Below are 72,089 nucleotides of genomic sequence, written 5' to 3' on the forward strand. Positions count from 1 at the left end.
GAATGTATTTCCCGTATAAATCGTATTAAGAGTTTGCGTAACACAAAACACCTTGATAAGGAGCCACCTGGAAAGACAGAGAGCTTCGAGGCCCCGTTCGCCTGATAAGTCTTTGAGCACGAACTAATTTCTCCAGTGTCTATAAAAGCTTTATAAATATATATATATATAGATTTTTTTGATTTCGGTGTTATATTCAATGAAATAACATATTAGAGAATTTTGGATAGATCGGATCTCTAATCGAATTACATTGGCAAGGAAAGGGAAAATTCAAATATTCAATTTGTTGATGTAGTGCAGAAGTGCTACTGCAATTCTCAGAGTTTAACAGACCCAGTAGTGGCTGCAATTTTTCAACTCTGATTGTTTCACTGAGTTTACGCTTTAGAAGCTTTGTATTATTGTTAGCGCGGATATGCTTTGTAGTTTTTACCTTCACTTTAAGCTTTTATCTCATTAAATGTCACAATTGTAAATTACCCTTCTATCTAATTTGAATGCAAGAATTCGCAGTCGGTGTAGGAATTGAGTAGCACTAACTAATAAAACCGTCGGTAACCTTTTAAGGCAGACCCGGCAGGTCAACGGATGGGCACGTTCTCTTTAAACTTCAGCTAGAGAGAGGGTTCTAAAACCAACCGCTGAACTAGGTAAATAAAAGGTTTCACTTGTATTCTGGGCTTGGTGGAAAACTGGATAAAGCGACAAAGCCTGCGGTGTGCCAGTCCAAACACTGGGAGAATTGTGCAAAGTCTCACAACGACAAACTGGACGGGAGTCAAGCCGGCCTCTCACTTCTCCACTGCTACAACCTCAAGGAAACACCGCACAAATAACAATGATTTACTTTTAAATCACATCCCGTCAAAGTCTCCCTTTAAGTCAAGAAAATCGTTTCCCAAAGCTTCAGGAATCCCGTTTGGCGTCGGTTTGCTTAATGTGATCAGAAAGGCAGCGAGTGGGAGAGGAGATCGCCGACACCTTTGTGATCCTTATCTCTGTTGAACTGTGAATTCTCACTGTTTTCAGTTCTTAAGCATTTCCCCCCTGAGTCATAGTATTAAAAAAATCTCAAGTGCAGTATTGTGCCCAGACTTCTCAATGAGCCAATGCTGGATTATCTGTGGAAATGCTGAAACCGTCATCGCAAGGTTTGGAGTGGAATGGGGAGGGGAGAATTAAATTAGGATTATTAAAGAGACCATATCCCTTCACACATCTACTGCAAGACTATATCAAAATAACTTGAGGGGGAAAACAGCCGCATCGTCGAGCGTCTAACAAAGCTTCTGAGAGCACTCCCCCCCCCCCCCCCAATATTGTAAATTATTTCAGCAAATAAACAATCTGGTTGTCATCTCTTATTCTGGATGGTGCGAGGACAATTTGAAAACGGCACCCTTCAGCATTTTAAGTAAATGAGAAGAGATAAGGGCAGATGCAGCCGCCTGATGATACTAGGGTGAAGTTTAAGCCTTTGAGCGGGAGTTGAAATATAATCTGAGTCCAGACTACAAGTGGAGGCCAAGGAAAGGGGAGAAAGTGCGTCTTTAACATTTGTATGTTCCATCTCATTACTGACTCGTTCTACATTAAGTGAGCCCACACACTTGAAAAAACTCGCAAATTACATTTTTTATCCCATGCTTTTCATAATCTGTATCTCGGTCTCGTAATGACGCCACAAAGTGGCATTTATCGCTCGTTTTGTGGCTATTTAAAACCGATGTTAAATGGTATGGTACTTGATAGGCGTTACTAGTTCATACTATTAACCCTGTCGAATTAAGATGTTTTAATTTCTCTTCTGTTCCCCACACACGCGGAGAAAAGTTGCTTAAATGAGTCACATTGTCCTGATTTCGGTGCCGAGTCTCTAGGGGCGCTGAGACCTGCCCTGAACTTTCCTGCTTGTTCAGATGTCCCGAACTCTGGTGTTGCAGTTTGCTTGCCTCGGCACTGGCGGGTTTTCCCGGCTCGAGTTCCCATTTTTCTCGTCATGTGGACCGATCTAAAGTGTCGGGGTCGCTGGTCTGTTTGTGAAGCGCAGGTACCCTTCAGTCCTGTCTTGTCCACCGCCCCCCCCCCCCCCCCCTCCCACCTTACTCCGAAAGTGTTTGTGAAAATTGGCCCGTTTGCCCACCCATGTTGAATCAAGCTGTGTTTACTTAGGGAAAAAAATTGTCGGCCACCCAACCCTATAATCAGCTCTGACCTGAAAGCTCTCCAGCGTGAGTTTATTCTGACGCTTGGCTTACAGTGAAAGTAAAGGCAGAGGAGCCAACTCAGGGCTTTGGATCAGCTCAAATCGAAAGTAAAGAAAAAAAAAGCTTGACCCTTTCACCCAAATTAGTCTGAAATCAGACGCATGCAAATGACTTCAGTGCAAGACAATATGGAACACATCACTGACTATACAACAAAAATACACGGGGACAGTCTGTTCTGACCGACAAACTAACCAAAACCCAGTTATAAGGCGCTGAGGCCCGGGAACTGCCAATGGCCAGTTCCACTCCTGTCATGTGCCAAAGAAACGGATACCAGAACCAAGATAAGCCTGGAAACGGGATCCTCGATATAGAAAAGACTGCTTAAATGTTTTTTTAATTAATTATTTAAAATGGTTTTTATGCCTGTTTTGGGTGACCAGATTTCAATTAGTTGAGGTAGAAGTGTGCACAAAATAAACCTGCAGAGAATTTCTTTTCGAAATTCTAATTTTTGTCTCCACCCATACCACATTTTAAATAACCCATCAGTAAAAAGATTACAACTCGACAACATTTCAAGACCGTGAAACCAAAAACAGAAAATATTTACTGATAAATATATAGATATTTAAAGATGGAGAGAAAAAGTGCCCAGCCAAAGCCCCTTGTTGGTCTATTTTTTGTTGTGGGGTTATTAAACTGACATCCCTGCACTGACCTCTGGGTACATTTCGCTCTGTGCTTTTCCGTCTAATGAAAAATGATTCCGCACACTGATTGAATTTTATTTCTTCCTGGACTAGTCAGATTTAGTTGCATGCGTGCAATCAATCTTCTTACTAACGCGACGTTTGTTTATTAGGCTGGGGAGAATTAATGGTTTTATAATTAAAGTTGGAAACCGAATTTCTAAGCATGCACACGCATGGTATGCATGTATGTGTTTATGCAAGTGTGTGCATATGAAGATGTCGATATGATTCGGTTCTGTCTTAAAATTATATAAAGAGAATGATCCGGTACGATAATATCTGGAATGAATCGGAACGAACAAAAGTCTACTTATACATGCATCTGCATTAGACAAGAATGTTTATTGCTATCTTTAGACAGAAATTTTAGTTAAATGTGTTTACATAAAATAGTTCTCTATACGTGTAGTTGTTGCAATGTATATATAAAATTGGCCCATAATCAATTGTTTAAAAAAATCAGTGTTATTATTGTCAAACATTAAAAAAACTTACATAAATGTACGCATTATATACGTTAACGTTTGTACTGGTTCTAATTGCCTTATTATGCATCATTTATCTATCTTTTTCCTGAATGATTTCTTCATATCTGATGCTACACATTTACTACAGCTTCGTGAAGTAAGCGCGATCGAATTCTGGTTAGGTGCACAGGTATTGATTAAGTGGGTGCCTGGACCCTGTGTTGAGCACTCAATAAAGTATAGGTAGTTAAATATAGAGGAAGAATTGAACTGTCAGACATGCAGCTGCATCCCTTGTTTTTTTTTTAAAGAACTCCCGCTGCCTTCGTTCTTTTGAATATTTTCTAAACAGGTTTTGTTGCAGGCAGAATACTCAAATGTTGTGTTTATAAATAAAAATCCGCGTGGATTGAGAGACTAGAGGTTCTTTAATCCTGGTAACTCGAGAGAGAAGGATTTCTCATCTGGTGTTTGAAGATTAAAGAAGACAATATAGCCAAAACAAAAATAGATACTGCGATGCAGTTTAACCGTAAAATTCCCCGACACTTAATCCATTCGCTTAATGTTTGGGCAGATGTAGAGCCAATGTATTGTGACAAGACAAATCACGATTATTAAAATAAGGATAAGGCTTATATTTTAAGTATTATACCATGTGTGCAACCTGCCGGGAATGTTTTATATTTCCATATTTATATCATTAATTCCATAAATGGTTCTGTAATTCTAGATTTTAAATCCGCCGTATGAATGAAGTCATTAAAGAGAAGCAGTGGCACACAGTACTTCCACTCCTGAGATTTACTATATCCCACGTTTTCCTTTGCTACCGGGAGTTATCTTGTCAGTCTCACTTTGCGAAATATTCATCATATAACCACAGCTGGTATTGATGTCGACGACCTCTCTATCTAACTACCTGCGTGTTTATCTATACAGGCATACATTATTCATATATATTTTATATATGTGTGCGGATAAATAGTAGGTAGTTAGATGGACACACACAAATATATATAAATACCTGTGCAATACATATATACAGACATACATAACGAGATCCGGTTATATGGAACTAGTTTGGGAGATTACTATAACCAGTTTACATTATAACCAGACCCCACTATATTATTTGTTATAATGAAAATAACAAAACTGATATTTGGGAACAATTTTCAAACATGAAAAAATAGGTAGCGATTACCCCACCTTGTATTAGAAGTATCAGAATTACATTTTCACTATATCTACTTTTACTCTATGTGCACATTGTAAAATATTGTATTCTGATCTAGTTCTGTCAATTTGTATATATTTAGGCCTAATTTCCAATGGCTAATTTTTAATCCCATATCATTTGTCATATTGTTTGAACAGGTAATTATCACGATGGTTATACCAGTTGTTAAGTGTTTAAAAACTCGGCAAATTAATTAAGAGTTTCTGCTAAGCAACATTTATAAAATACAATTCCATCATGTTATAAAAATACGATTAATAATACATTTTATATCGCCATAATTCTGTACACTTTACAACGCGTCGTCATATTTTACATATATCTTTGTTCTCTGTTCCTACGCAATCAAGTATTCCTCAGGGGAGTCTAAAACATGTCCTTATTTCAGAACCTAATGTGTTTGATTTTTACACTTCCCAACTACTCAACGGTTCACACGTTATTAGTAATAATCTTAATTTTTGAACTATCATTTGTCATTCGCTTCCAATTAAATTCATATCATTGGGCAGAAATCGCAAACGCCACCCGTACTTCAATCATGGCCTCTAGAGAAAAGCAATTCACAACGATGACACTATTATTGACTGTGTATTTACAGTCAGTATCTGCACATGCCCGTTCCTAGCGATTACTCGAAATTATCATCGGCTACGTGCTTCACGTGTGATATTTGATCTACAAAAATAATTGGCACATTCGCTATACTCTTACCAGCTATCCCAAATATCGATGCTTGTTTTTGACTAAAAGTTGATTAACCACTGTTCATCTTATACAATAAAATACCCCAAAACTAGATCGTGAGATTCCTAGAAAATTTACTGAGATGTTATCTCTCCCTCTCTTCGTTACACACATTTTGAAAACGAAAGTGAATTACATATTCTAATTGCTGTACAATAGGTGAGGATGTTTTGTGTAAAATCATCTTTTAATCAAGAAACCCAATCGTATTGCACTTCAATATTCTCAAAGTTTGTCAGCATAACTCATTGAGCGGTAGTTACAGCAGGAGTCTTGACACAGGCAGATGGCAAATTAGAAATGCACGGATTAAAGTGTGAGCTGCATTAAAATATGAATAATTTGCTTTGCTTATAAATACAGTCAGAAAGTTGCTTTCCTGTGCACCGAGCGGTGCTATCAGTTACGGCCAATCCCTGGGGGTCCTTCATTGTGGGAAATAGGGTACACATATATTTCTATATATATATCCGGAATCCAACGTACCTCAGCGCACGTCTGCAATTTTGTGTCTCGGCCACTCATTTTTAAAACATACCAAAATGTAAAGGCACATAATTATAATCGAATCAAAAGCGGAGCCGTGCGCTGATCGCAGTTAAAATAACGCGGGTTGCAGCGTGGGGTTGTGCCTGCCATTTACGAAATGTCAGGAATGAAATCTGTTTAAACTCCACACCTAGTCCTCGGTTCTTAAACACACGTGTGTATTCAAAACAAACTACAGGAATGGTGTGTAAACAGTTAATCACTGAACGGCTCCGTGTCTAATAGAAGCGATTAGCCCAAAGTGAACACATTACACAGCCCTATCCCAGTGACCTCAATCACGTTAGTTCAAGCAAATGAATTGCTGTGCAAAAAAGGCAGTTGATTTTTTTTTACCTCATTTTAATTAAAAAGTCCAAATTAATTCTAAAGTAGATCACGCTTCAAATATCACTGTTTTTTTTTTGTTGCAGTTGGTAGTCTTCAATATTGGAGATTGTAGAATACATTTGTTTAATGGCGCAGGTTTTGCGGGCCGGGGGGATTGTCTCCAGGGTTTCTTTAAACGTCTAGTCAACACTCAACCAGCCCTAATAAGGTATAATATGCGCTCAATAAATCTTACTGCTGCCAATGCTCTTGTGTATTGTTTGGGAGGCCTGTTGGTTACTGTAATGGTCTCCTCTTATTTTCTGCACGGAGTTAAATAAATATTCCCAAATATAATACAGTAATATGATTTAAAGCTATGACACTGGTGTAATAAGCGCTTCCAAGTTTCAACTTAAAAATTTTAGATTTTTTTTTAACTGCATGATGGGGCTGCAGGGTTGAAATTCGTCACACTGTCTTTGGAGGACAGTAGTATAAATTTATTTGTTCCAGATTGATTTCTGTCTAATCTTATAGCACAGGTTACTGGAGGCTGGAGAGGGGCGCCTTTGGCTAGGCCCTACCTGGCTGCACTTCAAGGATTTTTTTTAAAGGCCAAAATAATAACATTATCAATCAATACAAGTACACACCAGCCTTATTTGACACTTCCTTGCGATAGAAATGTAAATGAAAAGGCCTTGATCTTCAAACTTCTGTTAAACCTGCCTGGAGTTTCTGAGGAACAATATAACTTCTCCTGATCTTCGTCTAAAATGTACGTTTGAAAAATTCAGAAGGCAGCATAACAGAATGGAGGAGTTTTATATATATATATATATAATATATATGCGCATTTCAATCCATCCCGTGTAGGCCGGCAAAAGCGAGCTGATGAATTTGATTTTTTTATTGGAAATTCAGGGTGTGACTGAAGAACCAGCTGCCGGTAAGTAGAATTTCAATCGGGTGATAATTAAAAAGATTGCGCATTCTGCAACTATAAAAGTAAAAGTTTCCATAAATTTCATAAATCCTAGAGTGCAGCTGAATTTGGCCAACTTTTAAAGTAAGTGTATGTCGTAAACTTCACATAAAAAGTATGCTCATTAAAACAAATGTTCTATTTTGCAAAAACGTTACTTCAAAAAAAAGCAGATATAAATAGCAGAATGCAAGCAGCGGGTTTAGAAAGAAAAGAAAATTGGTAAGAATTCCTGTCTTTCCGCAGTACTTGCATTCCTTTAGCAAACGCGCCAGATCAAATGGGGCGCTGAATTACTAGTAGAATGTGAAGAAGCAAATGGCAAACACGTCCTTCACCTTCACAGCAAGGTGGCCGAGCTTTGAGCATTACAACATCATCTTTAAGAAGCGGTGGATTGGATTTATTGGGACCACCGAGCTCCACCAAATTGTCGTGTGAGTTTGATGTCAGCTTTTATAAAAGAATCCACAGGTGATTATTGTGTCTTTAAATCACTGCCTGGTGGCACTAATTTGGCAGCAATCAAGTAAGAAAACAATTGCAATTATTGTCTAATTGTTGTCTTTAGATAGCAGAGCCGATAAGGGGCAGTTTTATCCGAAATGCCAACTGCGGCTGAAGATTATGTGCAAACATTTGACATTCGGCACCTTTCTCTCAGCTACTACTTCTAAAACAGCCAGAACCGAAAGACCCCGCCACACATTTTGAGATTGAAATATTTTGGGAAGCCACATGAACCTAATCCAAAATCCTATTCATTAAATTGGTAACTTACGCTGCCTTTCCAGATCAGCAACATTTGGATGGACACACACACTCTCTCTCTCTACCAATGATGGAGCCAGAAGTTGCAAAACAAAATTTGACACACTGAAGACTGTAGTTTGCAATAGACGTGGTTAGTACTAGAATCGAATTGTAATTTATTTATAAACAAACAATGCAATGCCTTCAGAATACTTTCAACAAAAGGAGAAAAGAAAATCGCGGTATACAGTTTCCCTTTTTATAATGGAAGGTGTAACATCAAGAAAAAAACATTCGAGGGAGCCTTTAGAGTCACTTGCGGGGAGTTTGGTCCATATTAAAAAAAAAGAATATCCTACTACAACTTAAAATAAATTACTATAAGACATTTACATTTTATAACAAGTCCAGGTAAGCTTGCTGTGAATTTTAATAGATTTGACACAAACTTTGTAATATTTTAAACAACTTTGTTTTGCAAAATAAAAGCAACTTACGTTTCATTTGGAGTAACACTGTCCTTTTAACCAAATTTCAAATGGGATTTGTTTTCTGTTTATATACATATATGAAATAGATATATAAACATGGGCTGTTGCTTGTGTATGAAAGAAAAAAATAATAGTTTGTAAACGTTTTTTTGTGTCAGTACTTGCTGCAGTCATACACAAACGAACCTGAGGTGCGGTAAAGCGTCTGGGCCGCAGGAAAGGACATTTGGCAACTGCTATTCCCATTGACATGTGCAGTACTGACGGCAGGATTAGTTAGGCCGATTCGCTGCGATTCAAACATTTCTCGGACCGAGTGGAAGTTCTGCTGCTGTCCGGGATACGCGCTGCCAGCCAGATGAGTCAGGTCGCCGGTCTGGTTGAGGTACCAAGAGGCCAGGCGCCCTGCCCCGTGTCCCTCGTGGCCGTTGCTCAGACCGTGGCTTAAGGAGGAAGTGGCGGTGGTGGTGGGAATGGAGTAGTCTGGTAAGGTCTCGTCCACCGCGTTGGCGGTGGCCGGCATGTGAGTGGACCTGTCCCCGGAGTAGAGGCTCATAGCCTGCATGTTGCAATGGTAGGTCCCAGCACTCGCGCCGCCACCGCCGGAGGTGATGTTCTGACTGCAGGACGAGCTGTAGATGGAGGGCTGGCTGGAGGTGTAGCTGAGGGATATGGAAGGAGTTATACCTGTCCTGGAGGAAGCGATCAGGCTGGGGTTGAGTTCGCTCGAGTTGTGGGGCGACCCCCTGAGAGAGGTGACAATGTTCTCCACGCTGAAGGTCTGGTGATGGTGCTCGGGGTTGTCCAGGCTCATGGACCGAGTGGACGGGATGCTGTGGGGGCTGCTGCTGGATATGCTGCTGCTGTCAGGGCTTTCGATCTTCGGCACCATGCTCAGGGTGGGAGAAGCGGCCAGAGGAGGGGACGGGGCCCCATTCTCAGTCTTAATCTCCTGGATCCTCATAGGTTGAGAACTGGCGGTCTTCTCCGACTCCTGAGCCTGCTGCCTGGGCTGGGAATCTTTGCCCTGTCGGTCCTTTTCCTCTTTCTCCCGCACGGCGTCTTTTTTCTTGAAGCGTCTCCTCCTCCTCAAGAAGCTGCCATTCTCGAACATGTTGTAGGAGTCCGGATCGAGGGTCCAGTAGCTGCCCTTGCCGGGCTTCTTGTCGTCGCGGGGCACTTTGACAAAGCACTCGTTGAGAGACAGGTTGTGGCGGATGCTGTTCTGCCAGCCTTGCTTGTTCTCCCGGTAGAAGGGGAACCGCTCCATAATAAACTGATAGATCCCGTTCAGCGTGATCTTCTTGTCGGGGGCGTTCTGGATGGCCATCGTGATGAGGGCGATGTAACTGTACGGAGGTTTCACCATGTCCTTGGGTTGGGGCTGGGGAGTGTAGTGTCCATAGGATCTGGCCATGCCGGCGGCGTACTGTTCGTGAGCCGGATGCGAGTACATGCTCATTGGGGCCGGCATCCCCGTGTAACCCGGAGCGGGTCGGTAGTAATTCTGATCGCTGATATAAGGCACAACTCCCAGAGAGTTGGGACTCGACACTGAGTAGCGAGCTTGCATCGCTGCCTTCCGCCCTTGTGCTTTTTGCAAAGCCGACTGTTTTTTGCCCCCCTCTCGCCGAAATACCGACACACAATGCAAAAGAGAGAGAGAGAAAATCCAAACTTTTTCCAAGCTTGCACAGAAGTGCTCCAAAACTTTTATTTTCTTTTTCTTTCCGCGGGGTGGCAGACTGAATTGGAAAACTTCTGAACTTTGAGCATCCGTCACTTGACAAGACTTTTACGCAGTTAGTTTTTTTTCCCAGCCGCAGCCCCTCCCCGAGGCAACAGTGTCCAATTGAAGTCGCTGCCGCCCCTCGATTGAACACCAGTTGCTGCTGTTTCTGGCCACACACACACATATCGCAAACCTAGGTGGCGTCTTGCTGCCCCATCCCACTTCTAACACCAGCCCCCATTCCAGTCCCAAAGGCACGGCACTTAAAAAGGCAATGCCCCCTTTCTGGAAATTTTCACCCCTTCCCTACACTTACTTTTTTTTTGCTTTCCTGTTTTTAACGCTCTACTTAAATTGGACATTTAGAGATTATACTGTTGCTAACCTGGGTTTGTGAAGTGACAAAAATAAATAAATGCGAAGATAGCTTTGAACATTATTGAAATAAAAGTTTGCAGTTCGTTCGGTGTAAAAACAACAAAAAAGCTCTGCCCTGTAGACAAAATAAACAAGTGCGCCAGACACAACACACAAGTAACACTTTGGCGGCAGGTTTCATTTATAAAGACTATTAATAAAAAATTGATTTTCAACTCTTTAATAAAAAATCTTGTTAATATTTCGCTATCCCCAGTTGGAGTTTATCCTCGCTTTTAACTTTGAATTTTGAAGAGGTAAAGCCGCCGTTTTAATTTCAGCGGTTTGTGGGTATCGCAATGTGGGAGCTTTTAGTCTAAAGTGTGGAACCTACCTGCTCACTGAAGTGTGAAATATGTCTGCACTACTGATTCTCCGGGGATTCCTCACACCACAGCATGAGAATGAACACAAAATGGGCAAATAATTGTCAAGTGTAAAGTTTGCAACGCTTCACATTAGAAATGGAAACAACTTAGGCCGAAGCATAATTTTTAAAAAACCAGATGAAATATTAAGATCCCGTTGAAACAGTTGGATATGGTATTAAATAAGTTCAGTAGCTACATTAATTGAATCAATTTCTTAACTCCTGAGGTGTGACTCCATTTGCAGATGTGTAAAAGGGATTTGTTCTCTCCCTCGTTGAGCCAAACGGGATTGTGACAGGCTGTGAGCGGAAAGTGTGATTCCCAGATTCTTTGGTGTCCATCGTCGGACTCTTAACTCGCACCTAGAAACGTGTTTGCGGCTCGTCGCATCATGACCAATTTCGTTAGCTATCAACCAACAGATCCCGGGTGCTGATTTTTTACCTTTAATTTAATTAAGATTTTTAAAAATTTGAGACAATTCTTGAATTATAAACACTACAATGTCATCCTCTCTATCAATCGTGGGCTGGTTTCTTCACGCAAAGCCGATTTTGTGCGTATAAATTTATCAATGTGAAAACTGGAACGTTATCTTTAATATATACCGCTAATTAATGGTTGGCGTCTGTGGGGAATGCATTATAACAAATACTCGATCATGAATTGTTATTAGGAAACTGAAAAAATGTCTGTTCCTTGCAGAATACTGCAAAATCCAAGACGAAGTTAGCGTTTAAGAGAATCGATGGTCCTTTTGAAATATCCATATATGGATAAAATTGTCACTTTTATATTAGACACGCCGATTTTCTCGAATTGAATTTATATTCTTAAGTTGGAATCTGAAGGTCTGATCATTGAGTGCTGAGATGCCCACACCTGTAATCGATTAGTTACTGAGAGCTAAGATACCCCACACTTGTAATCGATTAGTTACCAATAGCAAAGGAGTCTGTGTCAGCTTTGTAATCAATTGCAAATTCCAGGTCACCCCCAGAATTATTTGCAATTTATCGCAAAAGATGTCTATAAGATGCTTTGTACCAATCAGTTGAAATTACTGGAAACTAAACAGCATGAACACAACGATTTATTTCTCATTTGAAAGAAAACTCGAGGCATCCGATCATTTTACAGTCGCAAATATGGCCAATTCAAAAAGTAGATAAATAAATAAATGTGCTGTACATTTAGAGAGTCCTGGCCCAGTGAGCACTCTGAGTTCTGATGGATGCATGTGGATATATTTTGTAATACTTTTGCCTGGAATGGTTTTAATTCCGCCCCTCGTTGAGTGCAGTTTTGCTTTCGAAGTGAATCTGCTGCGTGGGTACAATGCGATTCATTGTATTCCTATCGGGACACTGCAGGTGGACCTGACATGTTCTTTGGGCCATTCTCCACACATGAAGACCCCCAAATGAACTTTGTTCCACCTCAGGCTATTTGTACAGCAAGAGATTTGCTTCATAATCCTGCCTCGCTACAGTCAAAAATCACATTTTGAACTGAATCAAAAATCCCCTTGATTTAAAAAATATATATTTTAATTGTACAGTTTGATTATTTTCGGTATAACAGACACTTATGGCAAAAACGTTGTGCTTAAAATAATAGAATACAGTCGAGGTTTAAAACATTCACTTGGTGTGTCTAATAACCTTAACACGGATAATCTACAGATTCCAGGTTATTCTGAAATACATTTCATTGCTGCTAATAAATACCGTTTTTTTTTCTATGATACAGTTGGCGGCATCTTTTTTTTACTAGTGTTATGGTTATATATAATGGTTTATTGTGATAAAATATTACAAGGACAAGCTGCACTGATATAACTCTGCTGCAAATACAAACCTGCATGTGACCAGACGGCTCTAAGTTATGTCGTATAGTAAATCACAAGTGAAAGTAAGGATTTCAAATTCCTGCTGTGTTTTGGTATCCGTGACGCTTTATTTGTATTTGATACGGTCTACCGGGGACGTCTAAACATGACATGAGCTCGACACTCAGTGACAATGTAAGTTTAATGAAGCAATCAGTTTCATTTCATGGAATTTATATTTAACCAAATTCAGAAGTTAAACAAACTGGGCGGAATCTCTTGTTCCAAACGTTCAAAAATGTTTCCTTCTAACGGTTTAAGTCTCTTCATAAAATGTAAAACGTGAGGTATATTTCTGTAGATTAAACGCAGAATAGAATTATAACAAAACAAGGTGAAGCAAAGCTCATGGAAATGATTGTAACGGACCGGTGAAACCGCCGAAGGTAGTGCCACCTTTCCTGTATCTCTGCCGAGCTCTCTCTTCTGCAGCACCTAATTCTAGTTCAGAACATTTACTGTAAAAGTTCTGTACAAATACACAAAAATATTGAAACTCTCCTACTGTTTGACTGAGGGCAGCTGGCAATGATTTGCTGCCCCTTTAAGCAGTAGCCGCTGGATGGGAAAATTCCACACTCTAATATTTTTAATGATTGTTTATACGCGGTGGTCACAGACCGGGGATCCAGACCACCGCCACTATTGGTCATTGTACAAGACACTGACTTTTTCTTTTTAACAACAAGATATATAGCAAATTAAACCATTAAAAATGTTTTAAAAGTTTATTGTCGGTACATACATCTGGGCAAAATACGGCCAACATTATCAAGCCAAATGCTGCTTTTACGTATATATACATATATAAGATCCATTGCGCTTTGCATCATTTTATATATTTATTATACAATGAAAGGACTTTAAATTCGCAATACTTTAAATAACAGAACACACACACACGTTCGGATATAATAATGTTTCAGAATACTTTATACTTTGATAATTATATATGTTTATGCAGAGTGTTCGTTGTGTGAAATATAGGGTGGTGGATGGTCGGATTTATTTACTTACACTAAGTTCGGCTCTTTGTTCCCATAACTCAGAACCTGATAAAAATCTCAGTCTGCTCTGGCTGCTTGTGTGAACTACATTTCGATGTTAGGCATGCAAATGAGAGTTGATCCAATACTGTAAAAATAAACTTCAGTCTAAACTCAAGGAAAAAAAACGCTGACCTGTAAAAGATCAAGTTAATTAGAAGTGCGCTGGGCACACAGATACAGTATTTAAATGTAATGTATATGTGCTGTACTTACGCAAGTCATTTTCGAAGCAAATATAGAAGGAACAAAGAAAGTCTTAAACTGCAAAAAAAATCTCCTACTTTCTGTGAGAGTAATCGTAATATAAGAAGTTCTATATGATGCCAACAAACCTGATATTTTTGTTGCGATTGAGACACATAGAGCAGCAGTAACTACTCTTTTATACTGCACTTCGTTAAAGACACATTTATTCCAGTAGTATGTGCGGTCGTTATTTTATTTTTATTATGATATGGTATGGAAAATTATTGAGCAAGAGACTGCTCGTTACGGAGACTGGCAATTTACTAATCCACAGAAGCAAATCGCTTCCCAGAATTGAATTGTTGTAGCATTCGGAGAACAATACCTTGCGTGAAATGCATGGCCAGTAGAGATGAAGACACGAAGGACACCTGGACGCGTGTGACTGCCCAGATTGAACGACTACAGCGTGTACCCCGGGCGCCCTCTGCAGGACTTGAAGGTTTCTGTGCCATCCGATGCCTTTCAAACCCACCAGTTCAGCAGTAGCCTGCGTTGAGCCGCAGCTCAAAATCACACATTTAAACGCATTAAAAGTTTTAATTATCTTGTATTACGAGCATAATTATCATTAAAATGTTATATACAAATCCTGAAACACGATCTAATACAAAATAAACTTTAATTCCACCTTTCAAAACTGTGCGAGTGCTCGATGCAACAAGATGTACAACACTCTTAAAAGATTCACTTATTCACTGAAAGTAACGTTTGTACAAAAACCAGATTGAAATGAACAACTTAATTTGGTTTCGTTGCATTTCAATTTAAATTCCAATTACATTTTATCTAATATTATCAGTCCAACTCCCGGGATTAAGAGCTAACATTTATTTACATTTGTCCTGGTTTATTCCGATCACAAAGTGATTTGACAGACGTGTCGTTTACAGGATCTGCAGTGAATAATCATCATCAACAATGAAAGTATAACACAATGATAATACTTACTTCGTACAGTGTCCTTATCTGCGAAACGTTTCAAAGCGCTTTACTTAATGAATTACACTGAATGTTAACAATGTGACCACATGTTAAATTAAACACTATGGGGGAAAGCGGCATTATGCAAGAATTAAAAAATAAGTGTGATTTGACTGTTGTAAATTCAGTATTTTTAAATTGCTCACAAAATTTTAAATGAAGAACCATAGGTTTCACAAGGAGTTATGCTACTTATTGAGGCATCAATGTATACATCTGAGGTGCGATAAACAGCGGCGTAGTTTATGATTTTGCACAAACAAGTGTACAAAAACACGGGAACAATTAAATGCGGCGCCACAATCTTGTATTTATGCTGTTTGCTGTATAAATCTCTGCTCCTTCCGGAGACTCAGAAATGACCTCTGAACACAATCTCCCCACCCCGAGAGGTTAAAATATATGCAAAATGATTACGAAACGAATAGTTAACAAAACACGTTTGCTTCAGAGAATATAAAGACTCATTTTTGACAAAAGGACACACTTGTGTTACTGCCTGGGATCCGACCGATTACGAATGTCATCAACCTCCAGCCCTGAATTTCTTGTCACATTGATGCGCCGAATGGACCCGAAACTCTGGCGTTTGACGGAAATCCCCGCGTTTCTGGTGGTTGGAGAGATGCTACGTTTGTTCAATAAAATGCTTTTCAAACTCACAACTGCAATATACTGAGAAGAGTCTGGAAGAGGCGAAAAGAACTAACAGATTCCTGTAGACCAAGAGGTTTTGTGCATTTTCCGAGCTGCGGGAGTCGGGCTGACTTTTGTCGCGTGACTTCTGGCTGATTTCGAGCAGAACAAAGAATTACTATATTAAAAAAAATATTTACAATCAGAGGGATATAAAAATAAAGGGGCGTCTTATCACAGACTGAATGGAAATACTTATGCTAAAACATATACACTGGCAAATTAGACATTAGATGAATTTTGTACATTATAACAACGAATTACTTACTTCAAGTTACATATTTACTATTTTTAATTTAACATAAAACTAGTTTTCTGACATATGAATAGTTCTCCTTGAAAGGGGAACAACTATTCATATGTCATAAAACTAGTTTATGTTAAATACTCTCACAATTAAAATATATCAGTATATATATATATCCACACTGATATATATCTATGCAAAAGCAAAAGCTTTATCTCTGATATATATATATATATCCACACTGATATATTTTAATTGTGAAAGTACTTAAAATCTGTTCCCTGAATGAAAACAATTGTTTTATAAGAAGTCAAGATGCTGGCTTCAGCAGTTCAAACTCCGAGGTACACAACGAAAACTCGTTTCTTGGGATTAGGGATTGTTTTATTTTATGTTTTAAATATATATTCAAGTATTTCCCGGTGTATATGATTAAACGCGGTGGTGCGTTGCAAAATTACACCAAGCAGTCAGTCAATAAACTGACCGGTCCCACAGTAGCTGAATATTGCATTTCATCACTGCCACTGGATGCGCAGTTTGCATCCAGGGATGTGCCCACGCCTCCACTTCAGGCATGAAAATGCCATAGAACTACAAACGGAGAACGGTTCTTAAAATCCAATTTGCTAACCTGAGCTTTATCTCTGATCACTTGTGAGTGCGACTGGGGCGTGGAGGAAATAGCCTGTACCCCGAGATCTTTCCGAAAATACCACTGCACAAATGCATAGAACGTACAATACAATAATGTTTGTTGTGAAGCTCTTTATCAGATTATTTTGTCTCGGGGTTCATGTCTTCGGGACCCCCCCATCCCCGTAAGGGATTCGCATCCTTTAATTAGACTCCGGCCACGCCTTTGTAGGCCAAATTGAATTCCTTACATTACATGTTTTAAATAAATAAGATTCTGTTAGGTATCGTCGCCTTTGTAAAATTCGCAAACAATCTAGGTATTATAAATAAACAGGAATTTCAACAGAGCTGGGGTTAAATTAGCTCATCGATTGCGCTTTAAGCATCAGGGTCATGAACTTTGAGAATTCTGATACGAAACACCCAGTGAGGGGATATGTGTCAACAACACCCAGTGCGATCTCACGTATTGTCAGAGGAAGGAGTACACATCCACCCTATTGCGCAAACAGCAGCACCGATACTGTAATTATTCCCAACATGAATGAATTGTCCATTGTCAATCTGCTCCTTCAGCGCTCTGAACCGCTAAATGGCACCATCTAGTGGGAGTCAGTGTGTGGGCAATGAGAACACCACGACATGGTCAGACTGGCAGTGCAGGAGGTGAACCCGCTCCCCGGTCTGCAGTCTGGAGAGTTTGGATAGGAATATTTACAGGTGCCAGGTCGCTTTTATGTCTGCTGAGGGGCTGAGCTCATCATCAATGGCCTTTTGTTCAACTACCTAACACTCTTTTTTTTAAAAAAGACGTCAAATTAAACTTCAAGTCTACTCACATTTTAAGATGTTTTATGGCCAGTTGCAGTGAGTCGGAGATATCTCTTTTAAGCGCCTACACGAGGATCCGAGAAGAAACGAACACATCATTCATTTCCACATCCCCAAGCCCCCACATGACTTGAATGAGATCAACGTTTGCAAAATACTTTTCGAAATCTGGGGGGGGGGGGGGGCGGGGGGTAGAGAGAAAAAAACGATTGAAACAGTGGGGTAGACGCATGCGCGACCGCAGACACGTTTTGAAACATATAAACTGGTAAAATATTATGGGCATGATTGGGAAAATCAAGATTGAAGCACGGCTGACAGTGTAATTTAAACTGTTATAGTCTGGCAGGCATTCAAACCACTCCGATCTCTTTGGACCCAGAAAAGCCATGATTGCAAACATCTAGTTTGCTTGGACATGTTATCCTTGGATTGCGATTATGCCGAGATCAAGGCTTTTATGTAACGAGAGTCAGCTGAAATTGTGCATTGGAACCGTGCGCTTACATTTGATTTATAGTTTGAATCCAATTGGTCTTTGCCCAGACTAGACAGTACTGCACACCGCAGAATCGCCGTGTAACGCTGGCAAGTGATGAGAGACTTTCTTGCTTTTACTTCACTTTTCGTTAACTGCGCCCCTCTAAGACGTTGGTGAATCTGAGAAAGCACAGCATTGTTTGTTTTGGTTGCTTTCGCTTATCCAATCTTGACGTAGGAAAGTCACCGCTCCAACGGCATAAAGCAGGGCTGGTCCCTTGTTCCTGCCATTAGGGGGAGGCGACCGTCAGATGTTCGCTTTCATCGAACGTGGATTGAATAAGCCCTCAAGAAAAGCCTTTATCCTCAGTCAGGCAAAATATGCGTTCCAAATTCTGACGCAAGCAGTAAACGTAGATGGAACAGATGAATCACCCCGAGCACAGGTTCGAGAAAACAAGGCCACCCTGTGTTCATCACTAACCAGTTATTTTAGGGATGGTGAAAAGGTCACTATATAAAAGAACAGGGTACGCCCTTTTGTGAGATGCATCTCCCCAGCCCAGGCTCGGAAAGGGGACAGCTCATCATCATCATAGGCAGTCCATAAGAACATAAGAAATCAGAGCATGAGTAGGCCATATGGCCCCTCAAGGCATTCAACACGACCATGGCTGATCCGATCATGGACTCAGGTCCACTCCCCTGCCCGCTCCCCATAACTCCTTATTCCCTTATCGGTTAAGAAACTGTCTATCTCTGTCTTAAATTTATTCAATGTCCCAGCTCCCACAGCTTTCTGAGACAGCGAATTCCACAGATTTACAACCCTCTGAGAGAAGAAATTTGTCCTCATCTCAGTTTTAAATGGGCGGCTCCTTATTCTAAGATTATGCCCCCTAGTTCTAGTCTCCCCTATCAGTGGAAACATCCTCTCTGCATCCACCTTGTCAAGCCCCCTCATAATCTTATACGTTTCGATAAGATCACCTCTCATTCTTCTGAATTCCAATGAGTAGAGGCCCAACATCCTCAACCTTTCCTCATAAGTCAACCCCCTCATCTCCGGAATCAACATAGTGAACCTTCTCTGAACTGCCTTCAAAGCAAGTATATCCTTTCGTAAATATGGAAACCAAAACTGCACGCAGTATTCCAGGTGTGGCCTCACCAATACCCTGTATAACTGTAGCAAGACTTCCCTGCTTTTATACTCCATTATCTTTGCAATAAAGGCCAAGATTCTATTGGCCTTCCTGAACACTTGCTGTACCTGCATACTAACCTTTTGTGTTTCATGCACAATTACCCCCAGGTCCCGCTGTACTGCAGCACTTTGCAATTTTTCTCCATTTAAATAATAACTTGTTCTTTGATTTTTTCTGCCAAAGTGCATGACCTCACACTTTCCAACATTATACTCCATCTGCCAAATTTTTTGCCCACTCATTTAGCCTGTATATGTCCTTTTGCAGATTTTTTGTGTCCTTCTCACAAATTGTTTTTCCTCCCATCTTTGTATCGTCAGCAAATTTGGCTACGTTACACTCGGTCCTTTCTTCCAAGTCGTTAATATAGATTATAAATAGTTGGGGTCCCAGCACTGATCCCTGCGGCACCCCACTAATTACTGGTTGCCAAGACCAGCATGAACCATTTATCCCGACTGTCTGTTTTCTGTTAGTTAGCCAATCTTCTATACATGCTAATATATTACCCCCAACCCCGTGAACATTTGTCAAATGCCTTCTGGAAGTCCAAATATGCCACATTCACTGGTTCCCCTTGATCCACCCTGTTCATTACATCCTCAAAGAATTCCAGCAAATTTGTCAAACATGACTTCCCTTTCATAAATCCATGTTGACTCTGCCTGACCGAAGTATGCTTTTCCAAATGTCCCGCTACTGCTTCTATAATAATGGACTCCAACATTTTCCCAACCACAGATGTTAGGCTAACTGGTCTACAGTTTCCTGCTTTTTGTCTGTCTCCTTTTTTCAATAGGGGTGTTACATTTGCAGTTTTCCAATCTGCTGGGACCTTCTCAGAATCTAAAAGTGAGTTTTTAGGTGACATAGAAACATAGAAACATAGAAAATAGATGCAGGAGTAGGCCATTCGGCCCTTCTAGCCTGCACCGCCATTCAATGAGTTCATGGCTGAACATGCAACTTCAGTACCCCATTCCTGCTTTCTCACCATACCCCTTGATTCCCCTAGTAGTAAGGACTTCATCTAACTCCTTTTTGAATATATTTAGTGAATTGGCCTCAACAACTTTCTGTGGTAGAGAATTCCACAGGTTCACCACTCTCTGGGTGAAGAAATTCCTCCTCATCTCGGTCCTAAATGGCTTCCCCCTTATCCTTAGACTGTGTCCCCTGGTTCTGGACTTCCCCAACATTGGGAACATTCTTCCTGCATCTAACCTGTCTAACCCCGTCAGAATTTTAAACGTTTCTATGAGGTCCCCTCTCATTCTTCTGAACTCCAGTGAATACAAGCCCAGTTGATCCAGTCTTTCTTGATAGGTCAGTCCCGCCATCCCGGGAATCAGTCTGGTGAACCTTCGCTGCACTCCCTCAATAGCAAGAATGTCCTTCCTCAGGTTAGGAGACCAAAACTGTACACAATACTCCAGGTGTGGCCTCACCAAGGCCCTGTACAATTGTAGCAACACCTCCCTGCCCTTGTACTCAAATCCCCTCGCTATGAAGGCCAACATGCCATTTGCTTTCTTAACCGCCTGCTGTACCTGCATGCCAACCTTCAATGACTGATGTACCATGACACCCAGGTCTCTTTGCACCTCCCCTTTTCCTAATCTGTCACCATTCAGATAATAGTCTGTCTCTCTGTTTTTACCACCAAAGTGGATAACCTCACATTTATCCACATTATACTTCATCTGCCATGCATTTGCCCACTCACCTAACCTATCCAAGTCGCTCTGCAGCCTCATAGAATCCTCCTTGCAGTTCACACTGCCACCCAACTTAGTGTCATCCGCAAATTTGGAGATACTACATTTAATCCCCTCGTCTAAATCATTAATGTACAGTGTAAACAGCTGGGGCCCCAGCACAGAACCTTGCGGTACCCCACTAGTCACTGCCTGCCATTCTGAAAAGTCCCCATTTACTCCTACTCTTTGCTTCCTGTCTGACAACCAGTTCTCAATCCATGTCAGCACACTACCCCCAATCCCATGTGCTTTAACTTTGCACATTAATCTCTTGTGTGGGACCTTGTCGAAAGCCTTCTGAAAGTCCAAATATACCACATCAACTGGTTCTCCCTTGTCCACTCTACTGGAAACATCCTCAAAAAATTCCAGAAGATTTGTCAAGCATGATTTCCCTTTCACAAATCCATGCTGACTTGGACCTATCATATTACCTCTTTCCAAATGCACTGCGATGACATCCTTAATAATTGATTCCATCATTTTACCCACTACCGATGTCAGGCTGACCGGTCTGTAATTCCCTGTTTTCTCTCTCCCTCCTTTTTTAAAAAGTGGGGTTACATTGGCTACCCTCCACTCCATAGGAACTGATCCAGAGTCAATGGAATGTTGGAAAATGACTGTCAATGCATCCACTATTTCCAAGGCCACCTCCTTAAGTACTCTGGGATGCAGTCCATCAGGCCCTGGGGATCTATCGGCCTTCAATCCCATCAATTTCCCCAACACAATTTCCCGACTAATAAGGATTTCCCTCAGTTCCTCCTCCTTACTAGACCCTCCGACCCCTTTTATATCCGGAAGATTGTTTGTGTCCTCCTCAGTGAATACCGAATGAAAGTACTTGTTCAATTGGTCCGCCATTTCTTTGTTCCCCGTTATGACCTCCCCTGATTCTGACTGCAGGGGACCTACGTTTGTCTTTACTAACCTTTTTCTCTTTACATATCTATAGAAACTTTTGCAATCCGTCTTAATGTTCCCTGCAAGTTTCTTCTCGTACTCCATTTTCCCTGCCCTAATCAAACCCTTTGTCCTCCTCTGCTGAGTTCTAAATTTCTCCCAGTCCAATACAATCTCTGTCGCAGGTGGGACAGACGGTGGTTGAAGGAAAGGGCGGGTGGGGAACTGGTTTTCCGCATGCTCATTCCGCTGTCTGCGTTTGGTTTCTGCATGCTCTCGGCACCTACCCGGATGCTCTTCCACCATTTAGGGCGGTCTTGGGCCAGGGATTCCCAAGTGCTGGTTGGGATGTTGCACTTTATGAAGGAGGCTTTGAGGGTGTCCTTGAAACGTTTCCTCTGCCCACCTGGGGCTCACTTGCCGTGTAGGAGTTCCGAGTAGAGCGCTTGCTTTGGGATCTTGTGTGGCTCAAGCTTATGTTCTACAGGGCAGTAGTGATATCTGCCCTCCCATATGGCTCAAAGATGTGGACCATATACAGTCAACACCTCAAAGCACTGGAGAAGTACCACCAGCGCTGCCTCCGCAAGATCCTGCAAAACCACTCGGAGGATAGACGCACCAACGTCAGTATTCTCGATCAGGCCAACATCCCCCGTATCGAAGCATGGACCACACTTGATCAGCTCCGTTAGGCGGGCCACATCGTCCGCATGCCCGACACGAGACTCCCAAAGGGGACAGCTACAGTTCAAATCGCAGACAACCTTTTGAGCAAAGTCAGGAAAGAAAGAACTTGCATTTTTATAATGCCATTCATGACCTCAGGATGTCCCAAAGCACTTTTCATCCAATGGAGTACTTTTGAAGTGAGGTCACTGTTGTAATGTCGGAAAAGTGGCAGCCAAATTACGTGCAGCAAGCTCCCACAAACAGCAATGTGATAATGACCAGATAATCTTTTTTTAGAGGTGTTGAGTAAGGGATAAATATTGGCCAGGACACCAGGGATAAATCCCTTGCTCTTCAAAATAGTGCCATGGGATCTTTTACACCCACCTGAGAGAGCAGACGGTCCTTGGTTTAATGTCTCATCTGAAAGACGGATGTCAGGAAGGTGAGGAAGGCTCACTTAACAGTTATCTGTTTATTGTTAACATTATCTACTCTGATCGGTTGGTATCTGAGATCAAAGATTTAAGGATTTCCCCCACTCTTGTATTTACACCATGTTGGTGAGATCGTTTCTCACACTCGGTATGCTGCATTAAAATAAAAGACGCCAGAAAATAAAGCTTGCTTGTATGAAATCATGAACCATAAGACATTTGCTGCCGTCTAAACTTTTAAATACATGAAAACATATTTTAAATATTATATTGTCCTTTTTGAATGGTGCTTAATAATATGGATTAAAAGTGGATTGGTCCACTTTTCCCTGGCTGTACACCAATTGCAAAGCACTCAGCTTCAGCCATTATACAGGGCTATCAGTCATTTACTACTATTCACCGCAAGATCCTACAAATCCCCTGGGAGGACAGGCGCACCAACATCAGCATCCTCGTCCAGGCTAACATCCCCAGCATTGAAGCACTGACCACACTCGATCAGCTCCGCTGGGCAGGCCACATAGTTCGCATGCCAGACACGAGACTCCCAAAGCAAGTGCTCTACGCGGAGCTCCTTCACGGCAATCGAGGCAAAAGTGGCAGCGGAAATGTTACAAGGACACCCTCAAAGCCTCCCTGATAATGTACAACACCTTCACTGACACCTGGGAGTCCCTGGCCAAAGACTGCCCTAAGTGGAGGAAGTGCATCTGGGAGGGCACCTCGAGTCGCAACGCCGAGAGCATGCAGAAATCAAGCGCAGGCAGCGGAAAGAGTGCACGGCAAACCTGTCCCACCCACCCCTTCTCTCAACGACTATCTGTCCCACCTGTGACAGAGTCTGTGGCTCTCGTATTGGACTGTTCAGCCACCAAAGAACTCATTTCAGGAGTGGAAGCAAGTCTTCCTCGATTCCGAGGGACTGCCTATGATGATGATGATGATGACTACTCACTGATTAAACCCGAAGGGAAGACATAGAGATTGCTTCTTAAATGGAGCGTTAAATGATTTGTGCTAATGGATAATCTTTTTCCAGATTACTCCAAAGTCCTGATATAAAATCTGCTGGATAACTTGTAAACGAATGGCGGCATCAGCAATTGCCCCAGCTATTTTAACAGAGGAAATTAGCCCGCAGGAAGAGACTGAAAAGAATATGAGGATCAAATATTGGTCTGATTACAAATGAAGGGACAGCTAATTAGTGCTCACCATTAACTTCTTCATAGTTCTTCAAAGTTCAGACGAAGGGTCATCGACCCGAAACGTTAACTCTGCTTTCTCTCCATAGATGCTGCCTGACCCGCTGAGATTTCCAGCATTTTCTGTTTTCACTCACCATTAACTGTTGGATTGTCCTCAGGTAATGGTTGGAATGCTGGTGTTATCTGTCAATCTGAGATGCCCACCATAAACGAAGTAGGCCATTCAGCCCCTCAAGCCTGTTCAATTAAATCATTGCTGATATTTATCATCCATTTATCATCCTTTCCTCTACATCCCCTGATACTAGACTTGGATTAAATATGGCTGCTGCTAGGGTGGCAGTTCGATAGGTGAGCTCATTGCTTACCTCTATCCATGGGAATCTCCGCCATCCATTGACCTTTCTCTCCCAAACCACCTCGCTTCCACTGTTCAAGTTCCACTGGCTCCATCAGTTGCTGCATTTTACCCTAACTACAAATTAACAGATTCAAACCGCTATTACACATCCCCCACCCCTGCTCTCTGCTTCTCACTGAGCTACTGAATTCATTTCTCAAATTGGTTTCCAAATTCCTGGGCTTCTTTGGACATCATGACTATGGGGGAGAAAGTCGAGAGCACCCATTTGAGCGCTAACTTAAAAAGATTTGGGGTTAGCGCTCTAGAAATGAAGTGGAACACTAAATCAGGTGCTTCACTTTCTTCCTGGAACGCAAGAGGCAGCAAGCGGGGCGGTTAGTTGAGCAGCACTGCACACTGGGCTGAGCAATGCTGCCACGTTGAAAGTCTCCTTCCCTCCCTTAAAGGGAAGGGCCATTGCTGCGGGCTCTGCAAAATAAACATTTACCTTGTATAGAGTGCCGGACCGATTGATCCCGGTCAAAGAAGAGCGGCAACAAACCTGAAAGAGAGCAGGTACATTTTTTTTACTTACCTAGGACACCTCGCCTTTAATCATCGCCCCTGAAGCACTCAGCCTCCCGATGGACACCTTCTGCAGCTGCCGGTGTTTTCGCCTGGCAATGCTGCAGGGAGCGGAACACAAGTTTGGGTCCGGGGCACTACCGGGGCAAGGCGCACGGTGATGACATCATGATCTCCGGACGAAGGAGATCGGGGCACAACCTCATACCACTGCCACAAAGCTTCCGCCGAATCTGGCAGAAGTTGATGTTATCTCCGCTCCCGGTCAGTATCTGGTTAGTGCCCTGTTATTGCCGCTCAGAGGCAATAACATGAGGCACTAAGTAGGCCAATTTCTAGGCCTATGTTTCTGCACTGGACTTCACTGGATTACACTGTAAGACTAATCTGCTGTGTCTCTGATTCAGCTACTAATTTTTAATTACTGTGACCCGCTCCATAAATCAGTGGTATTGGGATTAAAACTCATCAAAATGCGAGAGATATTAACGGTTGTGAGTTCTTTCTTTTGATTAGTGAGTTTAATGACAATTGTGGGCTTGAATGATCTCAAATTACCATCAAATATTTCTTTATCCTTGTGCATTTTCTTTGATATTAATGGGGAAAGAAGGTTTACAGAGAGTACTTTTTGTTCCAAGTACTTCTCTCATTTTTGCTGACTGATACTGACTGGTACTATATTGTTTTAGTGTGTTCCTCTGTGCAGTGATTGTCAGTCCAAAGAAGCACTGACAGCATAAATGCCAAAAGAAAGTTGGACATGGTCCCTTTCAGGAAACCAGCTGATGACATCACCAGACCCCCATCCTCTAATTGGCCGGGAAATGTGCTGGGCGGGCTTCACAAGCCCAATCAGGGGAAAATCATTGCAGAGGCCGAGATGGAGACAGCAGCTGCATCAGGACCGCCGAGGTTCGTAAAATCCAGCCCATTATCTGCGACTATCAGGAAATATGTATCCTATTACTTGCCTATATAACCTGAGTTTTTCCCTGTGTCCACTTGCGTGCACATTTCGGCTGCTGCTCCAGACCTGAGCCATTCACTTCTATTTCCATGTTTTTCTCCCCCTTTTCCTTCTCTCTCTATCCCTCCCTGACTGCTCTCTCCTGACGTCATGCCTCCTTCCATCTCTCCTCTCTTGGATACTCTACCCTCCCAAATCCCTGCCCCAATCCTTCATTACTCTTCGACCTTCCTACTCTCCTACTGCCATTCCATGCTTGACTCCCTCTTAGATAAGTCTACAGCTTCCCTCTGTGCCTCTCTTGGCATCCTCCAAAGGGCCCATCGTGGCACTCATCGCTATCTCCTCATGAGCAGCAACCCTAACTGTGCTCGCTGACTTGCATTAGCTTCCGGTTAAGCAACGCCTCGATTTCAAAATTCTCATTCTTGTTTTCAAATCACTCCATAGCCTCGCCCCTCCCTATCTCTGTAATATCCTCCAGCCCCACAACCCCCCACCGAGATATCTGCGCTCCGCCAATTCTGGCCTTTTGAGCATCCCTGATTATAATCGCTCAACCATTGGTGGCCGTGCCTTCTGTTGCCTAGGCCCCAAGCTCTGGAACTCCCTGCCTAAGCCTCCCTACCTCTCTTTCTTCCTTTAAGATGCTCCTTAAAACCTACCTCTTTGACCAAGCTGTTGGTCATCTGCCCTAATTTCTCCATTTGTGGCTCAGTGTCAAATTTTTGTCTTATAACACTCCTGTGAAGTGCCTTGGGATGTTCTACTGCATTACAGGCGCTACATAAATGCAAGTTGTTGTCGTTGTTGATACCCTTTGCTAGCAAAAATCTAGCGATCTCAGTCATGAAAATTTAAATTCTCCTAGCATCCACTACCCTTTGTGTGAAAAAGTGCCTCCTGATTTCACACCTAAATAGCCTAGCTCTAATTTTATGACTATGCCCCTTCGCCTATAAGAGGAAATAGATTCTCTGGATCTACACTATCAAAACTGTAATGTATTTGCTTCGTGGGTTCTTTGCTTAAGAATTTATAGCTACACATCTGCTGTAAAGAACTCACTGGTTTATTAGCAAAGGTTTAACAATCAATCGGAACACTACCAGTTCATCTACCAGGCTCAAAACTGCACACCTCATTGTGGAGAACCTGAACTCAATTAACTGGGGTTTTATTGAGTCTTGTGAACATCACATGACTGGCTAAGCCACTCACAGTGCAACAGCTCCACAAGCCTTTACAAAATCCATTTATCATTTTAAAGACTTTAATTAGATCACCCCTCAACCAACAAAACTCAAGGGAATATATAGGAATATAGGAACAGGATTAGGCCATTCAGCCCCTCAAGCCTGTTCTGCCCATTCAATGAGATCATGGCTGATCTGTATCCTAACTCCAGCCACCTGCCTTGGCTCCATGTCCCTTAATACCCTTGATTAGCAAAAATCTATTGATCTCAGATTTAAAATGATTAATTGAGCTAGCATCGACTGTTTTATTGTGGGAGATAGTTCCACACTTCTACCACCTTTTCCGTGAAGAAGTGTGTCTGATCTTCTCTCCTGAATGGTCTGGTTCAGATTTCGAAGTTATCTCCCCTTACCCTAGACTCTCCACCAGCGAAAAAGTGTCTCTCCGTCAAATACCAAATTCAATCATACAATCATATTATGGCCACTATTCCACGTGATCTTCCATTGCTATCACATTGTTATCTAATTCTGATTTGTTATTCATTGCTAAACCTAGTACAGCCTTATCCCTTGTCAGTTCTAAAACATATTGTTCTAGAAAACTGTCGCAAATGCATTCTAGCAATTCATTGTCTTTAATTCTTGTGCTATTCTGCTTCTCCCAGTCTACATTAAAATTAAAATGTCCTATTGTAACCACATTATTTATATTACATGCGTCCCTGATCTCCATATTTGTATATTCCTCCACTACATCACTACTATCTGGAGGTCTGCAGATGACTCCTACCAGAGTTTTACATACTTTTCTGTTTTTAAAAATTTGTTAATGGGATGTGGGCATCGCTGGCAAGGCCAGTATTTATTGCCCATCCCTAATTGCCCTTGAGAAGGTGGTGGCAAGCCGCCTTCTTGAACCGCAGAGGGCAGTTAAGAGTCAACCACATTGCTGTGGGTCTGAAGCCACATATATGCCAAACCGGGTAAGGACAGCAGATTTCCTTCCCTAATGGAAAGTTGACCTATAGTATTTCCACTGACTTTTATCACCCATACCGAAATCCTTTCTTTCCACTGCTATAATTGTGTCTTTTATCCTCCTTTCCCATTTTCCCTGTCCTTTCTGAAGATCTTATAATCGGGAATATTTAGTTCCCAGTCATGCCCAGCTTGTAGCCAGGTCTTTGTAATGGATACTGCATCATATGCTTTAAGCTGAATTTGTGCTTCCAGCTCATCTGTTTTATTTCCTATGCTATTTGTTGTGCTTGGGGCCTCTAAAAAACTCCTGCTTGCTGGCAGGAATCGGGGTCTACAACCATGCTTCACCGGATGGTCCTGGGGAGTTGTGGAAATAGAGGCCAAGGGGTCGGGACTGAGAAACTGGGCTCTGTCCCCACCCCAACCCTGCCAGCATTTTACATGCGGTGGTTGGGGAATAAGCCAGTAGCAATCATGGCAGGGGTGGTGGAAGGAAAATCTAGGTCCGGGTGATGAGGTGTTGATAGACCTTATAGCCCAATTGCACCCCCTTTTCCACCACCATCCCACCCAATTCCACCCCGGGGTAATGTGGCAAAAGCCACTGATTTAGTGAGCGGAACAATACACCTCCACATCTCATCATTATGGCATGCATGCACTCATATTTTTTGATATTCATTCTTGGGATGGAGGCATCGCTGGCAAGGCTGAATGGCTTGTTAAGCCACTTCAGAGGACAGTTAAGAGTCAACGATAATGGTATGGACTGCAGTCAGACTGGGGAAGAACAGTAGGTTTCCTTTCCTCAATGAAATTAATGCACCTGTTGGGTTTTTATAACTCTCTGACAGCTTCATGATCATTTTTACTGATACCAGCTTTTTATTTCCAGATTTTAACAACTGAATTTTAACTCTCACTGACATGGTGGAATTTGAACTCACAGTCTGTGGATTATTAATCCAGGCCTCTGCATTACTAGTCCAGTAACATAACCATATGCCACTGCAAGAGGCAAATGTTCATGCCACTCAGATACATTTAACTGTTTCTTCTCCCCCATCACCTCTATAGTGTCAGTTGGTAATAAACTCGCCTCAGAGTCAGAAGATTGTGGGTTCAAACTCCACTCCAGAGACTTGAGCACAAAATCTAGGCTGATCCTCCAGTGCAGAACTGAGGGAGTGCTGCACTGCCGAAGGTGCCGGCTTTCAGATGAGGCATTAAACTGAGGCTGAACGTGCCCTCTCGGGTGGACGTAAAAGACCCCATGGCACTGTTCGAAGTAGAGCAAGGGAATTTCCCCCTGTGTCCTGGCCAACGTCTATCCCTCAACCAACATCACTAAAACAGATTATCTGATCATTATCACATTGCTGTTCGTGGGACCTTACTGTATGCAAATTGGCTCCCATGTTTCCTACATTACATTTGAAGACACTACACTTTCTTGGCTGTAAAGCACTTTGGGACGTCCTCAGGTCATGAATGGTGCAAGAATTAACTGCGGCATGAGGACTCCCATCACTCAAAACACTGAGTCTGCAGGAAGACAAGGCCATAAACATCAGAGAAAGACAGACAGGAGAGGTTATGGGAGATGGTGAAGTTGAGAGTGAGGTAGCAAGAGAATGTTGGTAAAAGCTTGGAAATTTGCATCATAGGTAGTCTCGGGTACATGTGCTTTCTCAAAGTATTGAAATGCCTTTACACTCAGCAACTAGATCCTCAAGGGTAAATATTTTTATGTGCACAGCTCAACAAGCTCTTCTGTGTTTCATGTCATAGAGGGTGCTTTGCAGGAAGAATCCTGCCACTCAGATGACCACATGGGCATGTCCAGCTCCACAACACCTGCCACTTCTTCACCCGCTCTGACATGGAATCTTATTTTCACAAGTAAGTAAGATCCCATGACAGAGTTGGCGAAGAAGCCCAGAGACAGTCAGTCAGGAGTGAGTAGTTAGAGTCAGAAGAGTTATCACTGAATGAAGCACTGGGCACCAGTGAGAATGAGGAGTTTGGAGTGGAAGAGGGGGAGAGCACCATTCTCCTATGGAGGATGGAGATATGACTGCCATCGGCTCAGGAGATTAGAGACCCAGATCTCAGGGACCCAGTCTTCAAAAGTTAGAAAGCATCAATATCATGTGGAAGAAGTGGAGATGGGCTCCATGCATATGGTTGAGATGATGGATAAGTGAGAGGAGTCCACTATCTGCATCTGCAACACAATGCAAGAAGTTTCCCATGACCTGCAGGAACAGTGGAGGAGCAAAGGGATTTGGGTGTCCAGGTACACAAATCAGTAAAAGCTAATGCACAGGGAGAAATTGGTCTCCGTTGCACCTCCTGTTAGCACCTCGGGGATGATAACATGGCGCTACCGGCTCTACCAATGGGTGTGGCAAGAGTACCGACGCCCGCGAACATGCCTTGGAGGTTTGCAGCGGCGGTAACTCCAAATGCCACGATCTCCTGCGCCCCGGAGATCGTGACATCATCTGGTGCGCAGGGGCCTGGTACCACCCTGGATGCGAACTTTGGTTCCATCCCCTGCAGCATCGCCAGGCATCAACACCGGCAGCTGCAGGAGGTGTTGTATGGTAGGCCGGCTACTTGGGGAGTGGTATTCAAAGGTAATGCCACTTAGGGAAGTAAAAAATTTGTATTGCTCCCTCAGGTCATTTTTTTCACCATTTTAATGTGTCGCGATTGGTCAGCCCTGCACTCTGTTAGAGTGCTTGGGCTGATCGTCGCGGGTCGCGGGTGCCATCGGCAAGCATGGAAGTCAATTTAAATCAGAGCCTGCAGCAATGGCCCTTCACTTTGAGAGAGGGAAGGAGCCTCTGATCCCGGCAGCACTGCACTGGACAGTGTACAGCACTGTATCGCTAATGCCCCTCCTGCCTGGTTTAGCACTCCAAGGGGAGTGGTAGTGCTCCACATCCCTGCTGGAACGCTAAACTGGAAGTTTGCATCTGCTGGCATTGGGAAGCAGCTGGTGATACTTTTGCGCTCCCGCCAAAGTTATCGCCCTAAACAGGGCGCTACGCAATTTCTAGCCCAATAAGTAATCAAAAAGACTAATGGAACGTTGGCCTTTATCTCAAGAGGATTGGAAGACAAAGGGGAGGAAGTGATGCTTCAGTTGCACAGAGCCTTGGTCAGACCCCATCTGTGTGCAAACCACATTGTGTTCAGTTCTGGGCACCACATCTCAGAAAGGATAAGTTGGCCTTGGAGCGGGTATAGCGCAGATTCACCAGAATGATAGCAGGGCTAAACGGGTTAAATTATGAGGACTGGTTGCATAAATGTAGGTTGTATTTGATTGAGTTTAGGAGTTTGTGGAGTGATCTAATTGAGGTGTTTAAAATGATAAAAGGATTGGATAGAGTAGATACAGAGAAGCCATTTCCTCTGTTTGGTCAACCCAGAACAAGGTGCACAATCTTAAAATTAGAGCTGGTCATTCAATAATGAAATCAGACAGCACTTTTTCACATGAAGTATAGTGGAAATATGGAATTTGCTTTCCCAAAAAGCTAGGTCAATTGAAATTTTCAAGACTGAGATAGATAGATTTTTATTAGGTAGGGTATCAAGGCATATGGTACAAAGGTGGTTAAATAGAGTTAAGATACAGATCAGCCAAAATCTGATTGAATGGCAGAACATGATTGAGGGGCTGAATGGCCTGCACCTGTTCCTATGTAACACCCTAGAGACAGTGACAGCCTGGGAAATTATTGGCATCAAAATACTACGAACAGCTTCTAAGGACTTTGGTTGCTTCTGGATTGGTGCTTGTTCCATTATAAATGTGGACATAGGAATTTAGAATGGAAAATTTGCCACAAAAGTGTAACAAAATTCTGAAAAGATGAAGCAAAGGGTTGTGCATAAGTGTAACTTTTAAATGTTTTCTTATTTATTCTCAGGATGTCAACGGTAGCAAGGGTGCAGTTATTGTCCAACCCTAGTTGCTCTGAGAAGTTGGTGGTGGGCATTCTCCTTGAACCGCTGCTGTCCTTGTGGTGATTGTGTTCCGGTTGTAGTGCGGCGGCCCGTGAGCAGCGTGGAGGCATACTGCTTCACGGAACAGCGCGAGCTGGTGAGGGAGGACGACGGCATCGAAGAGTGACGGCATCAAGGTCCAGGTCAGTGATTGGAGCGTGGGCCGATACAGCAGGAGCGGCGAGAGACTGTGGAACGATGCGCTCGGGTCCCAGGAGAGGTGTGAGTTCGGGGCCAGGGGCCCAGGGGCAGCACAGACCAGCCCACACTGCGATATGTGTGTGCACTAGGTCCGTGCAGCAGAGCAGGTCCCAGTCGTTTTGGGTAATCCTTGCCACTGGACCAAGACCTAGCTCTCTCAAGCCCATGTGGTGGCTGGTGTGCAACGGCCACCACACATTAATAAAATCCACGCATAGGCATCTTCCACCCCTCAGGATGTAGTTCAGGACCTGGAATATTAGGTCCTTCATTGAAACACCTGTGAACTCATCCCTTTTTGGCGTGGAAGCAAGTCATCCTCATTTCAAGGGACTGCCTATGATGATGATGATGATGATGATGATGATTGTGTTCACATGATGGTGTTCAGTAGGAAATTCCAAGATATTGACCAAGCAACAGTGAAGAAATGGCAATGCATGTCAAAATCAGGATAGTAAGTGACTTGGAGGGAAACTTGGAGGTAATGATGTTTCCATTGACAGTGCTGCTCTTGTCCTTCTAGGTAGTAGAAGTTGCAGAGGAGAGAGGAGCTATCAAAATAAGTTTGGTCAGTTGCTGCAGTGCATCCTACAGATAGATGCACACTGAAGCACAGCGTGCCAATGATGGAGAGGGTGGATATTGAATCCAGTAACAGTGATGTCAATCAAGTGAATTGCTCTGTCCTGAATGTTTAGTTGTGTAGTTGTGGCTACACCATTCAGGTGAGTGGTGAACATTCCAACACACTCTTGTTTTGCCCTTCGAGATGATGGAGGGGCATTGAGGTGTCAGGTGATGGGCCCCTCACTGCAGGGCACCCAGCCTCTTCTCTGCTTTTATAGCCACAGTGTGGGTATGGCTAGCCGAGTTAAGCTTCTATGGATATGGCTGGCACAGTTAAAGTGAGCCCTAAAATGAAGGTGAAGGGAGATGATTGGGCTTTCTCTCATTGGAAATGGTCATTACCTGGCACTTTTGTAGCGTGAATGTTACCTGTCACTTTCAGCCCAAGCCGGGACATTGTCCAGATCCTGCTGCTGGCTGTTATATAGGCTGCTCCATTATTGTTGGAGTTGTAAATGAAGCTAATCACTGCAAAATTCTCAGCAAACAGTTCCACTCCAGACCTAATGAAGGAGGAAAAGATCATTGATGAAGAAAACTGGGTGAAGGTGGGACTGCATGATTGGCTGCTGACAATCATGACCATCTTCCTTTGTGTCAAGCATGACACAGGTATGATCCCAACCACTGAATGATTTTCCCTTTGACTTCCATTGACCTCAGTTATGCTAGGGTTCCCTGGATGATTGCTGCCTTAATGCTGAGAGCAGCTACTCTCATCCATGCTCTGGCATTCAACTCTTGTGTCCATGTCTGGATCAAGACTGTGATTTGGTATGGAGGTGAGTGATTCTGAAGGAACCTGAACTGAGCATTGGTGAACAGATTATTAGTCACTCGGTGCCATTTAATGACACTATTGATGACTGTATTGTAAGGGGTTCTAAATACCTAGTCCCCTGTTACACAGTTCTTTGAAGTCAGGATTTATGAGAACAAAATACACATGGCGCAGGGTTTTGGCTCAACCATGATTGTTTTTTTTATTGAACATACACACAATTACCTCTCCTGTATAAATAACTATGACCTATGTGGGACTAACAAACCCCACAATACAAATCCCTACGAAAGGGTCATTTGCATCGGCACAACTTGACACAGTTAAACTCCTCCGTGATTTGGCTGTTACACATAACGTTACCCAGACCCAATCACAAAACCCTTTTATGATTTGGCTGGAACAAACATATAATCACCAATTCCTTGGCTGTCTTATGAGGTTAGCTGTAGGCCTTTGTCTTCATTGCAGCTTGTGTCCCGAAGACACACCGCTGGTGTCTGTTGCTGTTACGATTCTGTTCCTATATTGTTCCCTTGCCTTCAAAAATGGGTTTTCTTTATACCAAAAATCAACTTGCAACCTTGAAACAGATTTAACACGATGGCAGCATCAAATGTGAATTCTTGATGGCTAATTATCCCTCATTTAGGGTAATTGTCCATGATTACTTTGGCCACCACCTGTCTGTAGGGTGAGGTCCTTTATAGTATAACCTTCCCAAGGTGACTTAATTGTTGGTTTCTAGTAGCATTCATATTCAAATGGTTCAGGGTCTGGTCCATTGTCTAGGCCTACCCTGATATCAGCCTTTTCTGGAGCCACAGTCCAAGTTATGCATTCTTTAACAATGTAACCCCTTAAGGTAAATTAATATGTGAATGTTCCTGTACCTTTTTCAGACAGAAACCATTAAAGGTGTGACTGTCTCTCTTCTGATGCTCTGATGATGTCCAATCTCTCGATGAGTCCTCGTATCACTGCGATGGCCTCCATGCGCCATTGCAGCATTCGGCCGCCTGAGGAAAAGAATGTTCTAAGACCAGGCCCTCAAATCTGCCACCAAGCTCATGGTCTACAGGGCTGTAGTAATACCCGCCCTCCTGTATGACTCAGAGACATGGACCATGTACAGTAGACACCTCAAGTCGCTGGAGAAATACCACCAACGATGTCTCCGCAAGATCCTGCAAATCCCCTGGGAGGACAGACGCACCAATGTTAGCATCCTCGACCAGGCCAACATCCCCAGCATTGAAGCACTGACCACACTTGATCAGCTCCGCTGGGCAGGCCACATTGTTCGCATGCCAGACACGAGACTCCCAAAGCAAGCGCTCTACGCGGAATTCCTTCATGACAAATGAGCCAAAGGTGGGCAGAGAAAACGTTACAAGGACACCCTCAAAGCCTCCCTGATAAAGTGCACCATGCCCACTGACACCTGGGAGTCCCTGGCCAAAGACTGCCCTCAGTGGAGGAAGTGTATCCGGGAGGGCGCTGAGCACCTCGAGTCTCATCGCCGAGAGCATGCAGAAATCAAGCGCAGGCAGCGGAAAGAGCATGTGGCAAACCAGTCCCACCCACCCTTTCCCTCAACGACTATCTGTCCCACCTGTGACAAGGACTGTGGTTCTCGTATTCGATGGTTCAATCACCTCAGGACGCATTTTTAGAGTGGAAGCAAATCTTCCTCGATTCCGAGGGACTGCCGATGATGATGATGACAATGGTATGGACCATCGAATGTGTGAATGGCAATGTCTGGTGATTTAGATCGATGGCAGATATCCTGCATCATTGTCTCTCATGATGTCTGATGGTTTGGCTGCAAAGTTTGAATTAACCTGTTGCTGCCCAGTAGTGCAGTTCTGGATTTTTATATTTAATAGTCCAATTTCTACCATTGGGGAGATGGGGCGGGGGGGGAAACAGATCCTACATCATCCATCACTTTATTGATGATTAGGAGGAGGCTGCTAAAACGGTAATTGGTCTGGTTAGATTTATGCTATTTCTGTGCATAGGCATATCTGGGCAATTTCCCACATTGCCATGTTGATGCTAGTATCGTAGCTGTACTAGATCAGCTGGGCAAGGTGAACGGGGTGTCCAATCTTCAGCACTGCGCCTGGGATGTTATCAAGATCTATAGTTTTTGCTGTGTTCAGTGTACTTAGCTGTTTCTTAATGTCATATGGAGTGAATTGAATTGGCTGGATACTAGCCTCTATAATGATGGGGACCACAGAGGGAGGCTGAATAGGATCGTCCATTCAGCACTTTTGATTAAAGACACTTGCAAACACTTTAGTTTTGTCTTGGACTCAAGTGCTGGGCTCCACCATGATTGGGTTTGAGGATGTACATGGTGCCTACTCCACCTATTAATTGGTTGGTTGTCCACCACTATTCTTGACTGGATGTGGTAGAGCTAGAGAGCTTTGCTCTGATCCATTGTTTGTGGGACCTTCTAGCTCTAACCATCGTGGCATAATCAGAAATTCTGAAATATAATAGTGGGCCTCCATCGGGGAAATGAAATAAATAAAGAATGGGCCTCCATTAGCACAAAAATAAAACAAACCTTTAATTACCATTATTTACCTTTACTCTCATGGCCGATGGCTGAGGCAACACAGGCTCAGAGAATTCATCTGTACCACAGCAATACTCGATTGGTGGCCGTTTCTTCTGTTGCCTAGGCCCCAAGCTCTGGAACTCCCTGCCTAAACCTCTCCACCTCGCTACCTGTCTTTCCTCCTTTAAGACGCTCCTTAAAACATAACTTTTTGACCAAGCTTTTGGTCACCTGCGCTAATTTTTACTTAGCCGACTCGGTGTCAATTTTTTAAAAATCTCTTAATTCTCCTGTGAAGTGCCTTGGGATGTTTCACTACATTAAAGGCGCTATATAAATACAAGTTGTTATTGTTGTTGTTCATGGTCAGATGCTGCAACTACATGCCGACTCAACCAATTTTTTTTATTACTATAAAATATCAGCATACTATAGTGGCTATGTAGAGTAACAGTACTATTCCTAGCTAGAATGGAAATAATTGGGTAATTTCCCTGTCATTCACTGCTGTAAGTGACTGGGACTGATTTTACACACATACTTTGTGAAACTCTTTTTAAATAGACTCTGTAGACTGTTTGCTGCAGAGCGCTGTTTAAATAAACTCTGGTGTGTAAATAGACTTTGCTTTCTGTAAGATAGCCTGTTTGCTGTGAGTCCTACCATAAGTCCCGCCCCATCTCCAACTCATTGGTTGACTCAGTGCAACTCATTGGCGGACACAGTGGTGCCAATAGACACTCTGTAATATTGCAGATGTTTTAGCAGCTAATTATATATGGTATTTAACATTGAAATCCCCTGTCATAGCACCTGCTACATGCATAACAGGCACTGCAGGAAAATGTTGACACTCTAAAATGGGTTTTCCCATTGACAAAGCCTAACATAGGAGTTTTCAATGTATTTTGAGATGGACTGTTGCGACCCACTCAGCAATATACATTATACTTCATATATATACACACACATTCAAAGTTTCTACATTTCACATGAACAAAATTCTATTCTCATCGCACACTCTGTGGACAAATTGCCTGTGGACAACAATTGGTAATTGTAAGTATTGGTTGAAACATTGTGTTGTTATTCTGCAATTTGACTTCCTCACCCTCACAAATATCAATTTTTCTGGATGCAGAGCAAAGAGATTCACAAATAGCACAAATCATCAATCTTCAGCAAAAATGACCCTTCAAATATTTATCTAAAACTTTTTTCCTGATCAATTTTCTCTGAAGGCAATAGCAACTTACTGGGGTATAGTCCAATGGGCACTGATCACCGTACCCAAATGCCCCTTATTTATGTATGAATCTCGGCAGTAAAGTGGTGATCTTCTGGCTGAGTGGGGCATCATGGAAACCGGAAGAGTGTGGAAGGAATGGCTTGGACATTGTGGGAATGCTTTATGGTTTTGTGTGGGGTTGTGCCAACCTGGTGTATCATGTGACAGCCAGGGTGTGTATAATGAAATAAATCTGGTCATGATGACGCCATCCCTGGCCTCCCAGGCAGCAATGTACTTGAGTGCTGATGCTCTGTGTCCTGTGCAGTATCAGTTAATTGTGGAGAAGGTTGGTGTTGTTGTTGGTGCTCTTGGTGTGTTTGGTGCTGCTGGTATTCGGGACGATCGTGGTCGGATTCTGAGGACCAAGTTGAGACAGTATAAAGGGCACCCAAGTTGAGACAGTATAAAGGGCACCCAGGTTGATGGAATAGATGGCAGCTGAAGTTGAGATGACAGAAATGAAGTCCAGCGTGGAAGTCCCACCCTGACCGCAAAATTGCCATTACCGCCCCTCAGGGGAAGTGGAGTGAAATCTCATGTGCTCCACTTCCTCTTGGGGCGGGTTCCAGGATGCTACTGGGTCATATTGGTCACCGCTATGCAGCGGTTCCGCTGACACGGCTCAATGCCCATCCCTTTGGTTAAAGGGGAGGGCCGCTATGCACTCTGCCCGACCACTGACGGCTGCCACTGGGCACTGGGGCGGCGTGGTGCCGAGGCCGCAGCCCGGCACCCAAAACGGAGTTCCGGGCTGCACAATGGCGGCCGGACCATGCAAGGGAGGCAGAAGTCGGGCCGATGGGTGAGTCGGCCCAACAAGGTAAGATGGTGCCGCGGGGCCCTCCTGGCCTCCCCTTTAACTTCCGCACTGCGAGCGGAGGTCGGCCTGGTTCACGACCAGCGAGGCTGATGCTGACACTGCTCACGAAAGCCTCGTGTGGTGCAGGGCAATATCCGGCATGGGGCAGATAGGGGTCTCCGGCATGGCGATGATGTCATCAGCGGTTGCGCAGCGGCCCGGGGTGCGACTGGCGGGGTGCGGCGCTACCGTGTCAGCGCCTCTGCTAAGTCCTGTGCAATTTCGTGAGAGCCAGTAGTGGCCTCCCGCCAACCCCCCCCACCCCACCTTCCCGGGCAAAAACTGTTTCACGCCCCATTAGCGCCCCACGGAGATGCGAACGGGTGTCGCTAAACAGGGCAATTTCGACCCCAAAGGTTTTATTGGAGACCAGAGGGTGGAGGATCTGACAGACCTTGTAGGGTTAAGAGTTGATATTGGTCATAATGGTTTAACAGAATGGAGCAATTGAGGGAGCTTATTTACTAAGACCATCAAGCTTACAACTGGAAGAAGCGTGTGAGCCAGAAAGATCAACTTTCTCCTTGGACTAGCTAGCAACTTTACCATCAGGATGAAAGGAGAATTCACAGAAATGAGAAGAAACAGTTTTGGCAAGGGATGAGAAGGAACAGCTGCTGGAGGGTCGGGAAGGCAGCACTTGATGCTTCTTTTCAATAAAGTTGCATTTAGCAGCTTTGAAATGGATTTGCAGGGTTGTTAGAAGTGATCAAGTTGGCTTTGAATGCTACAGAGTGATTAGGTTAACAGGTGTGATGGAAAGCAGAAACACAGAGATGGTTGAAACCAAGCTGCAGCTGCTGATTCACAGGAAGAGAAAGAGAGTGAAACATTCCATGCCAATCTACAATCACTTCGTTGGCATGGAAAGAAATATCAGAAGAGTGAAAACAGCAGTTGAACGAGGGAAAAGCGACATAGAATTCCTGAGGTCCATTCCAAATGGCCAAACAAGAAGGGATTGATTCACTGGGTGCGATTTGTTGTAGAGCATTCTGCAGGAGGCAGATTTGAAACAATAGTCAGAGAGTTCATTGGGAAGGAAACTGAAACAATGCAAGCATTAAAACTGAAGGGGAGGAAACGGCTTACCAGCTGATTAATGGTACAAGTCTCCTGATTGACAAGTTGTTTGAAGTTACTCATTAATTGATACCAGTGTTAACCTAGTTAAGAGAATAAGGTAAGTGGAGACTTTGCTGATGGTGAATATTGGTACATGCAACTCATTAATGAGCTGACAAGTAAACAAGTCAATATTTGGACACAAGTTCTTAGGGGGAAGAAATTGGCCGGGTTTGCGGCTCCCGTTAACACCTATGGGGGGGGGCGGTAATGGGTGCTAAGGGGCTACCGACCAGGTGCGGCAAATTCACCGACGCCCACGAACTTCCCTGGTGGTATTTCGCTGGCGCTAAAACTTACCGCCTCGCTCTCTGGCGCCCCATAGATTGTGACATCATCCAGTGCGCAACGCCCCGTTTGCGCCCCTGGTGTGATATTTGGTACCGCCCCCTGCAGCATTGCTGGGCGTCAACAACGGCAGCTGCAAAAGACATTGTCACCTCGGCAGGCCGCTTGTGGAACGATATTTAAATGCATTGGTGGTCAGGTAGGCTAAAAATTTTTAATCTCCCCATTCTTGCGTCTTTTGCTTTTTTTTGACCCCATGCTTCGTTAGCCCTCCACTCTCTTAGATTGCTTGGGGCTGTTACGCACGTAGCGCAGGTCCCGTGGCCCCACAGTGATAGGATGAAGATTGCATCAAACCAACATTGGTTCTTCCTTTTAAGCGAGGGAAAGATCTTCCAAAGACTGTAGTGCTGCACGGAACATTATTCAACGCTCTGCCACTACCGCCCCTCTCACACACTTTAGTGCTCTAAGGGAAGCGATAACACTTGATTTAACACTCCACTTCCCTCTTGGAGCACTGAAGTGGAAGTTCCTGGGAAGAAAGAATCTTTTGCGTTTGGTAATACTTTTGCTCTCCTTGAAAATTTACCACCCCAAACAGGGCGCTATGCAATTTCTAGCCCTTAGCCTTTATAAGGAGATTTGGATTACCACTGGTTTTATTGCGGTTCGCCACTCATCTGGCTGCCTGAAACCTATGAAGGTGGATGATCTTTACCTGTTTGCTGGTATTGCCCCACCTTTCATAAGAAGGCTAGTTTCATCAAGAGTGGAAAGGTCAAAGCAGACAAGTGATCCCCATCATCCATCTTTTCAATACGAGCCAGCAACTAAGAGGCTCAAGTCCAGGTGTACTTTCGTACATGCTGTCCAGTCCTTGGAATGTAATCCTCACAGCTGTAGACTAGATGCTTGGTCCAAGGATCTGCACACAAAGCTACTGAAGCTTTTATTTGATCCAGAAGAATCTCTTCCAACAGGAGCCAGTGAAATTTGGCCTACTTGGCTGTATCTCAATTGCCTCAGGACCGGTGTCGGCCACTCCAGAGCCCTCATGCAGAAGTGGAGATACAGCCAAATTAATACTACCGACTCTGACTGGAGAGACATCTCAAACAATGGAGCATCTCCTAGAATGGCCTCTACTGCCAGAGCCATGCAGACCTAAATATCTGAGGGACTTCAACTCTCGAGCCAGAGCCTGCGTTGCAAGGGAAGGTTACCAACACGGCATCTGGGGTGAATGTTATCGGTGACATCTCAGGCAAGCTCCTGTATGCATTGCTGTGGCAAATCTTTTATTGTTTCCGTTTGGAATATTTTCTCTTATGCTCCAAAATAACTTTCTGTGGGTAGAGTTTCCACTTTGGCCTCAATCGGTAAATTGTGTCCAAAATGCACCCTGAATTGTACTGGTTAGGTTACAGTTCAAGTTTCCGAGAAAGTTCATTTGCATGATCACAAACGTAAAATTTTCAATGAACTAGCTCAATCGGGCAGCGTAACAGAATTTAATTGTTTTTTTCCCCTTTCTATTAAATAGTATTCCTTGATGTATTTAATAGTGGTAACCTGGTGCAGTTTTATTACTACAGCTGAAAATGAACATTTTTACCCGAGAATTCAGTCCTCCACGTGTGAATAGCCTGATTTAAAATCACTGAAAATCACTTTAAAAAATGTATAATGAACCATTTATTAGTTTAAATTCTGGACACTAGTCAGTTTCTTAGTAAATTAAATATGTTTTGATATGGAAAAACTGTTCAAAATGTGCCTAATGATGCCTGTGCGCCCAAGAAAATGAGCGCAATTTGAAGTGCCTTCCCGAACCAGCACAATCGGTGGAATGTCGCAATTTCGACCTGGGGCCGTGACCAGTTTTGTGGGTGGGTGAATTGAAACTTGAACCAGCATAAAAGATCGCAGAATACATGAACGTAAATGTTTTTAGACATAACGCACTTACGTTTAAAATTCCCTGATCTTTTGTGCTGGTTCAGCCAATCGCGCACTGACTATGGCCTGTCCTTGTGGACCATCACAGCTGAGCCCCTCTCCTTACCTGGTGACTCTGCGTGCACACATACGGTTCTAATAGTAGTCACTGAATAATAGTTGCTGGAACTCTAATCATTTAGCCCCTTCTCTCAAGCCCAGCTGTGATTGGCTAACTTGGCACGGACTGGGAATTGAAGCCGGGAATTTTCCTTGCCTGTACGGCTCACCAAGTGGTGGATTTGTCTACTCAGTCACTGGAGATCATTTATTTTTTCTTAGCAGAAATATCTTCAAATTAGCCTCCATCTGACCTGATATTCAGTATTGCAAAACTTTTCTTTTTGTGATGGATGCATTAATCTAGTGTTTAAGAGTTACTTAATAACATAACATAAGAAATAGGAGCAGGAGTAGGCCATACGGCCCCTCAAGCCTGCTCCGCCATTTAATACGATCATGGCTGATCCGATCATGGACTCTGGTTCACTTCCCTGTCTGCTCCCCATAACCCCTTATTCTCTTATCGGTTAAGAAACTATCTATTTCTGTCTTAAATTTATTCAATGTCCCAGCTTCTACAGCTCTCTGAGGCAGCGAATTACACAGATTTACAACCCTCTGAGAGAAGAAATTTCTCTTCATCACAGTTTTAAATGGGTGGCCCCTTATTCTCCCCTATCAATGGAAACATCCTCTCTGTATCCACCTTGTCAAGCCCCCTCATAATCTTATACGTTTTAATAAGATCACCTCTCATTCTTCTGAATTCCAATGAGTAGAGACCCAACCTCCTCAACCTTTCCTCATAAGACAACCCCCACATCTCCAGAATCAACCTAGTGAACCTTCTCTGAACTGCCTCCAAAGCAAGTATATCCTTTTGTAAATAGGGAAACCAAAATTGCATGCAGTATTCCAGGTGTGGCCTCACCAATACCCTATATAACTGTAGCAAGACTTCCCTGCTTTTATACTCCATCCTCTTTGCAATAAAGGCCAAGATTCTATTGGCCTTCCTGATCACTTGCTGCACCTGCATACTAACCTTTTGTGTTTCATGCACAAGTACCCCCAGGTCCCGCTGTACTGCAGCACTTTGCAATTTCTCTCCATTTAAATACTAACTTGCTCTTCGATTTTTTTTCTGCCAAAGTGTATAACCTCACACTTTCCAACATTATACTACTGCAAATTTTTGCCCACTCACTTAGCCTGTCTATGTCGTTTTGTAGGTTTTTTGTGTCCCGCTCACACATTGCCTTTCCTCCCATCTTTGTATCGTAAGCAAACTTGGCTACGTTACACTCGGTCCCTTCATCCAAGTCGTTAATATAGATTGTAAATAGTTGGGGTCCCAGCACTGATCCCTGCGGCACCCCACTAGTTACTGATTGCCAACCCGAGAATGAACCATTTATCCTGACTCTGTTTTCTGTTAATTAGCCAATCCTCTATCCATGCTAATATATTACCCCAACCCCGTGAACTTTTATCTTGTGCAGTAACCTTTTATGTGGCGTCTTGTCACATGTCTTCTGGAAGTCCAAATACACCACATTCACTGGTTCCCCTTTATCCACCCTGTTTGTTACATCCTCAAAGAATTCCAGCAAATTTGACAAACATGACTTCCCCTTCATAAATCCATGCTGACTCTGCCTGACCGAATTATGCTTTTCCAAATGTCCTGCTACTGCTTCTTTAATAATGGACTCCCAACATTTTCCCAACCACAGATGTTAGGTTAACTGGTCTATAGTTTCCTGCTTTTTGTCTTTCTTTTGTCTACTTATTGCATCCCTCCCTATTCTCATCATTCCAGTCCATGCACCAACTGTGGGTGAGAGGGTAGTGAGGAATTCTGTTCACAAGCCTCTATCAGTGCCACTTGAAAATAAAGATGAGGAAGAATCTCCGCACCATGACCAAAATTAAGAGTTCTACATGTAGTGAATTTTCTACCTGATTTTTGTTCTGCTTCTTTTTCTTTTGTTTATCTTATTTTTATTGCTATATTTGTCTCTTAATTTTCACCCCTTTCCTGATGTTACTGTTCCTCTAGGAGATCTTCCATTCATTAAGTAAAGCAATAAAGTATCTAAATATTTCTGTCAGTCAACATGCTTCTGGATAGAGTAAGTCTAAACTTGTCAAAAAAAGCAAAATACTGGACATGTTAGCAAGCACAAAATAAATTGGAGTGCTGTGTCACTGCAAAAGCTTCTGAGGTACTGAAAAACATGGTCATTGTGACCTAAAACATTGTTTTTTGGACAGGGAGCTGGATCAAGGGCTTGCCCCGTCCACTCCATGCACCGACCTGGTATTGCAATATTTCCAGGAACGGTGCAACTTCGCCTCTCGGCCTTTTGGCCTAAGATCAAATATATTGGCGCAAAGTGATCTTTGGCGTTAGAGTTGATCTGGAAAGAAATTGGACATAAAAAAAAAACCCTCCCCTCCTGATGGAAATTGGGTGCGTAAAATCGTCTGGGTAACTTACTTGCTGACGTCCCGATTGAATCCCTTCGACTTCCATGAGTAGCAAAGTAGCCTGTACTTTGTTGACACAGGAAACAAAAAGAAAGGTCTGCACCATAATTAAGGTTAATGGAAGCCTCCGCGGATCGACCTAATTCCATGTGCTCACTCCGCCTGCTTCTCTCTGACAAGAGAGAATAAAATGTATTCAGCTCTCTTTGCATTCAAAGCCTCACTCACCTTCCTTATACAGGAGTGGACGGTGAACTGGTAGATGTTACAGGTGTCACCTATTCCAGCCTGGAAGAAGTCCAATGTGAAGAAGTCACCTTTACAGCCACTGGCAATGCCGTCCTCATCCTGGACAGAAGCTGCATGTCTGCCTGCAGCAGGTGGCAGATTTCAGTGAGCATCACCTTAGTAAAACAGAGACGTCGCATGGACTGTTCCTCGCTGAGGCTGAGGTAGTAGAACTGCTGCCTGCAGACTCTGGATGGATATGGCCTCCTACTGACAGCCCTTCTCCCCTCCTCCTCCTCCTCCCTCTTCCAGCAGCATGTCCAGCTCTATATCGCCTCTGCTCATTCTCCTTGTCATGCTTGTCATGTATGTATGCTTGGGGTTACTAGCCACCAGGGGGCGCCACTATCGGAGGTCATTGGGTTCTACGCACGGGTGTGTGGGTCAGGCATATAAAAGAAGCCACCATGTTAAGTGGGCACTTTGGGCCCAAATAAAATTGAGCCAGGTTTGCACCTGTGAGTTTACAGTATTCAGTCTATCGAGTTATTACATACATAACATTTGGCGATGAGGTAACTCAAGAACCTTCACATGCAAAATGAACACCATTGGAATTCTGGAGAGATTCATGGAGGGAGAGGGCTGGTCAGATTTTATCGATTGCCTGTACCAGTACTTCGTGGCCAACTAAATGGAGGAAGCTACTGACGCAGTTAGGCGCAGGGCGGTTTTCCTCACTGTTTGTGGTCCGAAAATCTATGGCCTCATTAAGAATCTCCTCTCGCCTGCACGTCCAATGGACAAGGACTATGAGGAATTGTGTGCTCTGGTACGTGACCATCTCAAACCAAAAGAAGACATCATCATCTCATGCTATTGATTCTACACACATGTTCGTTCTGAGGGCCAGGATGTGTTGGAATTCGTCGCTGACCTAAGATCTTGCTGGGCCATGTAAGTTCGAAGATGCGTTGGGAGACATGCTGCGAGATTTCTTCATAATAGGAATCAATCACGAGGTGGTCTTCCGGAAGTTATTGACTGCGAAGACTCTGGATTTGAGCAAGGCCATCGCGATTGTCCAGGCATGCATGACGACGGATGATCATTTAAGGCAGGTATCATCGAAGAGTCGGAGCTCCACGGCAAGTACTGTAAACAAGATTGTGTCGTCGTATGGCAGAGCTGCTTTTGGCAGGGCCTATTCGACTGCGTATGCGAAACCTGTAGCTGCTCAAAGTCCGCCAACGGGTACGAATCCAATTTCACCCTGTTGGCATTGTGGGGGCAATCATCAGCATCATCAGTGTCGTTTTAAGGCTGTTTGAAAGTGGGACATCTTCAACGAATGTGTCCACAACTGAGCAAGCGTGCTCCGACTCACCACGTGGATGATGATGACCAGTCCAGCGTGGATCTGGATATGTAACCCAAGATACCCGAGGAGGAAGAATATGGACTATATTCGTTCCTGATAAAGAGCCAAACGATATTGGTTAATGTGAAACTAATGGCGTGCCGGTATCGATGGAATTGGACACGGGTGTGATAATGAACCAAAGGACATTCGACAAGCTGTGGGTCACTAAGGCTCTGAAGCCTAAGCTGAGTCCAGTCAATGCCAAGTTGCATACTTACACCAAAGAACTCATATCGGTGATTGGCAGTGCAGTAGTCAAGGTGTCATATGATGGTGTGGTTCATGATCTACCGTTATGGATCGTTCCAGGAAATAGTCCAACGCTGTTCGGCAGGAATTGGCTCTGATCTGGAATCATGTGTGCATCAGTGCAACACTTGTATGCAGCTAAGCAAAGTACCAGCTGAGTCTGTGGTCGTGGCCATCCAAACCATGATCGAGGATTCACATCGACTTTCCGGGTCCTTTCCTGGGTGAGATGTTTTTTGTTGTGGTGGACGCATATTCAAAGTGGATAGAATGTATAATCATGTCATCCAGTACATCCACAGCCACCATTGAGAGCCTTCGTGTCATGTTTGCTACTCATGGTCTGCCTGACATCGTTGTGAGCGACAAAGGATCTTGCTTCACAAGTCTGCAGTTTCAAGAGTTCATGAAACTCAATGGTATTAAACATGTAAGGTCAAACCTGCTTCTAATGGTCAAGCAGAGCATGCTGTCCAAACAATCAAGCAGAGTATGAAACTTGTAACTCAGGGTTCACTGCAGACTCGCCTGTCATGCATATTGCTTAGTTACAGGACAAGACCCCACACGCTTACCGGGGTCTTCCCCGCTGAACTATTGATGAAGAGAGATCTCAAGACCAAGCTCTCTCTCGTCCATCTTGACCTGAACAATCGTGTTGAAAACAGACGTCAAAATCAGCAGTGGTATCATGGTCGTGCTGCTGTGTCATGTGACATCTCTGTTAATGATCCTGTGTATGTGCTAAATTATGGTCAAGGTCCCAAGTGGGTCGCCGGTATTGTTATGGCTAAGGAGGGTAACAGAGTGTTTATTGTAATGCTCAAGAATGGGCAAAAATGCAGGAAACATGTTGATCAGATAAAGCTGCGATACACGGATGAACTAGAACAAGTTGAGGAAGATACGATCAGTGACTAACCAACCTATATTCATTCATCAGAGGACTCCGCCGTCATCAATAAATCTGGACTTTCAATCTCTGACATGGGCATTGCCACTCCCATCAGATCAGCTACCCAGCCTCCAGTCATAACTGACTCAGAACGCTCATCCAGAACTGGAGTTGAACTGAGACGATCAATTCGTGAGCGGAAAGCCCCGGACCATCTGAACTTGTAAAAAGACTGATACTAAGATCTTGAAGGGGGATGTTGTCATGTATGTATGCTTGGGATTACTAGCCACCAGGGGGCGCCATTGTCGGATGTCATTGGCTGTACGCACGGGTGTGCGGGCCAGGTATATAAAGGAGGCCACCATGTAATGTGGGCACTTTGGGCCCGAATAAAGTTGAGCCAGGTTTGCACCTGAGTGAGTTTACAGTATTCAGTCTATCGAGTTATTACATACATAACAATGCTGAAGGCTAAGGGTGATACAACCTACTGCACCCATGTCTGGGAGCAACTGGTCTGAGCAGACCCCTTGTAAATCAAGTACTAAGTCCCTGAGCACATGCCACATCACTTCTTGTAGACTTTAGGCACCTTTAAAGAAGTCTAGACAGCACAAAACATTTCTACAGACTGAGCAACTTTTAGTAGAAATAAATCAACAACTAACCCGTAAGTACAACAACAACAACTTCTATTTATCTAGTGCCTTTACCATAGTGAAACATCCCAAGGCGCTTCACAGGAGTATTATGAGATTTAAATAATTTGACACCGATCTGCATAAGTAGAAATTAACACAGGTGAAACGGTAGGTTTTAAGGATCGTCTTGAAGGAGGAAAGAGGTAGAGAGGTAGAGAGGTGGAGAAGTTATAGCAGGGAGTTCCAGAGCTTGGGGCCTAGGCAACAGAAAGCACGGCCACCAATGGTTGAACGCTTATAATTAGAGATGCTTAAGAGAGCAGAATTAGAGGAGTGCAAACATTTTGGGGGGTTGTAGGGCTGGAGGAGATTACAGAGATAGGGAAGCGTGAGGCAATGGAGGGATTTGAAAACAAGGATAAGAATTTTGAAATCGAGGCATTGTTGTAGGTGATGATCCCTTTAAATAGTGCTGGTGTGGGTGTTCCTTCTAGCTGCATGTTCAGCTGTGCGAGGTTAAAAGAGGGCATTAGCTCCAGCGTTGAGGTCAAAAATGGCAGTACTGGTGTCAAATCAGTGTTACACAGTGATTGCGGTCACGATATGCCTACTCTGCAAACGTACTGCGCACGCTCCTAGCAGCGACGCTATTGCCCTCGTCCGAGCAGCATGCGCACACTTCCAATGTTTTGAGCCAATTCAGCACCCGTGGCACCCAAACAACGGCCGTTACCCAACTGGTTTTTAGCCCCTCCTCTTTACAAAGACAATGATGCATTGCAGATGGCTGAGAGAAGAGGAACTAAGATAATCAGGGCAATTTTCTGACAAGGCACCACTGGCAGGGAGCGTTGCCCACTGGAAGCGCTTATTGGAAATTCAGGCTCACTGGACAATTTTCCAACCATTGATTTAAATGGTTGGAAAAGTTTCTGCAGCATACATCGAAGTTTCCGAGATGTCCTCCAAATGAGCAAGGCTCCCTGCTGAAAGCACAAAGTTTGAAAATTACCCTTCACAATTTGAACTGTTGAGCGGCTCACGGACCCGAACATGATGTAGATCTTTATATTGTTGGAAGACATGAGTAATGTCAAATATTTGGGGAGGGGAGGGAATTTTTATGCTAATCAGATTGAGTGTTTTTAGCATTTTCTGACTTTAGCAGCCAATGCCAGCATCAAGTACCTCCAGGTAATGTGTAGCATAGCTAGCTGCAGCTGCAGAGTAAGACCTTCTACCCTGACCCAATGGAGGCAATTTTAACCCCCCAAAATGGGTGCATTTGTGTCAGGTGGGATGTTAAATTTTAAAAATCTCAAAACTGAACCTGCCCACTTCCGGTTTTAATGGAGGCGGGACAGGGCCAGGCAACCGACCCTCTCCCAGGAGGTGGGTCGCTCATTAAAACATTTTAATGAGGCTGCGTGCCTCAGATTGTAACTCTCTTCTAGCTTGAATACTGACTGGCTGGGTTTCCCGGGGCTTGGGAAACCTGGCAGCTAAAGGGAGGTGAAGACTGCTGCGAGGAAGAGTTAGTGCTTTTTCAGCACTGCTTGTAGGTCAGGAGGCGCAGGAGTGCACCCCCCCAGCCCTCCAACCAAAACTGTTTCTCACTCCACACGATCGGACCCGCCCCACGATCAGAGCCCCCCCCCCCCTCCCCCCATGAGGTGAGTGTGACTGAGTGTGACTGCCTTCGAAAACAAAGCAACATTTGATCTAGCATTTGATTAGCATCACAAAGCCCTAGTAAAGCTGAATTTAGTGGGGTTCAAGGGGATACTCTCCATTGGCTGGAGTCATATCTTGCACAAAGGAAGATGAGTGTGGTTGTTGGAAGTTAATAATCTCAGCTCCAGAACATCACTGCAGGAGTTCATCAGGACAAACATCCTAGACTCAACTATCTTCAACTGTTTCGTCCATGGCCTTCTCTCTATTATAAGTCCAGATGATTGTACAATGTTTTCTATGTTTCTATGTTTCTATGTTCAGCTACATCTGCAATTCCTCAGATAATGAATCAATCCATACCCACTTGCAGCACGACCTGAACAACATCCAGGTGTGGGGTGATAAATGACAAGTAACAGTCACACAACACAAGTGGCAGGCAAATGACCATCTCCAACAAGATTGACCTTAGCCTCCTCCCAAGACATTCAATGGCATTACCATCACAGAGTCTCCCACCATCAACAACCTGGGGGTCACCATTGACCAGAAACTCAACTGGACCAACCACATAAACACATGGCTACTAGAGCAGGTAAGAGGCTAGATATTCTGTGGTGTGTGGCTCACTTCCTGACTCTCCAAAGTCACTCCACCATCTACAGGCACAAATCAGGAGTGTGATGAAATAATCTCCACTTGCCTGCATGGTTGCAGCTGCAACAGCACTGGAGAAGCTCGACATCATCCAGCACAAAGCAATCCACTTGATCGGCACTTTATCCACCAGCTTAAAAAAACACTTCCTCCACCATTGGCATACTCTGGCTGCAGTGTGTATTATCTACAGAATGCACTACAGCAACTCACCAAGGCTTCTTCAGCAGCACCTCTTGAACCTGCGACATCCACCACCTAGACGTCAGCAGGTGCAAGGGAACACCAGCAGCGACAAGTCACACACAATCCTGCCTTGGACATATATCACCATTTTGCATTGTTGCTGGATCAATATCCTAGAATTCCTTACCCAACAGCATTGTACCTTCACCGCAAGGCCCACCACCATCTTTGCAGGCCAACTAGGGATGGGCAATAAATGTCGGCCCTGCCACAAATGCCCACGTCCCAGGAATGAAGATTAAAAATAAAAACTCTCAACAAACTAAATTTCCGGCAAAACTAAAGTTTAGATTAATTTTTTTCTCCCAATTGGTTGTGCTTATATGGCCATGTTCAGTAACTCCTTGGGGGGAACAAAATTGTGAAATATCTGGTTAAGAATTGAAAGTTTTAAGGGAACGTATATGCAGTACTGGTTAAATAATTTATGGAACACGATGCTTCGAGTCCCATTGGGATCATGGAAATGCCATCTGTGGAATGTGACGAGTCAGGGTTGAATAATGTAGGCTGTAATGTTAGACTAGTGTCCTGGAGTTTCACTGGGGGTTAGGGAAGAAGTTTCATACAACTTTACTTTTTTAGAAGTTTGCCCTTACAGCCAGCAGAGAATTCACGACCTGATCCCACCGGTGAAAGGACAGAAACCCACTATTCCAGCCAATCTTATTAACATTTATACTCAAATATGTTTTATTTATTTAGCTTTTTCTTGTTTTCTTGTTTCGTGAACCTGTGTTGCCAATGGGGAATCTCACTTGAAAGGAGCACATGCCAGAGATAAGGGGGTCGATTTAAACCAAAACTGCCTGTCGGAAATCCGACGCGATCGGATGCTAAATTCAATGGAGAGTAATATTGGGTGGTGTGTAAAACAAGCGTTCCACCCATTCCCATGGGTTTTCCCACCCGGTAAGTTAAGTTAAAATCATCCCTCAGCCTACTGCACAGTTTTGCTGATTCTCCACTGGGAGCACAGGATTGCTTCTTTTACCCTAAAATCTCTTAAAATTGTCAACAATGAAATGCACTTACAAAATAATTCCCCCAAAATCTTCTACTGTCACATGGTTCCACAATATCAGGGAATAAAGGCAGAAAGTGCAACAAGTTCCTGAATTTGCTTCCCATAAATTAAATTCAACAACACAAGTCCTTATAAGGTCAGAAACACCACCAGTTCTACAGCTGACATGAAATAATTGTAGTGACTTCTGCGTAGGACTGAATCACATTTACAAAGTGTTCGGAAGATTTCTTGCATAAATACTGCCTGCACCGTAGTCACACAGAAAATCAGTTTGAATCCCACTTTAGCATACTGTGCTGTGACATACTATACCCTAAACAGCATATGCCAGCTAGGGTCAACTGTACCACATAGTACTGATTAGTGACAGTAAACTGATACTATATGGACACATTATCAAGTTATCCATGTTAATGGGATTTTGACAGATGAATAACTAGTTATCCTTCAGAACATCTACTCACATAAATAATAAGGCAATGATAACCAAAGCAGTCCATCAGGTGTTTGAGGGAATTGAAGAGCCAAATAACTTTAATATAAATAATATTCACGCCTAGCATTAATAATCTTTTATTGTTTCAGCTATACAGTACATTTTCAAATAGCTGTTTTTTTTACTCACTGAGAACAACCATGAGGGACATATGGGATGTTTTTACATATGGGATGAGCAAAGATAATTTGCGCATCAAACCCACTCTATCAACAAACTTTGCAATCTCTCCCAAGGGTATGCCTGATTACCAAAGACAACCAAATAAAACTCTAAAATATTTATCTATCCTCGACTATTGAATCCTGGCCTGCTGCCCTCCACAGAAAACACAGATAGCCCACCCCTGGACAAAAACATTCATGTTCCATCTCAGCCGATATCTATTCTATAACATGAACCCCCACTTCCAACCAGGTATTTATTGAGCTCTGGTATGAAGGGACTAAACAACATAGTTTCAACTACTTTCTGCTTGGAGCCTATTTCACATATCCCCCTTCCTGTGAGGGGGAAATGATTTGGAAAGATAATTGGCAGCTTGGACTTAAATGACGATAATACACAACATGTTACTAGAATACAAGAAATAGCTATGCTTTTTAAATGTGCCGATTTCATAAAAATAGAATTTTGCTCATGCTTAAACAGATCATGTGCCTAAAACTCATTCCTCATTATGGTGAATCTTAAATCAGATCAATAGATCTGTATCCTTATCCTTTAAACTCCACTCTTCCCGTAACCTTCCAGTGACAATTATGTTACACTTATCTGAGGAAAAGTGCACACCAGTCCTTTTAAATCCTGAAGGTGAAATGAGTATGGAGCCGAAATTGATGGCCTTACCGCTCACTGCCATCGACTGCTGCCCACTGCCGCCGACATTCCTCTGGGCGAACCAGCCAGTGCCACTTTCGATGTGGCCTGGAGCAGGCGGGAGGGGAGAGCCGCCGGAAAGCGCCCGCCGATGTCAGCGGACAGCCGATGCATGTAAGTACACTCACGCCCGGCGAGATGCCATATTCATGCGGTCGGGAGTTGGCTGGAGTCGGCGGCAGGACGGCGGTGGACCGCTGAGTGCAGGCAGCTTTGTCCTCAACGGTAAGTGTGAAGATGCTGTAAAAAAAGGTTAGTGAAGTTTATTTAAATTAATTCTTTGCAGGTACTTACCTGGATGGCGTCCTCTGAAGGTTGTCAGACATTTTTTTTTGTGTTTTTGATGTTTTTTATTTTTAGATCTTCGACCCTCCGTGGGCCCGACTCCACCCTCGACGGCACTTGGGCGCAAGCGCCTTTGCCGCCGAGATTGAGAGCTCCCGCCAGCTGCTGCCCAGGGATCTGGGTGATGAAAATCCCGCCCAAAGAACCGTCAGGGACCTCGGCGGCCATCAGTGGTCCTTTGGATGGCAATTGGACGGGTGGCGGCCTTCATCAATTTCTGCCCCCATGTGTTAGAAATAATGCATGTTCCAGGTGTGCAATAATGTGATGTAATTTGGTGCATTAGCAACAATGGAGTATTAATACATTTTTGCCCATGGTCTCACAGCTCCTTCCAAGACCGAATTGGATTAACATGTTAATGCGCAGAACTGATGTTAGCAGTTTATGGATTGCTAAGGGATTGTTAAATGTACAAATTTACTGTGCTTGCTTTTCATCCAATGTTGCTTTAACAATGCCCTCTTAAAAGTAGTATTATGGCAGCAGGTAGAGGTGGCAGATGTCCAGCTTGGAGCAAAGTAGGAGACATTGAAACCAGAGGTTCAATTGTTTCAGTCCACATAGCAACATCACCCATGGAGTGCTTCACCTGGAAGCTTGGTATGAGAACATGTGCTTATATAACCAGGATTTGGTGCCAATTTTGGCTGCATAGACACAGAAACTATTGTAGGACGTGCGGAATTACCCCTCGCCCCGTCTAACAGGTTATAGAGTTCGGACTTCAGACTTATGAGAAATTACGCAAGACACATGAGTTCTGCCTTTAATCTTTTATTATTCCAAAGACAGATTCAAAACCCCAACCACTCACAGATGATCGGTCCAATGTTGATTGTAGGTCCTCGTAGAAATGATAATTGTCCAGGCTGCCTCCTTCCGACTGCAGCAGTTCCTTGTAGGTGAATTAAATTGCAAGGCCCCTCCTTCCGATTGCAGTGCTGATACCTTTCAGTCTCCTGTCTTTTATACAGTGTTTCTTGCCTTTCTCATTAAATCAAACATTCAAGGACCGTGAGAGGCATTCCTTTAATGTTCGATTTGAGTTGTCTGAGCTGCCAATCTTTCACACCCACACATTCTATGTGGTTACTTGTTAGCTGCTTTTATCAAATCCCAAATTGTTCATTCACTCACCAAAGTTTGCAGAAGTGGCAGTAAACCATTCAGTCACATTTCATGTGTTACCTTGTGTCCTGTTTTTCATAACTCCCAAGGTTTGACTTCTCCCTTTAGCCATCAAATGTCATTTTACAACCTTGTGCCCTCTTCATTTTGGACACGAAGTCTGCAAAATCATTCTTGAAATAAAAGGGGTTTGTTTATCTGTTGTCTGTGACTATCCCCTGCAGTTACGGCAATTTATCCTATCCAGGTCTGCCATCTGAAACACAGCTCTTGAAATATCTCCATCACAAAGCAGCTTGCAGATTCAACAGTATTTTTTAACCAGCACATTTGCTCAACAAATATTTGCTGCCTTTTAGTAAAGCACATCAAAGTTGGTCATCCACCTCCATTTATCAGTGAAAGACGGTCTGTTACATTCACCAACTTTATTTCACTTCGCAAAAACTTTTGGCCTGGCAGAACATTTTAATATATACCAAAATCAAAATTAAGGGTCTGTACATTCTTACACTATTATTGAAGCTCTGCAGTTCTAACCGATGGAATATAGTGTGCATATGCTGTGGTCAGGAAGATGGATGGCAATGCGCATAAAGCTTTTTCTGGTGAGTTGTGCTGCTCGTAGGGTGTTCCTGGTACCTGCTGTTTACCTAGTGGAGGTTTAAACCCACATTTGTCAGTTGCCTCGAGTTATGTATGTACTTTTGGGATCACTAGCCACTAGATGGTGTCACTGTTGGAGGCCATTGGGCTGCACGCACGTGTGTGCAGCCCAAGTATAAAAGGCCAGCCATTTTGTATATTAGTCACTTTGGGCCATAATAAAGCAGAGCCAAAGTTATACCTCTTGGAGTTAAACAGTACTCAGCCTAACAGTTTTTGCATACACAACATTTGGCGACGAGGCAACAAGAATCTTTGCATGCAAAAATGAGCACAATTGGATTGTTGAAGCAATTTGTGGAAGGAGAAGATTGCGCAGACTTTGTGAGCCATTTGAGCCAGTTCTTCATGGCCAGCAAAATGGAGGAGGTCGGCGACGTAGATCGGCGCCGGGCGGTGTTCCTCACGGTTTGCTGTCCAAAGATTTATGGTCTGATAAAGAATCTACTCCTGCCTGTGAGTCCAACAGAGAAGACGTATGAAGAATTTTGTACACTGGCACAGGACCACCTTAAGCCAGACGAAGGCATCATCAGCTCGAGATACAGAGGTCGAATTCCTGGGGAGGAAAATTGCTGCTGACGACATCAGGCCCACGGACGCGAAAACCAAGGCCATCAAGAATGCACCCAAGCCGTAGAATGTGACGGAGCTATGTTCATTCCTGGGTCTACTTAACTACTTCGTTAACTTCCTATCTAAATAGAGCACCTTATTAAAACCACTGCACATGCTGCTAAGAAAAGGCGACAACTGGGTGAGGGGCACGTCTCAAGACAGAGCTTTTGAGAAAGCCACTAATCTGCTTTGCTCCAACAAGCTGTTGGTACATTATGAACCATGTAAACGTTTAGTATTGGCCTGTGATGCTTCGTCATATGGAATTGGTTCTGTACTCCAACAAGCTAATGAGTTGGGTAAACTTCAACCAGTTGCGTATGCTTCAAAAAGTTTGTCTAAAGCGGAAAGAGCCGACAGCATGGTAGAGAAAGAAGCACTAGCCTATGTGTATGGGATTAAAAAGATGCATCAATACCTGTTTGGTCTTCGGTTTGAACTGGAGACAGATCACAAGCCGCTCATTTCACTGTTCTCTGAAAACAAAGGTATCAATACCAATGCTTCATCCTGCATCCAGAGGTGGGCGCTGACATTATCCGCTTGTGATTATGTCATTCGTCATAGACCTGGCACCGAGAATTGTGCCGATGATTTGAGTTGTCTGCCGTTGCCCACTCCGGAGGTGGAAACGCCACAACCGCGGACCTATTGTTAGTTATGGATGCTTTTGAAAGTGAAGGAACCCCTGTCACGGCTCAACATTAAGACCTTGACTCGATTTTATCAGTGGTGAAGAGTTGCATCCTCAAAGGTGATTGGTCTGCCATACCCAAGCAAATGTGCGAGGAGACCAAACCTTACATTCATCGCAAAGCCGAACTGTCAATTCAGTCAGATTTTATACTGTGGGGCAATCATGTTGTTATGCCCAAGAAAGGAAGAGAGAAATTTGTATGTGAGCTACATAGCACACATCCCGCATTGTAATGATGAAAGCCATCGCTAGGTCTCATGTATGGTGGCCCGGAATTGACCCTGAGCTGGAATGATGTGTACATCAGTGCAACACTTGCATGCAGCTCAGCAAAACATCATCGGAATCGCCGCTGAGTCTGTGGTCATGGCCGTCGAAACCATGGTCCAGGATCCACATAGACTTTGCAGGTCCCTCCCTGGGAAAGATGTTTTTAGATGTGATGGATGCACACTCGAAGTGGATAGTGTGTATAATCATGTCATCCAGCACATCCACAGCTACCATTGAGAATCTCAGTGTCATGTTCACGACACATGGTCTGCCTGACATCGTTGTTAGCGGCAACGGATCGTGATTCACCAGTCAGGAGTTTCAGGAGTTTATGAAACTCAATGGTATCAAATATGTAAGGTCAGCACCGTTCAAACATGCATCCAATGGGCAAGCAGAACATCCTGTCCAAATCATAAAGCAGAGTATGAAGCGAGTAACCCAAGGGTCACTGCAGACCCGCCTGTCATACATACCGCTTAGTTACAGGACAAGACCACACACGCTTACCGGGGTCTCGCCTGCTGAACTAATGATGAAGAGAGGTCTTAAGACCAAGCTATCTCTTGAACACACTGACTTGAATAATCATGTTGAATACAGAAGACAAAATCAGCAAGGGTATCACGATCATGCAGCTGTGTCACTTGATATTTCTGTAAATGATTCTGTATATGTTCTGAATTATGGTCAGGGTCCCAAGTGGATCGCTGGTACTATCATGGCCAAGGAGAGCAACAGAGTATTTATTGTCAAGCTCAAAAATGGGAAAACATGCAGGAAACCTATGGATCAGACAAACCTGCGGCATACAGACGAACTGGAACAGTCGGAGGAAGAGACAATCGACGACCAACCAACCTACCCCCAGTCATCAGAGGACTCAGTGGTCATCAGTGAATCGGGACTTTCAATCACTGTCGTGTTCAATGAAAATGGACTTTCAATCCCTGACATGGCCATTGCCACTCCCACCAGGTCAGCCACCCAGCCACCAATCACAACAGACTGTGAACACTCTCCCAAGGCTGGAGCTGAACTGAGATGGTCAATCCGAGAGTGTTAAACACCGGACCATCTCAATTTGTAAAAGACTGTTAATATCTCAGAAGGGGGTATTGTCATGTATGTACTTTTGGTATCATTAGCCACTAGATGGCATCACTGTTGGAGGCCATTGGGATGCACGCACGTGTGTGCAGCCCAAGTATAACAGGCCAGCCATTTTGTATATTTGTCACTTTGGGACTTAATAAAGCAGAGCCAAGGTCATAGCTCTTGGAGTTAAACGGTACTCAGTCTAACTGTTATTGCATACACAACACCTTGTGACTTATTAGTGATTATTTTCCAGGGAGATGCTGAGGTAAACAAGATCTCATTGGTTTGAGATGTCTCCAAGTTGACATGCCTGGCAATAGAAAATTGGAATCAAGTCAACACTCCGTGGTAGATTCAATAATCTAATACCTGAGCTGAGCAGGTCCACACTATTCCAGGATACCATTGATGACTGGCCAACCAGCTGAGCTTATCAATGAGACCTGAAGGGATGGACTGGTTACTGAGGTTAGGATTCTTCTCGGTCAGGTTCATTTAACCCTGCATACAAATGCCCTAATGCGTTGGTTGATCATGGGTGGACAAGCAAAGGAATGCTTACCAGTGCTGTGTGCTGTTAAATCGTGCTGTTTAAACTGTACTGTTCACACTAGAAGGACCTTAAACCTTGGGTCCGGCCAGCCTGTGGCTAAGTTCTCTGGGCTTTGGTAAGTGGGGTTTGTTCCTACAAGGAAAGATTGTAAACTGCATACGGGGCCAACAGAAGCTCTAAATAATTGGACTTCTGAGTAGCTTCATTTGGGGACTGTTAAGCATGACAGTTTGTGGAAACGGTTATGTATGTAACTATGTAATACTTGCCACCAGAGGGCGCGACTGTTGGAGTCCTAATGGTCACCTGCACACATGTGCTGGGCCAGTATAAAAGATTGGCTGCCATGTTGTTTAGGCACTCTGGAGTTGTAATAAAGAAGACTAAGGTCACACTAAGTTTAGCTCACAGTACTCAGCCTCGTGAAGTTCTTCTATACATTACAGAAACCCATCACCATTACTGAGCTGACAAAATAGAGATGCATCAGCGCGTTTTGCAATGCGGTACATGTTGGAGGAGGAAGAGAAGAGAAGCAGCAGATGACCAGGGAAGTCTGAGGCCATATGATGAGAGTCACCAGGATCCTGTCCTACCCCATGCAATTTGCCTACCAGTGATGACCAACTACTTGTTCTGACTGAGAGGCAATGTGTGAGGAGGCTACACATCAGTGAGGAAGCCATTGATCAATTGTAACACTTCCTAGAACCAGACCTGCAACCAAAAAGCAACACCAAGCACTGATCTGTCAGTAGCAGTGAAGCTGATGCTCAATTTTTTGTTACGGCACTTTTCAGGCAATAGCTGGTGACTTAGCAGGAATCAGTTAGTCTGTGGTTCACCACAGCAATATGAAGATCAGAGATTCATTATTTCAAACACGCTGCATGGCAGTGCAAGTTAAAACAATCAATGGGTCTGCAGTAGCAGCAGCTACATCTTTTGAAAGTCATGGCATTCCTGAAATAAAGAGTGCCATTGGTGATAGCCATGTAGTCTCATTCAAGCACTGTAGCATTTTGAGATTTTTTAACAATTTTCTTGTAAGACTTTGGTTTAATTTATGTAAAATGTCGCTATGAAGTTAAATTCAGTTCACAAAGTCATGGAAGAGGTACTGCACTAGCAACCTAGAAGTTGTGAATCCCACCATGGCAAGTTGTGAAATTGAATTCAATAAATCTGGTAGCCCTGGCCAAAAGGCCACCCCCTCCCGATGCCGGTTGCTGCTGCTAGCCCTGGCCAAAAGAGGCCTCTCACCCTTCTCCCCTCTCTCTTCTCCCTGCTCTCTCCTCTCCCCCCACCCCCCGCCCCCACTCTCCTCGCCACCTCTCTCTCCCTTTCTGCTGCTGCTGTCTGGGCAGTGGAACTGCATCTGCTGTGCTGATTCTCTTACCTGTGCTGATTTTGTTAACTGCCTAGAAGGTTTTTCCAGAGTGGTCACATATGTCGTCCAAAGAAAAATTGGAGTAAATCGGAGCTGGCCAAACTTGCTTAAATGGTCAGAATTGGCACGGATGGCAGGTTATGCCCCCAATGAGGTAAAAAAATCGTAGCCTTGGTGGTAAGCTCGGTGAGCCAATCCTAAACCTACAGAGCTGTGAGATGGGTCAGAGTCAGATTTAAGTCTCTAAGTATTAAAACACTCGCTGCATTTTCTTGCATCAATCCAGTGGATGGTATGAATTATGATGTTGTAAATTGTGCTTTCATAAATGGATATAATGAAACACCTGAAGCTTACAAGGAAAAGTTTAAGAAATGAAGGAAACATCAATTTAGTACTTGCAGAGAATTGGTTATTGAATTAGAAGACATTTTGAAAGATTGGTGAGAGAAGAAAAATGTGTTAGGCTACATAGGTCTTTGGCACCTCATTTTAAGAGACAGATTTTTGGAAATACTTCCAGACAATTTACGAATCTGGTTACTTGATCAGCAAGCCAACATTGCAGCCCATAAGGAGTGAGTCTGAATCAATGCTGCTGAAGATTCAGGAGGCTGAGGAGAAGGAAATTAAGGTAATTTCCCTGGGGTTTCTGCAGATCTTCTGCTGAAGTTATAGCAAATGATTGGGAGAACTCCCATGGAAATTCAACCCCTCTAAATGTTTTAAAGGTGACAAAGTGGACAACAAGTCTAACCTCTGATGATCTTTTAGAAATCTTCCAAGGCAATCTTACAAGAAATGTCTTTCATTTCACTCCATGAGCTCATAGCATATGAGATGACTACAGATTTTGAAAATACTCTTCTACCATAACACAATCACTGTGAATGTGATACAGACAAAAGAGATTTGGGATATTAATATACTTTCAGAATCGTACATCCCTGCCCTGGTGCAGGGTCACTACTCAATTGACCACAATTGGGGGCTCTGGAAAACCACAGAGGTATGCATGGCTAGAGTTTGACTGGAATATTTCAGTTACCCTGGGGTCACAGAAATGGGGATCCATTCATCCACACTGTTAGAGATTTTGACGGGGAATGGCATAGTTCCTGAAGGGGTTATACAACAGCAGCTTTGAGAAATGGGGGCCAGGGCTCGGCAAAGGAAAATGGGCTTTGTCAGTGCAGAGCAATTGGCTGCAGAGGTCACTGATAGAGTGGTACGAGGTCCAAGGATTTTCCTCACCTGAACAGAGTCAGGGTGAAGGAATTGTCGGATCGGTTCTGAGGACAGCAAAAATGTAGAGAGTGCCAAATTAAAAGAAGTGGCTGCAGATATAGTGGATGCATTGGTTGTAAATTATCAAAATTCCCTGGATTCTCGGGAGGTTCCAGCGGATTGTAAAACCCGCATATGTAACGGCTCTATTTAAAAAAGGAGGCAACAGAAAGCAGGGAACTATAGACCAGTTAGCTTAACATCTGTCGTTGGGAAATTGCTGGAGTCCATTATTGAGGAAGCAGTAGCAGGACATTTGGAAAAGCATAATTCAATTAGGCAGAGTCAGCATGGTTTTGTGAAAGGGAAATCATGTTTGACAAGTTTGCTGGAGTTCTTTGAGGATGTAACGAGCAGGTTAGATGAGAGGGAACCAGTGGATGTGGGGTATTTGGATTTCCAGTAGACATTCAATAAGGTGCCACATAAAAGGTTATTCACAAGATAAAAGTTCCCAAGGTTGGGGGTAATATATTAGCATGGAAAAAGGATAGGGTAACTAACAGAAAACAGAGAGTCGGGATAAATAGGTTATTTTCCGGTTGGCAAACAGTAACTAGTGGGGTGCCGCAGGGATTGGTGCTGGGATCTCAAATATTTACAATCTATATTAATGACTTGGATGAAGGAACCGAGTGTAATGTAGCCAAGTTTGCTGAAGATACAAAGATGGGTGGGAAAGCAAATTGTAAGGAGGACACAAAAAATCTGCAAAGGGATATAGACAGGCTAAGTGAGAGGGCAAAGATTTGGCAGATGGAGTATAACATGGGAAAATGTGAGGTTATCCACTTTGGCAGAAAAAATATAAAAGCAGATTATAATTTAAATGTAGAAAAATTGCAAAGTGCTTCAGTACAGAGGGACCTGGGGGTCCTTGTGCACGAAGCAGACAGTCTGCACCTGGGCACGACCAGAACCGATGTCCTAGGCGGAATGTTTGCTAGTGCTGTTGGGGAGGATTTAAACTAACAAGGCAGGGGGCTGGGAATCTATGCAGGGAAGCAGAGGGAAGTAAAAAGGGGGCAGAAGCAAAAGGTAGAAAAGAGAAAAGCAAGAGTGGAGAGCAGAGAATTCAAGAGCAAAAATCAAAAAGGGCCACATTACAGCATAATTCTAAAAGGACAAAAAATGTTAAAAAAACAAGCCTGAAGGCTCTGAGTCTTGATGCAAGGAACATTCGTAATAAGGTGGATGAATTGACTGCGCAGATAACTGTTAATGGATATGATATAATGGGGATTACGGAGACATGGTTCCAAGGTAGCCAAGGCTGTGAACTCAACATCCAGTATTCAATATTCAATATTCAGGAAGGACAGACAGGAAGGAAAAGGAACTGGGGTAGCGTTACTGGTTAAAGAGGAGATTAACGCAATAGTAAGTAAGGACATTAGCGTGGATGATGCGGAATCTATTTGGGTGGAGCTGCGAAACACCAAAGGGCAGAAAACATTAGTGGGAGTTGTGTACAGACCACCAAACAGTAGTAGGGAGGTTGGGGATGGCATCAAACAAGAAATTAGGGACGCGTGCAATAAGGGTACAGCAGTTATCATGGGTGTCTTTAATCTGCATATTGATTGGGCTAACCAAATTGGTAGCAGTACTATGGAGGAGGATTTCCTGGAGTGTATAAGGGATGGTTTTCTAGACCAATATGTCGAGGAACCAACTAGAGAGCAGGCCATTTTAGACTGGGTCTTGTGTAACGAAAGAGGATTAATTAGCAATCTTGTCGTACGGTGCCTCTTGGGGAAGAGTGACCATAATATTGTAGAATTCTTCATTAAGATAGAGAGTGACACAGTTAATTCAGAGACTAGGGTCCTGAAATTAAAGAAAGGAAACTTCGAAGGTATGAGACGAGAATTGGCTAGGATAGACTGGCGAATGATACTTAAAGGGTTGACGGTGGATAGGCAATGGCAGACATTTAAATATCACATGGATGAACGACAACATTGTACATCCCTGTGTGGAGTAAGAATAAAAAAGGGAAGGTGGCTCAACTGTGGCTAACAAGGGAAATTAGGGAAAGTGTTAAATCCAGGACGAGGCATATAAATTGGCCAGAAAAAGCAGCAAACCTGAGGACTGGGAGAAATTTAGAATTCAGCAAAGGAGGATGAAGGGTTTAATTAGGAGGGGGAAAATAGAGTATGAGAGTAAGCTTGCAGGGAACATAAAAACTGACTGCAAAAGCTTCTATAGATATATGAAGAGAAAAAGATTAGTGAAGACTAATGTATGTCCCTTGCAATCAGAATCAGGGGAATTCATCATGGGGAACAAGGAAATGGCAGACCAGTTGAACAAATACTTTGGTTCTGACTTCACTAAGGAAGACACGAATAACCTCCGGAAAATACTAGAGGGCCGAGGATTTAGCGAGAAGGGGGAACTGAGGGAAATCCTTATTAATCAGGATAATTGAAGGGACTGAAGGCCGATAAATCCCCAGGGCCTGATAGTCTGCATCCCAGAAAGTGGCTCGAGAAATAGTGGATGCATTGGGAGTCATTTTTCAACATTCTATAGACTCTGGATCAGTTCCTATGGATTGGAGGGTAGCTAATGTAACCCCACTTTTTAAAAAAGGAGGGAGTGAGAAAACAGGGAATTATAGACTGGTTAGCCTGACATCGGTAGTGGGGAAAATGTTGGAATCAATTATTAAAGATGGAATAGCAGTGCATTTGGAAAACAGCAACAGGATCGGTCCAAGTCAGCATGGATTTATGAAAGGGAAATCATGCTTGACAAATCTTCTAGAATTTTTTGAGGATGTAACTAGTAGAGTGGATAAAGGAGAACCAGTGGATCTGGTGTATTTGGACTTTCAAAAGGCTTTTGATAAGGTCCGACACAAGAGATTAGTGTGCAAAATTAAGGCACATGGTATTGGGGGTAATGTCTTGACGCGGATAGAGAACTGGTTGGCAGACAGGAAGCAAAGAGTGAGAATAAACGGGTCCTTTTCAGAATGGCAGGCAGTGACTAATGGGATGCCGCAGGATTCAGTGCTGGGACCCCAGCTATTTACAATATACCATTAATGATTTAGAAGAAGGAATTGAATGTAATATCTCCAAGTTTTCCGATGACACTAAGCTGGATGGCAGTGTGAGCTGTGAGGAGGATATTAGGAGGCTGCAGGGGGACTTGGATAGGTTAGGTGAATGGGCAAATGCATGGCAGATGCAGTATAATGTGGATAAGTGTGAGATTATCCACTTTGGTTGCACAAACAGGAAGGCAGATTATTATCTGAATGTTGACAAATTAGGAAAAAGGGAGGTGCAACGAGACCTGCGTGTCATGGTACATCAGTCATTGAAGGTAGGCATGCAGGTACAGCAGGCAGTAAAGAAGGCAAATGGCATGCTGGCCTTCATAGTGAGGGGATTTGAGTATAGGTGCAGGGAGGTCTTACTGCAGTTGTACAGAGCCTTGTATTGTGTACAGTTTTGGTCTCCTAATCTGAGGAAGGACATTCTTGCTATTGAGGGGGTGCAGCGAAGGTTCACCAGACTGATTCCCGGGATGGCAGGACTGACATATGAAGAAAGACTGGATCAACTTGGCTTATATTCACTGGAATTTAGAAGAATGAGAGGGGATCTCATAGAAACATGTAAAATTCTGATGGGATTGGACAGGTTAGATGCAGGAAGAATGTTCCCAATGTTGGGGAAGTCCAGAACCAGGGGTCACAGTCTAAGGATAAAGGGTAAGCCATTTAGTACCGAGATGAGGAGAAACTTCTTCACTCAGAGGATTGTGAACCTGTTGAATTCTCTACCACAGAAAGTTGTTGAGGCCAGTTTGTTAGATATATTCAAAAGGGAGTTAGATGTGGCCCTTACGGCTAAAGCGATCAAGGAGTATGGAGAGAAAGCAGGAATGGGGTACTGAAGTTGCATGATCAGCCATGATCATATTGAATGGTGGTGCAAACTTGAAGGGCCGAATGGCCTAATCCTGCACCTACTTTCTATGTTTCTATGTTTCTATGAAACACAAAAAGTTAGTATGCAGATACAGCAAGTAACCAGGAAGGCAAATAGAATGTTGGCCTTTATTGCAAGAGGGATAGAGTATAAAAGCAGAGAAGTCCTGTTACAACTGTACAGGGTATTGGTGAGGCCACACCTAGAGTACAGTTTTGGTCTCCGTATTTAAGGTAGGATCATCATCATCATAGGCAGTCCATGAGAATGACTTGTTTCCACGCCAAAAAAGGGATGAATTCACAGGTGTTTCAATGAAGAACCTAATATTCCAGATCCCGAACTACATCTTGAAGGGTAGAAGATGCCTGTGCGTGGATTTTTTTAATGTGTGGTGGCCGTTGCACACCAGCCACCACACGGGCTTGAAGTTGGCAAGGATTAACCAAGATGACTGGAGACCAGGCCTGCAGCACGGACCTAGCGCTCACACAAATTGAAGTGTGGGCTGACCCGTGCTGCCCCTGGACCCTCGCCTCTTCTGGGCCGCAAACTCCCGCCTCTCCTGGGCCCCGATCACGTCCCTCTATGAACTCTTGCCGCTCCCTCGCCGCTCCAGCTGTACCTGCTCGCACTGCAATCAGCGACTTTGATTTGGTTGACAGGAAATCCAGTCGCCCTCTTTGCCGCTGTCGCCCTCCTGCAGCAGTATGCGCTGCTCCCTGCAGTGGTAGGTCGCCGCACATTGCTCCCTATAATGGCCCCGGCCTGCTGATGGTCTTGCAGGCTGGGACCGTGCCGATTTCCGGGCGGGGTCGCTGCACGCTGCTCCCTCCCTTAAGGAAGTATATATTTGCATTGGAGGCTGTTCAGAGAAGGTTCACTAAGTTGATTCCGGAGATGAGGAGGTTGACTTATGAAGATAGGTTGTGTAGGTTGGGCCTATACTCATTGGAGTTCAGAAGAATGAGAGGTGACCTTATCGAAACATGCAAGATAATGAGCGGGCTCGACAAGGTGGATGCAGAGAGGATATTTCCATTCATAGGGGAAACTAAAACTAGGGGGCATAGTCTCAGAATAAGGGGCCGCCCATTTAAAACTGAGATGAGGAATTTTTTCTCTTGGGATTGTAAATCTGTGGAATTCTTTGTCCCAGAGAGCTGTGGAGGCTGGGTCATTGAATATATTTAAGGCGGAGATAGACAAATTTTTGAGTGAGAAGGGAATAAAGGGTTATGGGGAGCGGGCAGGGAAGTGGAGTTGAGTCCATGATCAGATCAGCCATGATCTTATTAAATGGTGGAGCAGGCTCGAGGGGCCAAATGTCCTACTCCTATTTCTTAGTTCTTATGTTCTTAAATAATTACATGCCAATTAATACTGTTATTGTCCTAGGAGATGTGGGTAGTACAAGCAATAACAGACGGGGGAGGTGTTGCTTGTCAATCACAGATGAGGGTTTTGGGAACGTCGCAAAAAAAGTTCATACCACACTTCACAATCTGAATTTTAAAACACACTTTTTCCAGGGAGCATATTGCAAGCCACACAGGGGAATCCGATGTGCCTGCGAAAGGCTTCTGTGCCACATCTCCTTCCTATGTGCCGTGCCTGCTCAAGGGAAAGATGCAGGATCTCCAAGCTGAGGACAGAGTGAAGTGTTCGTTTGGGAGCAGCTGCTTAAGCTGGGGCGGTGGATGAGGAGCCTGAGCTTCACAAGTAACTTCAGCTACAGTCTTGGGACAAAGCTGCTGACATGCAATGGTTTTGGCTACAGTGGCCATCCAGACAATTTGACTCAAACCAAACTGACACATATTACATGGCAGTGCAGCTGGAGTGAGGTAGCAGAGACACAAGAGTGGCATGTCTTTTGCAATCGAAACCATGGAATCCTGGGGTGTGGCAGAACTAACAGCCGTGATGACATACGTAGCATAGGAACCATGATCCTTGCAAGTGAGTCATTGGGCTCACACATGAACGACTCCTCCTGAGGCGGCTGGGGGATGTTAAGCAAAAATTTGTGATTTTTACTTATTAAGCATGGAAAGATTTTATATTCATTTATATTATGATATTACTTTGAAATTACAGCCAGGTAACAAAAATAACAAAAAATTGTATTTATATAGCGCCTTTAACGTAGTGAACCATCCCAAGGCGCTTCACAGAAGTATTATGAGATAAAAATTTGACACCGAGCTGCATAAGTAGAAATTAGCGGAGATGGCCAAAAGCTTGGTCAAAGAGATATGTTTTAAGGAACGTCTTGAAGGAGGAAAGAGAGGTGGAGAGGTTTTGGCAGGGAGTTCCAGAGCTTGGGACCGAGGCAACAGAAGTCACGGCCAAAAATGGTTGAGCGATTATAATCAGGGATACTCAAGAGGGCAACCTCATCTCTCTCATCTGGAGGGAGGCGAGAATGCCGGGGGATCTCAGAGATGCAGTAATCATGACCATCTTTCAAAAAGGGGACAAGTCTGACTACGGCAACAACAGAGGAATCTCCCTGCTATCAGCCACTGGGAAAGTCGTCGCTAGAGTCCTCCTCAACCGACTTCTTTCCGTGGCCGAGAAGCTCCTCCCAGAGTCACATTGCGGATTTCATCCCGTATGGGGCACAATGGACATGATTTTTGCAGCACGACAGCTACAGGAAAAATGCAGGGAACATTGCCAGCCCTTATACATGGCCTCTTCGACCTTACAAAGGCCTTTGACACTCAACCGCGAGGGTCTATGGAGCAGCCTCCTCCGTTTCGGATGCCCCCAAAAGTTCCTCACCATCCTCTGCCTGCTCCATGATGTATGCAGGCCGTGATCCTTACCAACGGATACATCACAGACTCTATCCACGTCCGGACCGGGGTCAAACAGGGCTGCATCATCGCCCCAAACCTCTTCTCAATCTTTCTCGCCGCCATGCTCCACCTCACAGTCAACAAGCTCCCCGCTGGAGGGGAACTAAACTACAGAACCAGTGGGAACATGTTCAACCTGCGCCGTCTCCAGGCCAGATTCAAGACACGCCAACCTCTGTCGTCGAGCTAAAGTACGCGTACGACGCCTGCGTCTGTGCACATACAGAGACTGCACTCCAGGACATAGTCGACGTATTTACTGAGGCGTATGAAAGCATGGGCCTTACGCTAAACATCCGTAACACAAAGGCCCTCCACCAGCTTGTCCTCACCATACAGCACTGCCCCCCAGTCATCAAGATCCACGGCGCGCCCTGGACACCGTGGACCACTTTGCATATCTCGGGAACCCCCTATCAACAAGAGCAGGCATCGACGACGAGATCCAACACCGCCTCCAGTGTGCCATTGCAACCTTCGGCCGCCTGAGGAAGCGAGTGTTTGAAGACCAGGCCCTCAAAACTGCCACCAAGCTCATGGTCTACAGGGCTGTGGTATTACCTACTCTCCTGTATGGCTCAGAGACATGGACCATATACAGTAGACACCTCAAGTTGCTGGAGAAATACCACCAACGATGTCTCTGCAAGATCCTACAAATCCCCGGGAGGACAGTTGCACCAAATCAGCGTCCTCATTCAGGCTAACCTCCCCAGCATTGAAGCACTGACCACACTCGATCAGCTCCGTTGGGCAGGCCACATAGTCCGCATGCCAGACACGAGACTCCCAAAGCAAGTGCTCTACTCGGAGCTCCTTTGTGGCAAACAAGCCAAAAGTGGGCAGCGGAAACGCTATAAGGACACCCTCAAAGCCTCCCTGATAAAGTGCAACATCCCCACTGACACCTGGGAGTCTTTGGCCCAAAACCGCCCTAAGTGCATCCAAGAGGGCGCTGAGCACCTCGAGTCTCAACGCCGAGAGCATGCAGAAATCAAGCGCAGACAGCGGAAAGAGCATGCGGCAAACCAGTCCCACCCACCCCTTCCCTCAACGACTATCTGTCCCACCTGTGACAGAGTCTGTAGTTCTCGTATTGGACTGTTCAACCACCAACTAATTCATTTCAGGAGTGGAAGCAAGTCTTCCTCGATTCTGAGAGACTGCCTATGATGACGATGATGATTCATGAGCAGGACTTGGTGTGAGTTAGGATACGGGCAGCTGAGTTTTGGATCACCTCTAGTTTTAGGGTAGCATGTGGCCAGCCAGTAGTGCATTGGAATAGTCAAGTCTAGAGGTAACAAAGGCAGGGATGAGGGCTTTAGCAGCGGATGAGGTGAGACAAGGATGGAGATGGGTGATGTTACGGAGGTGGAAATGGTCTTAGTTATGCTGCGGATAATAGAGGGTTACCACACAGAGACACACAAGCTATCTGGGAGGTTGTTTAGGACAATTAGTTTGAATACGTGATAAATCAGCCATCTCAGAATTGTTTATTCTAACATACCATATCCGTTTGAGACAATGGGGAGTCATCCAACACATCCTAGAGATGTTCATACCTTTAATATTAGTATGATTTGCATTCAAAGGTGCTTAGCAGGGTGCTGAACTAAACAGACTATGTAGTTGCCATAGCTCCCACACCAGGGATGTGTTCTCATTCAACATTGTTGGTTTTATTGGTGACCTAATCGTTGACTCACACAGCTGAGGGGAGGAGTCAGAAGCCAACTTTATTTGTCCATCTCCCTCTGAACTAGTCAATCAGCAACTTGAATCTGAAACAGTGAGAGATAGAGGGAGCTCTCATTTTCCAATCTACCAGAGGGAGTTTGAGACTTTCTTGGCTGAGATATTAGCACATATATCCTGTAAGAGAAAGGTTAGTGCCAGTTAGTACATGAATTAATAGTTTCTAAAGTGATTTCAGCCCCTAACAGAAGGACAGAGTTGCATAATTTACGACTTTGATGTTTCATTGCGCAGTCGAGAATTGATTGAATCTCACTGGAAAACAATGTTCTGTTCATTCATGCATTTCATATAAAAATATATAAGTTTGTTGTTACAATGTACTTAATCTCAATAGAATGCTTTTCAGTCTGCCTTCTGAAATTTGGAGAACATACATTGTGTTCGATCACTTTGACCTCACAAAGTTCTTCGACACTGTCAACCGGGAGGGATTATGGAGTGTCCTCCTCAAATTTGGCTGCCCTCAAAAGTTCGTCCGCCTGCTTCACGATGACATGCAAGCTGTGATCCTCACCAATGGATCCACCATAGACCAAATACACGTGCGGACTGGGATCAAGCAAGGCTGTGTCATTGCACCAATCCTCTTCTCGATCTTCCTTGCTGCAATGCCCCATCTCACCCTCAATAAGCTCCCCGCTGAGTGGAGTTACTCTACAGAACAAACGGGAAACCGTTCAACCTCCGTCGCCTCCAGTCCAGGTAAAGGTCATCCCATACTCTGTCATTGAATTACAGTGTTCAGATAATGCTTGGGGTTGCGCACACTTAGATGTTGATTTCCAAACCATCGTCAACACCTACACCATAGCGTACGAGGGTATGGGCCTTACACTAAACATCCGTAAGACAAAGGTTCTCTACCAACCTGGCTCCGCCACACAGCACTGCCCCCCAATTATCAAAATCCATGACGAGGCCTTGGACAACGTGGGCCATTTTCCATACTGTCATGTATCTCACACTACTGCACACTATGTGCCTCATGTGAATCTGTACCACGGGGACAGGACTTTACAGTGGTGACGAGTTACGGGATTACAGAATCCACAGAATGGCGAACAACGGCTCAGATGAAAAGTACAATGCTGGAGACAATTGGGAGGACTTTATAGAAAGGCTCCAGCAAAGCTTTGTAATCAAAGACTGGTTAGGAGCTGACAAAGCAGACAAGAGAAGAGCCCATCTCTTGACCAGCTGTGGCTCGAAAACATACGCTTTAATGAAGGACCTGCTGGCACCTGAGAAACCAGCAAGCAAGTCGTTTGAAGAGTTGACCACACTGGTAAGAGACCACCTGAAGCCAGCGAGCAGCCTACACATGGCCAGACACAGGTTCTACAACTACACACGCTGTGTAGGCCAGAGCATACCCAATTTTGTGGCGGAACATCGGAGGTTGGCTAGCTTATGTGAGTTCTCCGATGAACTAAGGAGAGAAGTACTGAGAGACTTTTTTATTGAAGGAATAGGCCACGCAGGCATATTCCAAAAGCTCATAGAAACCAAGAACTTGACCCTAGAGGCAGCAGCACTGGTTGCACAGACATTCTTGGCAGGAGAAGAAGAAACGAGGTTGATCTACACTACGGGTACAACAACTAACGAAACATCGGAACAAGGGGTTCACAACGTGAAACAAGCTGCTACCCCCACACACAGACAAAGGCAGGAGAGCAGGCCCTCAACAGCAGGCAGTGGAGCCAGAAGCCATCAAGGGCCACATGAACGCCCGTTCACACCTCATCAACCCACAATGCGAGCAATCAACTACAAACTGAGAGAAGCTTGAGAGATCAGCCAGACGCAGTTCATTCTTTGGAAATAATGGAAGTGGTCTGTGTTGGAGATGTGAGGGAAGGCACTCATGAAGGGGGTGTCGATTTCAGCATGCTGCTTGCAGAAACTGTAACTATACAGGGCATTTGGCCCGCATGTGCAAAAAAATGGCAGCCCGGCTGGTATACGAATCGGAAGGGTTGGAAAGCGGACCAGAAGACGGTGGGGACAGTACCCGGGACACCGATGTACAGCGAGTCAACACGATCAATGGCCACTGCTCCAACAACAAGACGCCCCCAATAATGATGAGGGTCCTACTCAACAGGATACCTGTCAACATGGAGCTGGATACGGGAGCGAGTCAATCTCTCATGGGCGCTCAACAATTTGAACAGCTGTGGCCGCACAAAAGAGACAGACCAAAACTCACAAGGGTCAACACCAAACTAAGGACCTATACCAAAGAAATCGTCCCAGTCCTCGGCAGCGCCATGCTCTCCGTCACACACAAAGGGACAGTGAACCGACTGTGAGATAGTCATGGCAATCAATGCCTTTGAGTCCACAGGTTCGCCCATGACGGCTCGCC

The 72,089-nt window shown here is 44.0% G+C and overlaps 1 protein-coding gene and 1 pseudogene across 1 annotated transcript; one reads left to right on the forward strand and one right to left on the reverse strand.

The window, feature by feature from the left end:
* Window positions 1–8,193: 8,193 nt before the first annotated feature.
* foxc1b (forkhead box C1b) lies at window positions 8,194–10,266 on the reverse strand. The gene has a single exon (XM_070879822.1). It carries the CDS (start codon window positions 10,086–10,088, stop codon window positions 8,670–8,672), a length of 1,419 nt encoding a protein of 472 aa, XP_070735923.1. The 5' UTR covers window positions 10,089–10,266; the 3' UTR covers window positions 8,194–8,669.
* A 34,106-nt stretch (window positions 10,267–44,372) lies between these two features.
* On the forward strand, window positions 44,373–44,513 carry LOC139264938 (U2 spliceosomal RNA; annotated as a pseudogene).
* The last annotated feature ends 27,576 nt before the right edge of the window (window positions 44,514–72,089 follow it).

The sequence above is a fragment of the Pristiophorus japonicus genome, chromosome 5, assembly GCF_044704955.1.
Source record: "Pristiophorus japonicus isolate sPriJap1 chromosome 5, sPriJap1.hap1, whole genome shotgun sequence".
Taxonomy (NCBI): domain Eukaryota; kingdom Metazoa; phylum Chordata; class Chondrichthyes; family Pristiophoridae; genus Pristiophorus; species Pristiophorus japonicus.

Excerpts from the sequence above, each read along its gene's own strand:
- foxc1b (XM_070879822.1), bottom strand. The coding sequence starts at position 10,088 with ATGCAAGCTCGCTACTCAGTGTCGAGTCCCAACTCTCTGGGAGTTGTG.